Below are 72089 nucleotides of genomic sequence, written 5' to 3' on the forward strand. Positions count from 1 at the left end.
CGTCGTGCATATGGAAGCTGCACTACGCTGCACACGCTAGCACAACGCGAAAGACGAAGCACGTAACTGACACACTAATACAACGCGCAAGACAAAGCACGTAACTGAATCGACACCGAGTCAAATCAGCGCGTACAGCGCGTCGTAATTGCAGCCTCCGCGATCAACTTCAGAAACATTTTCAGAGCTAATTGCGGAGGCCACGCTCCGCTGTGCTGAGTACGGTGAACGCCACCTAGGTGGCGTTGGTAGTGCTTCTTGATGCCAGCGTCCCTTCGAATGCTGGCATCGAGGCGTCGTAGTGCTGAGACCACCGAAGCGTTCACTGTCGGTGCGCGTTAGTGTCATAATGCAGTACTTCTCTTTTCTGCTCGTAGGCGGCGGCACCGCCCCGAGCAAGAGCGCGGGTACACGGATGAGTGTTAGATATATAAGGCGCGTCTGTGTAGCTCTCTGCAAATGCGTTTATGGCGCAATGGGTTAAATGCTCGGCGATCTATCGTCGCGGACCGAGAGGTCGTGGGTTCGATTTCCAAATTTTGCATGTTTGTGGAACTTTTTCTTCTGGTTTCTTTCTTTGTATTATGTTCGTGTACATTGTAAGAACGTCATTCCGTATTTCCGTATGACGTATTTCCGTGACGGAAATACGTCAGTGAAGTCTTGGTGGACCCCCGGCATAAAACACTTTCGTGTTAAAACGTTGCGAGGCGAGAAGGTGGGTAAGATTTCCGACGCTGCTCGACGAGTGTCCCATTCTGATCTCGTCGAAAACCTCCGAGCCACCCCCAGAGGCACCGGCAACAGTCACCAACGCCGCGCGCATTCGGTGCGAACTCGGGCAAAACGCCGACGGCGTCGACAACAGTTCTGCGCGTTGCTGGTGCTGCTGTACGTTCAAGTGTATACAGCTGAAAAAACTACTATCCTTACTCCGTATAGCTCTATACTTATTTGCTATCGCAATTGATGCTTAGCCTTTCGGGGGAAACTGCGACAATTTTTTTTTTCTGATTCTCTCTCCCGAGCATAGCACGCGTCGCTCGTGCGCATTCTCTCCTTCCCTCTTCTAAACGTCCCATGTCAAGGCAACATTTGCACGGCACGGAGAGGAGGCGAAGCACACGCCGCTCCGCGAGGTGGTTGCTAGGCAACGCGAGGTGTCGTCATCGCCAGACGCAGTTTTTTGCTCGCACTAAGCGGTCTAACCAAGAGCTTAAGCAGCTCTGCTGTTAAAACATAACGTCTTCTTAACCTTCTAAGCACGCCCTGTTCACAGGCGTTCGGTTTCATCTTTTCGTAGCCCAGCAAGGCTTCGCTGAGGGCGCATGTTTTTGACAGCTGTGCATAGAAAACACTGCATAAAGGGGAACAATTGTCATCCACGTCGATTGTAGCACGAAACCTTTCTTTCTGTGAAGCCCGACTGGGTTCCCTTTGCTGCTTAGCGCTACACTCGGGCAGATGACAATTTTTCACTTTCATGAACCCTCTTCCACTTTGTCGGCTTCCGCACAACTGATTTGCCAGAAAGCACTACTATGCTGTCGCAGTGCTCCTGTTTTCTGCACGTGCCGATATACCACGAATTTTGAAGCAAAGGTTTCCTTGCCTCAAGGATTGATATGCGACACTGTGACAGAATAAGTATAATATCGGTAAATATGTTGTGTAATGTGTAAATCAATCAATAAATTTTATTTATAGATTGGAGCCTAAATAATTATCACATATAACATATACAGACAAGGGTCCCAAAGTGCAAGATTGCAACGGGACTCTCAGTGAACGTAACATATAAATGTTACAAGAATAAGCAGCAGGGCGAACAACAGAACCAATACATCAAGTAAGAAATCCTGAGCATAACCGTATGAAAAAAGCCTGAATACAAAAAGGAACTTCAGAAATAAGCAGATAATATATATTATCTAGTGCATAATAAATCTAGTGCAAGTGCAAGAAGCATGAACATCAATTATTTAACAAATTATCTTTAATGAATTCGTGAATGAAAGTAAAGAAACACCACACAGCGCTTTCTCCTCTTGAGCTTAAACAGGCATCAGAAAGCAAAACTGCTTGAGCTGTCTAGTAAATTACCTTCCGTATATATAGATCCCTGCGGTCGCACTTTCATTGCCCTTTTTCCCTGGAGAAGCATCATACATTGCCTCCATCCTCGCCACATGATGCGTCGACATTTCACACTGCGCATCCGCCTTACTTGGCGTTTGAACTTCGGCATGGCTTCTCCACGGTGTAGTGCATAAACGGGATTATCGCATGCCAAGGGTGCCGCGCATTAAGATAAACGTTACATTGCATGAGACGTCGCAGAAGGAAGAAAATAAACAAAATTGTACGCGTCACGTTTGGATGTATAACGTTTATTTAAACGAAATAAATGTAATGCGAAGCATCCCAATGCGGGGACAGGCGCCTGGTTAGAAGAAAGAACTACTGCGCACGCAGACGCTGTCTTTTAGGGGCAAGGCACCTTATTGGGCCGAGCCTTGTCCCTCGTCGTCGTCCGTTGTCCGTAGCTCTGGTTTGCATGTATACTGTATATACCAGGGCATGTACATCTGTATATATACATGTGTACTGTGCACATGTACAGTATATACAGGGTTTTTCACCGAATACTTTCAAATTTTATTTAAGGTTGCCTGTGGCAGATAGTCCAATTCTAGTTAATGCGCTGGTCTACTCGAAGAGCCGGACATTACATGCACAAAAATTGAAATGCATAATGGACTAATTAACAAAAATTCACTAATTAAGTTTTTATATAATTACCTGATAGCCCATATTGCAATTTACAAATTGTAGCCATGAAGTTCGCGAGGCTGATCCACTTAGAATTAATTCTCGGGATGACACCAGTTTCGAGATAGTAATTCCCGAACTTTGCGGAGAAATGCATTGGCGTTCCAGTTAATTTTGAGCTTCAATGCATGAAATGACGTTTTGTTAAGAACCTAACTGGAATGCCAATGCATTTCTGCGCAATGTTCTGGAATTAATATCTCGAAACTGGTGTCATCTCGAGAATTCGTTCCAAGTGGATCCGCCTTGCGAACTCCACGGCTACAATTTGTAAGTTGCAATATGGGCCAACAGGCAATTAGTTAAAAACTTAATTAGTGAATTTCTGTTAATTATTTGATTATGCATTTCAATTTTTTGTGCAAGTAATGTCCGCCTCTTCGAGTAGACCAGCTCATCAACTAGAATTGTGCTATCTGCCACAGGCAACCTTTAAGAATTTTTTAGTGTTCGCTGAAACACCCTGTATATACATACAGGGTGTTTCAGCGAACACTTTCGAAAATTTTTGTGGATTCACAGTTACCCGAATGATCCCCGGTGCTTCGCCCACTCATCATCATTCACTTCGTGGATATGCGGTGATTTTTTTGTGCGCAGCTCTTAGGGCGTCTGTTCCTGCGTTGAGCTTCGGCGTCAGCGTTGTCCCTCGGCGTAACCGAGCGAACGAACGCAGTGAAGAATGAAAGAGCGAACGCTGAGCGCAGCGTGCTATGAAAGACGGTGATATGAAACAGAGAGCGAGGAGGAAAGCGGAGGAGGAGGGTATGGCGAAAGCGTAAGGAGAAAAGCGTAGTAGTGCGCAAGATGGGCGACGACTGCTACGAGATGGCTACGTCTGCTTACTGATGGCGTGCGGCGAGCGCGTCCAACGCTACCATATATAGAAACAAAGCGCTGCATGAGCGGAGGTCTGTCTGCGCCAGCTGCTGTGACCCACCCACGCGCTACCTCTCGCAATCTCCCGATTTGCGAAGCTGTCGCGCCAACACTTCGCTGCTTGTGCAACGACACAGATTGTCCGCGCCAGCCAATGTATCGCGAAGCGATAACAAGCATAGAGCTTAATTTTACTCAAATTTCGAATTGGCGAGTAGCATAATCGTCGGTGAATAGTTTTAATGCGAAAGCATTATATTACCCCCCCCCCTTGCAATATAATGGTGCCACATAATTAGAAATACGAAGACGCGCTCCAGTCCACGCGCCATGCGCCGGCACCGACTTTGGCGGGCGCTAGCTAAGAAGCAGAAGAAGACCCTCCGATCCACGCGCGGGTGTTTGAGTTTTTCCGTTTGATCAGCTGGCGGTCAGAGACTCGGACTCAACACTTCAGGTCGCCTGTTCTCCTGGAACGTGACATTTCTAGCGGAGGTGCCGGGTAACTGCGACCTATGCAACAGACCCCTCCTAGCAGCAATAACATCAGCGCCATGCCAGAGCTTACACCAGTGCACCGTGCCAGCCGGAGAATTCGAAGACGGGCCCCTGAGATTGCGCCGTCATCCGGGAGCACAATGGCTACGGTGGAAGGTATGGTTGCGACAGTACCGACTCACTACACGGTGCAGTACCGCGTGCCACGTTCTTTCACAGGAACCTTTATGAAGACGTGGAAGACTGGCTGGACAAATTGGAGCGAGTAGCAGCTTTCAACGAGTGGGACAACCAAGCAAAACTAAGGATTGTGTATTTCAGCCTCGAGGACGGCGCTCGCACCTGGTTCCAGAACCGCGAAGGAGCCCTGACATCATGGTGTGAGTTACGTCGGCGACTTTTGGACAGCTACTCGAGCACCGATCGCCGAGAGCGAGCAGAACGGGCCCTCCAATCGCGTGCTCAGAAGCCCAATGAAAGTGTTCTGATGTACGTTGAAGACATGACACGTCTCTTCAGACGAGCCGACCCTAGCATGCCGAAAGACAAGAAGCTCCGTCATTTGATGCAAGGTGTCAAAGAGCAGCTTTTCGGTGGGCTTGTTCGTAACCCGCCAAGGACGGTTACCGAATTCCTCACAGAAGCCGTTGCTATGGAAAAGGCGCTGCAGCTGTGGTCGACCAGTATGACCGGCAAGTAAAGGCTGCTTCGACAACTGTCGGTCTGGGAGCTTTCGTGACTGACATTGAAGTGCTTCGCGAGCTAATACGGTCGGTAGTCCGCTACGAGCTGCAACAGCTGCATCGGGCGCAGCAGCCTACGGTGAACTGCAACGCCGACATCGTGCACGACGAAGTGCAGCATGCACTCGGGGTACCTCAACCTCGCCCCGAAAGAACACCCCAGTCGAGTAAATTTCGGCGCACGACATACGCTGACGTGGTGAGGCGCAGTTTCCCTTCATCAACACCCCCACCCGCGGCGAGCGACTTCCAGCGTGTGACATATGGAGACACATGGAGCCGCTCCATCTCTGCATCAACGCCGCTATGTGCCGTAACCCCCCCTCGTTGCTCTTCACTCGGCACAGGCGGTTCCTTACTTTCCCGACACCCACCCTGTCACACGTAAATCGGACATTTGGCGCACGCCCGACCGACGACCGTTTTGGTAACATTGTGGTGAGGTGGATCACGTTGTGGTGAGGTGGATCACGTATACCGAGAGTGCCACTACCACCAACTTGGCCTACAGGGTTACGCTTCCAATTAACCTCGACACCGGTTCGGACCGGGGCCGCCCAAAATTGAAGCGTTCATCGCCCAGCAGCGCGCGCCACAGTCACCAAAACGCCAGTCGCGATCTCCATCACCGCGGCGATCCTATCCAAGTCATGAAGGTACGTCGAGGATGACGCAAGGACGGTCGCCGAGCCCGCGCCTGGACAACTGACGTCAGCGACCTTTCGAGGCAAGGCCGCTGATACGCGACGTGCTGAAGATCTCCAATCGACACGACCTCGACCCGACGGAGATTTGACGACGACTGTACCTCAGCGTGCAGACAAGTTCGCGATGCACATACCTGTGCTCGTCGACTGGAGAAATGTCAGTGCGCTAGTAGACACTGGTGCTGATTACTCGATTATTAGTGGAAAATTTGGGAGTTTTTTCTAGAAAGTTTTATCCCTTGGACTGGGACGCAAGTGCGTACAGCTGGCGGACACGTTATCGCACTGCTTGGCGTGAGCACTGCTCGGATATGAATCCGAAATTGCACGTTTCTCGCTAGCTGCATTGTCCTGCGTGAATGTACCCGTGATTTATTTCTTGGATTTTCTCCAGGAATATGGTGCCATCATCGACCTCAGGAAGCGTTACATGATTTTTTCTGCGAGGAACACTGCGACACAAGATGATGCCTGTCGCCATATATAGAGCCGGTCTTCGCGTTTCCTATGACAGCGTGACTATACCGCCCCGTTCCAGCGTTATGGTTCAGGTAATATTTGAAGGGGCGCGCAACGGTGAAGTCCTAGAAGAAGGCAACATTTCCCTTTTGCTGAACCTAGGAATTTGCGCGGAACGAGGCATTGTTGACCTTCCAGATGGCCGGGCTGAAATGTTGCTCACAAATTTTACCAATGAGTATCGACTACTTTTTCGCGGCACTGCGATCGCATACGCTGAAGCCTTGGAGGACGTCATTGAGTGTTTCGCTTCTGAAGAAACCGACACCGATGCAGCCTCGATCGCTAGCATTGACATCAATAATGAGCTGCTACAGGAGAAAAAGAAGGCACTGCGGCAACTATTATGGGAATTCAAGGCGTGATTTGCGTCTTTGTCTAAAGTTAGTCAAACGCCAATCGCGCACTACAGAATAATCACCTACGACTATGCGCGTCCTATCCACCAGCAGCCGTATCGTGTCTCGCAGAAAGAACGCGAGGCAATCAAAGCACAAGTAAAGGAAATGATTGACTATGGCGTTATCCAGCCTTCAAGCAGTCCGTGGTCCTCACCGGTCGTACTCGTCAAAAAGAAGGATGGCACGCTTCGCTTTTCTGTCGATTACCGAAAGCTCAACAACGTTGCAAAAAAAAGATGTTTACCCGCTGCGGCGCATCGATAACTCTCTGGACCGGCTACAGAGAGCTAAGTACTTTCACTCCTTGATTGAAGAAGCGGCTATTGGCAGCTTCAGGTCGGCGAGCCGGACCGTGAAAAAAACTGCAGCCTTTGTCACTCCGGATGGTCTTTACAAGTTCCGGGTGCTTCCATTCGGTCTCTGCTCTGCTCCTGCAACTTTCCAACGGATGATGGACAGCGTGCTGGCTGACCTGAAGTGGCAAAGCTGCCTCGTCTACCTAGATGATGTGGTCGTTTCTTCAGCCAGTTTTTCTGAACATCTTGTCTGACTACGTCAGGTACTCCAGGCAATCCGATCAGCTAACCTTATACTAAAGCCTCAGAAATGCCACTTCGGTTACCAAGAGCTGAAGTGTCTCGGTCATGCCGTCAGCGCGGAAGGCGTCCGTCCTGATCCCGACAAAACCGCCGCTGTGGCCGCTTTTCCAACCCCTACCGATAAGAAAAGTGCCCGACGCTTCCTGGGTCTATGTGCGTACTATCGGCGATTTATAAGTAATTTTTGAAGGATTGCTGAACCACTTACACGTTTCACAAGAGGCGATATGAAGCTCATTTGGAGCGCTGAACAAGAAGCCGCTTTCACTGAGATCCGACACCGCCTGGCTTCGCCATTCGTTCTTGGACACTTTGACGAACAGGCCGAGACTGAAATTCATACAGACGCCAACAACGTTGGTCTGGTTGCGGTACTCGTACAAGGGCAGGAGGGCGTTGAAAGAGTAATCGCTTTCGCAAGTCGCACTCTATCGCGCCCAGAGTCCAACTACACCACTACGGAGAAAGAGTGCCTTGCAGTCGCATGGGCTCTTGCAAAGTTTCAGTCTTACATTTACGGCCTCTGATTCAAGGTCGTGACAGATGACCAGTCGTGCTGGCTCGCAAACTTAAGGGATCCTTCTGGACGACTAGCACGGTGGAGCCTACGCCTGCAGGAATACGATGTAACTATCGCATACAATTCCTGGCGCACACATGAAGACGCCGACACGTTGTCGCGTGCACCTGTCGAATCTGCTGATGAAGACTTTCAAGACAACAGCACTTTTCTTGGGGCTGTAAGCGTGACAGATTTGTGGCAACAGCAGCGCGCAGATGAGGAATTATGGCCTATTACCGAACATCTGGAATGCCGCAACGCCACTCTGCCCCGGAAAATAGCTTGCGGACTCTCGTCCTTTTGTTTACGACAGGTTGTACTGTATAAGAAGAACTCTGCGGCCAGCAACAAAACCTACCTTTGTGACAAAATCCTGTTCGCCTGCTACGACGAGCCTTAGTCTGGCCTCCTAGGCTACACCAGAAACCTTGCTAGAGTACGAAAATTGTACTATTGGCCGAAAGTCGCCAATTGTGTTAAACAGTATGCCCAAGCCTGTTATGAGTGAAAGCGCCGGAAGTCGCCAGCTGTAAAACCTATTGACCCACCTCGAAGACCATTTGACCAAGTCGGAATGGATATCTTGGGCCCGTTTCCTCGGTCCTTTTCGGGAAACAAGTGGATAATCATCGCCACAGATTATTTAACGCGTTATGCTGGAGCAAAGACTCGGTCTCGAGGCATTGCTTCCGAGGTTGCTAAATTTTTTGTACACAACATTGTACTGCGTCATGGCGCCCCAACTGCGTCATTATCGACCGAGGAACGGTATTTACGGCACGGCTCATTGAAGACGTTTTCCTATTAAGTTACACGACGCATCGAAATATGACTGCTATCTCCCGCAGACAAATGGCCTGACCGAAAGGCTCAACAAAACGATGACTGACTTGCTGTCTATGTACGTAGACGTACAGCACAGAACACGGGATTATGTACTTCCGTACGTAACGTTTGCGTACAACACCGCGACGCAAGATACCACACGCTTCACGCCGTTATACCTTGTTTACGGTCATGAAGTCCAGATCATGCTTGAAGCAATGTTTCCATGCGACAGCTTTGATGATCTTTACCAAGACACCGAGCTCTTCGTGCAGCGCGCCGAGGAAGCACGCCAACTGGCTCGCACGAACATCAAGAAACAGCAGTGCATCGACACACGCCACTACAACCTCCGCCATCGACAAGTTGAGTACCAACCAGGAGATCTGGTTCTGGTCTCGACTCCTGCCCGCTGCAAAGGCCTATCCGAGAAACTTCTCAACCGGTACTTCGGACCTTACAAAGTGCTGCGGTGAGTGAGTGACGTCAAGTACGAGGTTCGCCCTGACGGCAGCCAACCAACACGACGTCGAAAGAGATTGTGCACGTTGTGCGGCTGAAACCATACCGCACTCCTTAACCACCATAGTTATTGGACCATGCCATTATTTTTGTTCTATTTATTTTTGTCGTAGACAATCATTTCCTCAGTGACATTACCGTGCGTTCTATGACTGCGCGTCAGCAAGCGTTTGTGTATGCATGTGTCTTCGCGCGTGTACTTCCACGATCACCCTGTAGTGTGTCTGTTTCTTTTAGCATCGAGCAGATGCTCTTCCGAGGGGGGAGAATAATGGCACACCTTGCAACAGGTGCCACATAATTAGAAAGATGAAGACAGTCCAGGCGCCATGCGCTAGCACCTGCTTTGGCCAAAGCCAGCGAAGAAGCAGACGAAGACGCTCCGATACACGCGCGGGTGCTTCAGTTTTTCCGTTTGATCAGCTGGCGGTCAGAGACTCGGACTCAACGCTTCAGGTCGCCTGTTCTCCTAGAAAGTGACAATTGCCCCATTACGCGAAAATCCGTTGGCGTGACCGAGAGATGGTACCAAAAATGTCCGACGCTGTAAAGAGTGAAAATTTGTCCAAAAATGCTCCGATTCACGTAACATTTGTCAGGGGGGTCCTGTAAACAAAGTAAGTTTTATATTTTGAAAACGAAACTTGGTACACTGGAGTTTAGGGGGGAGTCGAACCCGGGCCTCCGGAGTGCGAGACGAGCGCGCTTCCCCGGCGCCATGGCGGCTCCCCGGTTCCAGCTGACTAAAGTTGTGTCTAGTGCGGAAGTCATTGCACACGTCACGTCACATCCATCTGGCTCACTAGAGGTATGGCCTAGTGCCTGCGTCGTTGGGCGCGTAACGGCGCAGCCAATGGGGAGGATGTGGCGCCACATCATGAGTGTACAAAATGAGCGCGTTCATGACGCTCCGAAGTATACAAACACTATAATGCTTTCGTATCCCCACATGTAAACAGTTTTAAGTGTGTTTTGTTTCGGGTGGGGCTGACTTCCGGGAGGGGCCGTCCATCCGCCCTTGCTTTGGCCTTCAGCTGGACGAGTTCGTCGCCGTATATGTGACGACGCCGAACGTGCTCAATATACAGAGTCACACGAACACCCAAACACGTAACGCTGTCCACGACACCAACGTCGCTGGTCCTTCAGAAGTATGAAAATACGCAGAAAAGCCAGGTGTTGTAGGCATGTGTTTAATCAGGGCAATCTCCTAAGCGAGTTCGTTGAAGTTAGTATCACAAAGTTGTCTGAAGAAAAAGGGAGCAGATTTAAATGAAAGAAAAATACAAGTACGGGCGCTGTTTTGTTTCTATTTGGTACACTGTGCTTGTAGTTCTTTCCTGTAATACACGCACCTATTTCTTCCTGTGTACTTCTATGCTTTGCTCTGCTAATATTTTATGAATTTTACCAAATCGCCCGAGATCGCTTTCCTGTATTTAATTAGACAACTTCACTAGACTCCCACATATGCATTGGTTCTGCATATTTTTCTTCCTTCCTCGTACACAGTCAGCGAGTGCACATTACTTCCCTACAAGAAAAAAATTTGTGTAGCAGTAAATTCTACCGAAATGCAAGGAAGTCTTGAAAGCAGGGCCAAGCGTTTTATTTTAAAGATTTTATTTGTTTTCGCAGGGTCACTTGTGAAACTGTCTTTTCAATTTGTGCAGTTTTTCAACCTCATTAAAGTCGACGTTTTATTTTTATTTTTTAATTGAAAGATTTCTAAATCTGTGTACTTTCCACGCTTCGTTCAGTTTTTCCGCAAATCACAGCATTGAGGTGCATGGCTTCGGACAGATTCATGCATATGCGAAGCTAATGAAGTGAAGAGACCTCAAGGGCTTTCGATGGTGTTGGATATAATTTCGTGGTGACATAAGGTGCCGCGGCAAGTTTTGTTAGCTCATTTTCGTAATTTGAGGACTTATGAAGTTTAACAATAGGATGTTATTTATTTATAGAGACAGATCATCCTAGAGGGTATCGCTGGCACATTTCGCGTGTTTTGGATAGACGAACTATTTCACGGTTTTTGTTCCAGAGGGCTATCCGCTTGTAGTACCGCATTCACGTGGACCCCCTAGATTTATGTGCACGAAACTAGCTCTCGTGGTGGTTCGCTGTGTTCCCGGTGACAGTTAGGATGGCGCGAGCGTTCGAAATGACTGACTCAGAGCAGCTATAACGGCTTATGTTCGCATTGACATTCCGTAAGTTGGAGTATGCTAGAGTTTCTGAGTGGAAATGAATCTCCTGAGTGACATAACTGTTTTAACTACGTATTCCTTTTCTTGTTTTTTTTTTCTTTTTTGAGGGGGCCTCTCTCATTTTGCATATGCGCCTAATTAGTGCTTTATAGCCGCGCATCAATGCGAAGACAGTAACAATAGCATTGGTACATTGGCACATGTACAAAGAGCGATTAATCGAACGCGTCCGTGTTTTCTCGACCCGAGTTACAAAGATAAGACTACGCAGTTTTATGCTTCGTCATAGCGTGCTTCCTTTTGAGCTTAAACGGACACCAACAAGAAAAATACTTGAGCTGTGCTAGTAAATTACCTCACTACATTACCAAAAACAAAAGCCACTATTTCTAAGCGCGGAGGCTTCATAAGCCAGAAGATGCACAACTATGAAAGAGGGATGGTGACACCACCATCAAATTTTATTAAAAAGCCGCTGTGAGGTTATGAATTTTGACGGCTTTTTCTCAGAGCTACATAATTTCTCATCAGTAAAAAGGAACTGCATTGTATTTTTCACGAGCCAAACATTGACCTTAGTACTTTTCTAGAATTCTTTAACTAGTCAGAACAGGCAAATTACAAAAATAATGCTTGGAAATTCGTGACGTCATACCGACGCAGAGGCGCCGGGGTTCCGGCACAAAATTAAGCGAAGGATCTTTGGCCTTCGCTTTCACTTTTAATAATAAAGCGACTGCAGCGAGATTAACACTAGTATACTTTTGAAATGATATTTTATTCGTCTAGACGGATTTGGTGTTTCTTTTTACTATTTATGGAGCTCGCCGTTTATTGGGCAATAAAAAGTGCTTGCAGGAGTCGCGTTAACAATGCAGAGTTCGTTACCTGACAGCTGCAAACGTCATGGGGACAGTATGCACGGTTATTGATCCCGCTGTGACGTCATTGAACTGGGCTGGACAAATGAAAAAGCATCAGGGGAATTCATGTCTCAAAAACATTATCGTAAAAGCAGGATGAGTAACGAATCCGAGGAGTTTGGCGATGTTGTGCTTAATAAAGAATTCCGCTAGTCATGCACCTTTCATAGATTGAAAAATCAATTTGCAGTTTAAAAAGTGTCCCTGTATGAAAGTTGCTCCTTTATTTTATCGTACTTACTTTCCTTTTTTGCTCATTTTACGTTTTAAATGTTCAAATACCTTCTGAATTGAGTTAGAAATATTGAGTTCTTTGTAGCCTGATCAACTTTCCTACTTCAAACGATTCATGGTTGCACCAGCTGTATATGAAAGCTCCGAAAAGTGTGCCATATAAATGTATGGCACACTTCCTTCAGTTGTCTTGATCGAAAGGATATCTAGGTATTCTACAAAAGCTCGGATGTGTGAACGATGCAAGCTCACTTGATGCTGATACGAACACGACCGGAATCATGAGACGACGACGAAGGCGGGCTTCATGATGAAAACAAGTTGAAATACATTTACATGATTTGTACAGGCTGGTGAACCTATCAGAGTCCCGAGCGCTTCTACCGACAGTGGAGCCCGGACGGCCTTATACAGGGTGTTTCAGCGAACACTTTGAAAATTTATTTAGCGTTGCCTGTGGCAGATAGCTCAATTCTAGTTAAGAAGCTGGTCTACTCGAAGAGGCAGACATTACTTGCACAAAAATTTGAAACGCATAATCGACTAATCAACAAAAATTCCCTAATTAAGTTTTTTAACTAATGATCTGATGGCCCATATTGCAATTTAAAATTTCAGCCGTGGAGTTGGCAAGGCAGATCCTCTTGGAATTAATTCTCAGGATGACACCAGTTTCGAAATATTATTTCCCGAACGTTGCGGAGAAATGCATTGGCATTCCACTTAATTTTGGGCTTCAATGCATAAAGCGACGTTTTCTTAAGAAACTAACTGGAACGTCAATGCATTTCTCCGCAAAGTTCGGGAATTAATATCTCGAAACTGGTGTCATCCCGAGAATTCGTTCCAAGTGTATCCGCCTTGCGAACTCCACGGCTACAATTTGTAAATTGCAATATGGGCCATCTGGTAATTAGTTAAAAACTGAATTAGTGAATTTTTTAAAATTAGGCTATTATGCATTTTAATTGTAGTGCAAGTAATGTGCGTCTCTTCGAGTAGGCCAGCTTATAAATTAGAATTGTGCTATTTGCCACAGGCAACCTTTAAAATTTTGAAAGTTTTTGCTGAAACTCCCTGTATGCATATTGATACGGAGGTGGGGGGCTCAGTATCTTAATGGCATGAGTGCACAGCCGGAATGTGTACGCTCTCGTCGATTAGGTTAACTACAGTATAAGAATAATGTCCGCTTCTTGCTTTCTTTTGGTAAGCTTGTCTTGCGTAGCAGGCAGTTCCTATTTATGGGAAACTGACGTCTACGATCTCTATCCTAGCTGGCGCACCATACCAACCAAACCAAGAGACTTTATGTTGCGCTCACTGTACGTGTCATTTTTGTTTCCCTGATCTGTCAGGCCAAGCTTTGAAATTGTTTAGTAAATAGCAATAACGTGCCTGATAAAATGCATCGGAGTGATTTCTGTGTGCTCTGTGGAGCCACGAAGCTTGTAGTGATTTCAAAATTAAGCGTAACCGTTTTTATCACTCGTTGAAGAATTTATTATCTTACTGTGCACCTAAATTGATTGTGATTGATTCTTGATTGTGAAGACTGATTGTATCAACATTTCCTTATTTGCAGGTCGCCAACAGCTGGTATGGGACATTGAAGACTGGTGCCTTGAACGATTTCTGCCTCCACGAGAGCCTTCGTCACTGAGGCAGCTTTGACTTGCAAGGAGTAGGACGGAAGGGGATTCGCACGCTTCACGAATTGTCCCGTCGCAATCAATATACAAATAAGACCGCTCTGACGTAATCCGTTGTCGGTTTGAGCCAGTAAAAATACCTCGCTTCCTTTCGGCCGTTATCTTTCCTACTGTCTTTTTCGAAGTTGTGCTTGCAGTATCGAGAACGCGGTAAGAAATTAAATTGTACGAGTTTACAAGCGAGGAATATGAAACACGCAAAAATATACCTTCGCTTTCTTGCACGTTCTGGTGCAAGAGTGAGAAAGCATAATGCTTTGTAAAGTTCTATATTAACACGCCAGACCGGTAGCAATAGTCACAAAATTACTTCTGGCTGCATTTTGCTGTTTTTAGAAGGAACATGGTCGTAGTTAGGGCTGGGAAGTCATTAATTTTGCTTGCATTCGCAGCTTTGCCGTGACAATAGATCACTGCGGCAGTGTATCCAGAGAAGCTACACCATAAACAGCCTAGCAAACGGTTGCAACTAAAAACTTCTTCGTGAAACGATATCGTGCTCGTACACATGCATCGTTTAAGTTGCCGTACAGTTCAACCGTAAATGGTTTTAACTGCAGTAAAACCATGGACATTTGCAAAACAATCACTTCGTTCATTAATTCGACGTTCTTCGGGAGATGCAAGCCTTTCCCGCGGCGAAGTGCGCTAAGCCGATTTGCGTTCTTTGGCTTTATATCTCGATTCGGTCGTCTATTGCCACCGCTATTAAGTCACATACTTGAAGAACGTTCCACGAGCCATTCTGTTGTCGCGTCATTACGCTGTAGTCGCAAGCAAAAAGTGAAAGAAACAGACAGCAATTGATTTTTTCGGTAACAGCTTGTCAGGACGCTAAGGCCCATGAAAAGGGCCTGCAATCACGAACGTTGATGCAGACGTTCACAAAGCCGTCATATAACTGGCTTAGACGTGGGCATTTCCCCACCAGCCAGGAGAGAAGCGCACTTACTTCCAGTAAATCTCTTCTGAGTTGCGAAATGTTCGGGTGTGCCACAAATAGGAACCGCGCCGTTGTGTGTCCGACCCTGTTCTTCCTCGCCGGAAGGATTGTGGAAACTTTCGAAGGCGTAAATCCTGTCAGTTCTTATAGAACATTTACGATATGCTGCATGCCAGCTAATGCTATAAAAATGATTCCATTGGAAGCAGTTGGTTGAACGGTACCCCTTTAAATTGCGACGAGCCGTGAAAGAAGCCAGCAAGCTTGATCTGAAAGAATCCTATTTGGAATGGTGCTGTGAAGAACTGAAGTGCAGCGAGAGACGTCGCCGTGCCGGTGGTTGCTAAGGCGGGGTGACTTCTTTATCACGATTGAAGAAGCGCTGGAACGTCCGTGGTAACTGCGAGAGCTTAGGCGAAACTAAGCACCGATACCCTAAACAGCGGAGCCCACTTCTTTAAGACAAGTCTCAAAAGGCAGGAGGCGTGACGCCGGAATGGGAGCATGGCGCTACGCCTAGGAACCTTCGTTGGCCATGCGTACAGCGCTCAACGGCACAACCAACGAGATCGGCGGTGGGCCATACACTGCCGGGTCGACTGCCGCTACTACGGAAATGGCGGGCATGGCATGGATGTCGAGCACGCGGCCCACTCCTCCTAGGCTGGGAAATGCACTGCGGCCGCCTAAGCCAACAGGTAAGGGGCAAAAAAACACTTTTATTTGTGCCGTGGGCAGCGGAAGAGTGCACCCGTGACGGAAAGCAGATGGAAACGAAAAAAATCATGAACACAAAATAAAAGCAGCAAAGCTGTATAAGTTCTTCGCGCAACATTCGTCGGAAGCACTAAGGGGTCTGTATACCGGGTGTGCTTAGCGATGCTTGCATCACCAGCGCCCTGGTCAAACGGCCACTTCGGCGATCCGAAGCAGGCTACGTTGCTGGACCATGCGGTCAGCTTTCACCGCTGCAGCCTTGGAACTTCCTAGCTGACCTATACCGTGAAGACGCTAAAGCGCGACGTGAGAAAAAAAAATTACGGTGTACTGGCTAAAAGAAAACAAAACGGTCATTTAAGTTGTCTATCGGAGTAAGGTTTGCGCAAGCTAGCTTTTATTTTATACTTAGATAATTACGTTTCCAAGTAAAATTTCGTGACTCCGACGCAGGTTGCGTTACTGGCAGTTTGTTTACTGACATTTCGTGCCGAATTCGCTGCCGTACGCCATTGCCGCAAGAAAATGGTTGCGCAAGCCGCCCTCAAAGGGGTCATACAACACTTTTTTCATGCCACCGTATTTTCTCTAGATGTATTTTAGTGAGTCATTGCAGAAAGAACCAAAAATTATTTATGGTAACGCAAACTCACGTTAGCAGTCTGAGAAATTTGAAAAATACGAGCAATATTAGTTAACCTCAGCTCAAATTTCCGTGGCTATAGATGCCGAATTTCTCTCTCCTGTGAGGTACTAATGTGGTGCGCCATAAAACCAAGGCATTAACGGAAGTCGGCGTGCCATCGTTGCTAAACCTGCTCAAATTGTTAATGGCGTCCTTTTTATGGTTACAACCATGGAGGAAGGTGAAAGCTAAGAGGAAGCGTCGCGTGATAATCTTGAAGCTAAGTCATAAGAAATATAAAGTGGTGCATAGGCCCTCGTCACGAGATTAGCAGACGGTTTCTTCTAGTCGTCTACCTTTAAACGCGAAGAGCTTTGATGCCATTTATCGCACAATCAAGTATTAGTAACGCGTGGCATCTGCGATCTGGCAGCGCACCTGGCTTGTCGCAAGCGCCCTAATATCTCGGAGGTTATTTCCAGCTAATGCAGCTGCTCTTGTTAAGCCTAATGGACCAAGACACCGAGCACGTATCTCGAAAATAGCGGCCACTTGTCACTAATACTTTGTCGCCGAAGCATCATGACTCAAATATGACTCAAATAGGAAGCCATAGCATGAAACTGTGCAAGAAGATGACTTGATAGATGTGAAGCGGGTCGCTCTCGCCTCATAAAAGCATGCGTAATTGTTAATTACGTTAGTTTTGTAGCAGTAATACATTCGTAATGTTGCGCGAACGTAAACACCACATCACACATTTAACGAATGATCATAGCTACACACTTCGACGTCTCGTGTACGAAATAGACGAAGTCACGTAATGATCATGATGCCATAGCTCCACAAACTTTCTGCCACGCGTTGCGGGGCCCTCTTAAGAGATTCGACGAAAATTGTTAAAGTGTCGGAAAATGGGAAGAGTTCTCACGACGAGAGGCTTCTCCCAAGACGCTCGCTAACAGGACGTACTGTTTGTTGAGTACTCTTCAACGACGCAACTGCTAATGTTCCCGGGTGATTCTTGAGCTTTCTCATTTCAGTTTCTCTCACATTAAATAAACCGCCTTTAAGAGAGTAAAAAAAATCTTTTTGTCGGAATGAAGAGGTGCTGCCGTGTACAAATGTTGTAATTTTGTTTCTCTGTATGGCTCTCCATGATGGCTTCACATCGACTTGTCATTTTGATGCGACTCAACGCGCTTCGAGCAGGAAGAAAATACCACCAAAGAAGCAGCGCGTTTGATGCCTTTTTCTTTAGAACACATACAGGTAAACTTCTGGCGGAACCAATGCCCTAGAGGCGCTTTCACTCATAATTTGACGATCTCATCACCACTCGTCGTCCGCAAATATTTTTCTGTTTGTTAAACCTCTTCCCGGAATATACATTTAAAGAAAAGAAAGAATAGTCACATTCGCAGAAGCTTTCACACACGATGATAGTTTGAAGGCTCGACAAATTTGTTATTTGGACACGACAGTGAGGCGTATTGTGTAACCCTTAGGGTTTTCAAGAATTCGCTTTGCGAACAGCGATTGGTCACCGCCTGGGCGACGACATCACCTCGGGGCGCGCGCGCACATTACGATGACGTCACGCACATGTCAATCATGCGAAAACCGAATCGGTCGTGTGCTACGAAGCGAAGTGCCGCGAGGTGGCTCGGTGTAATTCGAAGGCGGCGTGTGCCGTGTGCGGATTCTGTGCGTGCGATGTGCACGCGGGAGATCTGCGTTCGGAGCAAGAAGTGTTGTTTCCCTAATTTGCTATATTTCCCCTTCGTTTGTGACGTTCATATCCAGAAAAAAACATGCGCGCCGATTGGCCTCTGTCCTTCCTCTCGTTTGCATCACATTTGAGCGGTCAGCGGCCCACTCAAATGTGATGCCACCGCCAAAGTGAATTCTTCGGCAACCGAATTGTTACAGAATGCGGCTCATGGTCCATCGTTTAAATACAAATCAATTTGGTAGCTGAACTTTAAAAAATTTTTACATTTTACCGATAATAATAAATACGCGTCCCTGAGAAGTCAGATACGCCAGTAAATTTTCTAGGAAGTCGAAGAAGTGCCGTTTGTTACCGGTTGGAGGTCTTTATATTGCAACGACCACTAGCTTTTTAGTAGATACAGTAACGCATTCCACATCAGAATCTACTATGCAAAATTCACCTATTACAGAAATTTTGTGCTATTTACATACACCGCGAGACCACCACTCTTCCATTGAGGCCTAAATAATCAATTATAATTGTCAAAGTGGGGATGATCCTCGTGGGATGTTAGCCATGTTTCTGTAAACACCAAAAAATATCAAATTTATGCTTTGTGGAAGGAAGAACAAGATGGTCGCCCTTGTGTTTGATACTTCGAGCATTAAAATGAATAGCACTGAGCCGTTTCTCTACAGAGCCAAGCTTCGTTCTGAAGCCTTGAACATTATAGCCAGCACACGTTGGTTCGCAGTTCATGGCGATGCGACAGTCCATCTTAGGAACCGGACCTTACCTAGTCATTTTTTCCAGATGACTATGATGAGTGATACTCAGAGCGTCTGTCAGTTCGCTTTCACGTGCGAACACCTTACCCCCAATGGTCCATACATATTTCCAGGACACTAATTTCTTGCGTGCGATGTCGGCACCTAACAACTGCTAAATAAACTCAGATAGACGCTCATTAACATAGACAGCCCCTCCATCCGAGGAACCAAGCATACTGTTATTAGGTCTCTGTTTCCTTGCCTTAGAAAGGAACGTGTTCCTTTTTCCTCGTCGAACAAAACGAACTATAATGTTCGTCTCGTCCGAGTTCCGATCGTGGAAATGCGGTGACATGTCTCTCTGTCTAATTCACTCACTGGTTCGCCAACAACTTCGCCAATTTTTTTATGCCATCCACAGGCTCTGAATTCGACTTGACATCCTTTACTTTCAAATTGTGGAGCCTCGTGTAGTGCTGTAGCTCTTCGACTTGTCATGTCAACCGCTTGTTCTGGCTCCTCAAACCCTCATGACACTTAACAAGTTCGCTGGCTTCCTTTCTCAGTCCCTTAACATCAGAGGTCATCTTCTCCGTTTCATCGCAAGTGTCGCTGCAGAATTCGAGGCTGTCTTTCACAGAATGAAGTTCTACTCTCATTTCACGCTTAAAAATCGTCAAAAGCTTTGGCGAAGTCTTTACACGTATTGAAAAAAAAACGAAAAATTGAACAATAAAAGTGGAAACTGTAAGAAGTGTGGCAGCAGTGCGCAGTGCGAAAAAAGAACAAGACGCTGCTCCTAGCGGGTGCTTACCTTCAAAAGCAGATAGATTTAGTACTTGCGAAAGCCCCATCCAGATGGCGATCGCCTCCTCGACAGCGTAAAACGGTAGCGACGCGCAGAGGCGAAGCCGGAGAAAAAAGAAAGCTGCGGTTACTGGGAAGCCTGACAAGCATTAAGGGAGCTTTCGATGCTATTGCGTTCCACTCTTAAAGGCTAAGCTTAAGTGTCCTCCAAATTTTTAGACTACGCTGCCTTCGGGATCGGGCCGCATTATTCTAAAACAGTATCACCACGTCCTTCAGCCTGACCTTCATCTGACCTTGACTCCGTCTAGGCAAATAAATTTGAAATAATTCCCCATGCATGCTAACTTGAGAAGCGATCTGGTTTTTGTAGAGTTCTCTATGCTCAGGACAGATCAATTCATTTCATGAAGGCGCTCATGTATATACGAGACAATCGCTCCCACACACAGACATATGAAAATAAGAAGTCACACTCCACTCTCAAACACAATGCGAGACGCACCCTTAAAACTACATCAAAATGTGGGGAAACAAATATTAACACTGCACTCAGTAAAAGTAAATAATAAGATGGGCGATGTAATTTAGTTCGAGATAATAGAGAACGTTTTTAAAGAGGGAATTACAAAGTTGTTATTTACAAACTGCACATATTTCGCTTTATGCTTAACAGAGACGTGATGAGTTTTGCCAGTGAATCGTATACCTCACTGGTTTTGATAATATGCAAAAATAATATGTGTTATAAAATGTTATAATTTCCCGTTGAGATAAGTGCCTACGATCCCACTACTTGGAATGTACAGCGGTTTATGCAATTGTGCATGATTGTAGAGTGTACGCATGTGTCTTGATTGAAATTTAGATTGTACTTACGCCAGAGTTGCTGAATAGCGTTGTGGTATCCTCTGACCACCAATTGTTTAAAGCACTCATTCATGTGTCCACCGTAACAAACTGTTGACACCAGACAGGGTCGTCAGTCAGGCTATCAATTCCCTCAGCACCTGTCCGTCTCCTCTCTCCTGTGAGAGAATTCAATAAACTTCAATTAGTCACTCAAACAACATGTGTGCTGCTTTAAGGCCCAAAGAATTAGTCATAAAGATGTCGAACGTGCGAGTTCGTATGGAAGAGCTGGTTGGTCTGCGTTGTTATTGAAACTAAGAGAAGCATTATTTAGGAAAGGGCGGGGAGGTCACCAAAGTTGAGCGTTTTGTAGATGGTGCTGCATTACCAAAGTTTCCCAGCGCAACCCACGCGGACAAACAAATATAGACGCTCAAAGCGCAGAGGTCACAGCACTGCCAGAGAGGTCAGCGTGAGGTCAGCCATCGAGCCTGCTATCCTGCACCTGGAAGAATGAAAGGTGATGGAAAGAGTAGTGTTAGGTTGCGAAATTGAAGACGCAGGCCATGAATAATTATACTGTGCAGTGCGGATGAAAATCACTCCTGGATTTCAGGGAAATGGCAGACTGAACGATTGCGAATCTCCACGATGCAAATAAGATCTGTTCTGTCAATCAGCCCGCATATTGAAGATGTTTAAGGCTTTTGACTCAGCCGGTGTCGTGGTGTGGAAGCCTAGAATGAGCCCGGGCGCCAGTGCCGCATTGCATCACTCATTCTGTGAACGGAGAAGCGACAAGAAGTATAAGAAATAAAGTACATGGGATAATATGAAAAGAAAGGCGTGTAGGGAGAAAAAAAAAGGACGACCTGCCAAAAACAGAGAACTAACGCCACAGCTCGGAACCACTAATCACACCGACCGGGCCACTGCGGCGTGTCCCATCTGTCAACCTCACATCGGCCGCGAGTGACAGGCATCGCCGGAAACACAATGCGGAGAATGCGGATCCTGCCAGCGTCGAAGCCCGCCTTTCTGACGTCTATCTGACGCAAGGAAGAACGCTGCGGTCGACGCTGGGAGACGCCGATAGGCTCTGCACGTACGTCGACAAGCGAAAGCCTTGTTAGAAATTTTCTCGTTATTAATCTGCTCATGCTTTTTTCCTTGCCTGCTATTCTTTTGTTGCTGCATGTTGTGAGCTGGACGAGGCTTGTTTCCGTGGGCTATTGCAGTTGGAGAAAAATAAAGTCGGCAGTAGACGTCTGGACCGGTATGGCACAAAAGAAGTTGGTACCCGACGGTGGTGGCCAGTCATTCGTGATACCCGAGCGTATTATTACGAAGGTGGCTGCCCATTCTGAAGCAGTTCTTAATAGCGAAACGAATTTTTTTTCTAAGTTCGGCTGAAGATTTGTCGCTATTTTCTTTTACGAACAAAAGCAAAATCGTTCCTGATAATGATGATGTATGAGGGAAAATATGGTATAGGAGTATACCAAGGGAAACAAGAAACTTGAAGAAGGTAAGCAAACGAAAAGGCGGAAAATAAGAAATAATTTGTCAGTGCTCGAACCACCGGTGTTGGACTATATACGGTCCTCGTAGGTTTTGATGTGTTGCATTGGTATCTTATTGGAGTCTGCTGTATAGGCGGGGTGCTAAAGATAATCTCAAAAGTAACGGTTTTCAAGCAAATCTAGAATAAACGAGACATTTACTGCCGCTAGAAGACTGCTAAAATGCCTGTTAATTTTTACGAAAAAACGTGAGATGACAATGGCGGCTGTCACGAGAGGATGGCGGGCGGGAAGTAGGAAAGGTACGCTTTGATTTGGAAGTCCATTGTCAAGCGGCTGTGTCATCGGCGGTTCGAGGCCGTTGTACTGTATAGGAACCTTCGCCAAGTGGACAGGACAGCCATGCCTGCTCTTTTCGGCCAGTTACAAAGTAGGGTCGCTCAACGGCAGTTACACGTGGGCAGTATAGAATGAGACTGCCTTGGACCTGGGTGCGGTGTTTTTTAAGCGGTGCCTGTGCGGGACAGCGGTAACCGAAAAAATGTCGTTTACCGGTGGATGCCCGACACAATGCGCATGCTTGATCATGGCAACATACCGATTGATTTTTTATAGATATAGTTCGAAAGGTCCTGTCACAAATAAATGCTATGGAGCAATGTCGAGCCACTGCGCCCGTTATCGAGTGGCGTCGAAACTCATTTGCCGCTGTCGTGTTCAGAACAGGTGGTTTTGTCAGCGCGATCATATCCCCCGCTGTCACTGTTAAAGGGTGTCTATGTCCCCAGCTGCAGGTCTACGGCCCGATTGTGTAAACGTCTGATGTCCGATGCGAGGTGCTCATAAGGACCGCAGCGCAAGCGCAGTAAAATATTCCTACTTATATGGCAATTACCTAAACAGCTCTTGTCGCAGGCTTCAGATCATGGAAGGCCTACATAAAAGGTTGTTTCGCAATTCGAAGAGTGTATTTGTTGCCTTTTGGAGGGCGGACTATTGTTGCCTTTTGGAGATGCTGAATTTCTGCGCCATGAATTGGGAAATCCACCTACCCCATTAAAATATTCGCAAACATTATAAGTATTTACGTATATCACGGCCCGTGTCGCAGTCGCAAAATTGAAGCTCAGCACAGTAGCGAAGCCATCTCTCCTTTTCATGAATGCTGACTACCGCCACTTCCGGGATATCTCTTCTTCGAATGCGCGCCCAAATACATCGACGTTCCAGTAAGCGTTTTCCCAAAAGCATCCATCTAGCAATTCGGGAAGATCTTAATTGGAACGCCGTTGCTTGCTTTAGCTGATGCTGCAGGGTCTGTTATCTCGAAAGAGGTGCTAGGATTGTAATTTCTGCGAAGCATACACGCGATTCCACAACACGCAACGCGCCTTTATTTAGCCCTTACAACGCTTGCACAAAGTGAATAATTAAAATGCTAAACGATGAATAATTGTGACCGAGCATAGATTATTGGTAATTAACTAAGAAACGTTGTACAGGATCTTCACAAGGACGGAATGCCGGGCGAGCATTGTATTCCATAGCAACGAAGGCAAGAAAAAGGAAAAAAAAAGAAAAAAAAGAAACGCGTGCCGGCACGCAAGAGAACTAGCAAGATGCACAGCACAACTGCATCTTTGCATCTCTTTTACCTTTCCAAGATCTCTGTACCGTCACACTGGACACACTGGAGCTTGGTGAAATACGGTGGTAGGTATTGCTGTCTTGAAATTGTAAGCTTATTTACCACAAGGATGCTTCAATGCGTAAAACAGCGTTTTCCTCAAAACGTTAACTGGAAAGCCAATTCATTTCGTCGCACACTTTGAAAATTATCTCGAAACTGGTTCAGTCCTGAGAATTCGTCTCAAGTGGATATGCCTTGCGAACTCAGCGGCTATAATTTGTAGATTGAAAGACGTGTCCTAAGATAATCAATGAAAAAGTTAATTAGCGTAATTATGCTAATTATTCAATTAGGCGTTTTGATTTCTCGTGGAAGTAATGGCCGCCTCATCGAGTAGTTCAGACCAAGGATTATAATTGTGCTATCTGCCACAGGCAATCTTTAAAAATTTGGTGCAGCCAAAATGAAACACCCTGTATATTATCCAAATAAAACCCACGTCCTAATGCCATGTCAAAACAAATATTTATTTTTGATGCATCGTGCTTAAACCGGTAACACCCGCCTTCCAAGGCGACAGCATGCTCTGGTACAGTATCTCCGCTGAGCAGGGGATAAAAGTTATCGTGTTTTTGCTTCAACTTGATGTTTGATCATGCACAGTCGACGACGTGAAGTATTCGAAAACTATTCGTAAAACATTCGGGTTTTCGAATAGCGACTGTTCGATTCGAGGACCGAATCAAATAGGGGATTATGTATTCGATTCGTTATTCGAAGGTTTCGAATATTCACACACCTCAATTTAATGTCGGGAAGGAAGAACTGACGTGAAGAGTACGAGTGCCCAAATTTTCCGCGAGCGGTAAAACTGAAAAATAAAAAAGGAAGTGGGTAGGTGGAACAGTGAGTGGTCGTGTAAGTTAGCGCCTACTCGGTAGATCGCGCGAGCAGTAAAATGTCGCGCACTTACCTTACTGTCGCGGTATTTGGACAGCTGTCAGCAGCTCCGACGGTGCGAAGTGCGCTAAATGTGAACGACGCGGCATTTCGACGGCAGGAAATTCCGCACCGCTGTGCACTCTTAGAAAAAGCGTCGCGTCAGTAACTAACCATAAGCTGGCAACTGCTTCTCACAAAGTTAACTTGTATTCTACCAGGGGAAGTTAGTAACCGCTTCGGTAGTTGCATTTACGACCGAAAGGCGTTAGTGTACCCGAACAGCACACGGTGCTTAGTTTACGAACCGTACATAGTGATGGCACCAGTACGCTGTAATTTTCTGCGCAATTAAGTTAGTGAGGCCTGTTTTATTTATAAGCGGCACTTCCAAAAATGTATAGTGTTATTCAAAGCACTATCACATAATGGCACTTAAGACATATGCTTGAGAGGAACACCAAGTTGTCATTAATACACCGAATCTACACACGCTGGAAAATTGCTCTCGAAGTTTGAGCGGATGTGGAACAACCCTTTTTTCATCCTTCATTTCTATGAATATGTCAAAAATGGGTGCACTCGTTAGCAGAACACCCTTAGCGCCGCCTTTCAGTAAGTTCTGGGTGCTAAAGGGGTGTTTTGTGCGAAACATACTCTTCGCATAATTTGAGAGGGCTCAGGCACTTAACATTTCGAGCGATAAAAAGTCATGTGTTTGTTTTCCCGCGATTTTACGCCAATGAATTGTTCGAGCACGTCGTACGGTCGTAGTGAGAGAGAGAGAGAGAGACGGAAGAAAGGGGAAAGGAAGGGAGGTTAACCAGATGGGAAGATCCGGTTTGCTACCCTGCGCTGGGGAGAGAGGGGCAGGGGGAGGTAAAGTGACAGGAAAGTAGAGATAGAGAAAGAAAGGAGCACAGATACGCAATCACAATCGGTCACAGGTGGCACAGCACAGTAACACTTGCAGCACTATAAACATCGTAGTAGGCTGTGGATGTCAACCTGCTATTTCATGTTCGTGGTGTCGCCGCTGGTGAAGTGAAATGACGTAGCTTTTTCTCGTGTTTACTACCCTGCGTATCGCTGGCTACCAATGGCTTTTTTTAAAGCTGTTTCAGCTCGTTGTTGTTTTATTGATCAGTGCCAGTTGACAGCGAACCTTAGCACGTCAGCCAGTCATAGTTCTGGGCGCATGTTCTGTAAGGCGTAGCATGGGCGCCGGTGCGATATTATTCACCGACTCTTCTCTCTTTCTTCAGGCCTGTGACGTCTTCTATTGCGACAGCAAGTATGTGGACACTCCGCCGGCGGCTGCATATGACGCGGCTGAGCGCGACCGCGGCGCGCCCTATTTTGAAAGTGATTTGCGATGGGGACAGAGTCGAGGTGCTCTGAGGGCTGAAAGCTTCCTGTGCGCTGTGTCCCTGGTCGCTTAGATTGTGTTGAAGCGGGAGGCAGCACGAGGGTGAATCGGCTCGCTGCTGCCAACGCGCTTCCTCACGCCACTGTTTTTACAACGAGTGTCCGCGGTCATCGAGTGAGATGCGTGTATGTTCGCCTGTGCGCGCGCGACAAAACGCTTCTTAACTTAGTTCGTAAGCGAATGGTTACAAGTTTACACTGCCGGTAAAACTACTATCCTTACTTCGTACTGTTGTCTAATAATTTTCTATCGCAATCGATGCTTTCGTCCTTCGTGGCGGAAACTGCGTATGATTTACTCAGACATACTAGGGTAGTGATAGAATCAAATTTATAACGGTAAAAGTAAACCGTACTGTGGATTTCGGCAAAACACACATTGGGGAAAAGGGTGCTATTCCAAGAAATTATCCTTTAAAATGAGTGTATTAAATCGCCCTAAAGGCGATTGTCTATATGTGTAAAGGGGTGAGATACGATAATGGAAAAGACCCTTGAGGGTGCAATTTTCTTATTTCGAACAAAGAACAAAGTAGGGGGTCCCAGCTATCACGCAGCACGATTTAAAGAAAGAGGAACGGCGTTACGCGAAGTTAATCTAGTGCGTATTGTTTCCAGTACAGTGGAGTAGCCGCCAGTAATCTTTTGTTACTGATATTTAATTCATTAATTGTAAATAATTATCGAACTGGAGAAGTACTATCCTAATTATCAAAGTGTCAATGTGAAAGTTGTAGAGCAACATGAAAAACTCCTGATACAGCTTTCTGTTGCTCAATACGTGCTACATAAATGTGTTTTTCAGAGTGTGAAAGAAGCCCGCGAATACACGCAGAATTGCCGCACGACTGGGCGCTCGAGGCACTTTGCGTGTATTCGCAGGGCTTCTTTCACGCTTGGAAAAATACTTTTATGTAGCACGTATTGAGCAACAGAACGCTGTATCGGGGAGTTTTTCATGTTGCTCTACAACTTTCTCATTGACACTTTGATAATTAGGACAGTACTTCTCGAGTTAGATAATTATTTATAAATAATTATTTTAATCTCAGCAACGAAAAAAAAATACCTGGCGGCTACTCCACTGTACTGGAAACAATACGCACTAGGTTTGCTTCGCGTAACCCGTTCCTCTTCTTTTAAATCATGTGCGTGGTAATTGGGACACCCTGTATACACCCCTTTGTTATTTCTTCGAAATAAGGAAAAATAAACAGAAACACAGACCCGAAGTCAAAGTTATGCTTGCTGAGGTCACTCAAACTTGAATTTTTTTTTCTGAATTGCCACGGGATGTTGCGTGCTCAAGAGGGCTGTGAAGCAACAATTGTCCTGGTTTATTTTGCATTCTTACCGGAAATAGGCTAACGAGAAAAATAAATATGAAAAGAAACATGGGACGACAGTCTCAGGAATCGCTTCCATAGTTGCACGCTCGCCTGTGAAGCACCATTTGTCGAGAAGGACCGCCAGGCACAAGAGCACCAAGCAGCGGCAGCAGGCGCTGGGCGGGTCGTGTCTAACAACGCTCGGCTACGTCTTCAGTGCTCTTTCGGGGGCTTTACCCTTAATTACGACATTCCAGAGAGTATTCTCTAAACCGAATATGGTAATACGTCTAAAGTGGGCAAAATTGATATAAGATACACCACTCTAAAATATGGCATTAATTTGTTAGTAGTACTTTTGCAAAACCCTGCAAACATTCAAGCAAGAACACGTAGGCTGTGAAATCAAACATCAACTTTATCCGCTTTAGATGTCCTGATGGTTAGGGTACAGAAGTGCGATATCTCGTTTTGGTGCAGAGTTGTGAACATCGCGTTTTTTTTTAAGTTACCCTTTTTTATATCTATAAAATAAACAAAAACACAGACCCGAAGTCAAAGTTATGCTTGCTGAGGTCACTCAAACTTGAATTTTTTTTCTGAATTGCCACAAATCTGATTCAAATCCGTGCGGTGGTTGTCTCAAAAAAGCATTGTTGTGTTTTACATGTGTTTATAGGAACAAAGAAATCGGAGTTGGCCCAGAGCTAAAGCGTTCGGCTTACCGTATTGTGTCTAATACAAAGCGCTCCAGAATACCCGGGAAATGCTTAGAATGGTACCCTACAATTTACGCAGCAGTGCTGAGCCAAGCGAGGCATTCCTACTACAGTGAGCTCAATCTGGTTGCAGCTGATTATGAGGACGACAGTGAACATGAGACAAGGTAAAACGTAATTTGCGCGCGGACGGGAACAAACTGCTGCATTCAGGCAAGTTACCGCCTTCCTGAAAAAGAAGAAACAAAATGAAGTAAAATGATGAGCACATGCGCGGAGTTCCCACAGGCTGTTTCGTGGGTGCCCCACGAGCAACAATTACGCGAGAACAAGAGTAGAAGCCGTATTGGTCAAAGAACGCGGGGGATGTCGAGTAGGTAATTTGACTGAACATATTCTGTGCCGTCCCAGCACACAGGCCTGCGCTCAAAAAGTAATGGGCCTACTCTTCCAAGTGTTAAAGTGCATTGGAACGGCAGCAAGCCGATGGTACTATTACTTTTCATATACTTTTGTGTAGTCTTTTGGCCAGTAGTGATTACTTCCTGCTTTCGATCGTTTGAAATGCAATTAATTTACCTTGACACAAAAATAGCGGCCGTTGGAATATACAATGCTGAAAAAATGTGATATTTTGAATCTGGTTCATGTGAGCTCATGCGCCCTGAATGTTGGTGCTGCGTTATGCCATGACCGCTGGCTTCAGGCAATATTCTCTTGAACACGCTCTTCCAGCGTACTGTATTCACACCGCTTAGGCAACCAACCGTGTACAAAATTTCAGTATTTCAAGGACGTATCACACGAAAGCCGTAATCTCAACCAGTAGTCAAAACATGTGCGCGCTATTGAGAGAAATCATGAGGATAGGCGGGGACGTTCGCGGAAGAAAAAGTTTGGCATGCTATTACATGTTTATTACATTACAATCGATGAGACAACGACGAGAAAGAAACACGCATCCACTCGCACAAAAACCCGCAAAGCGGCAGCAGTGAGCGTCGGAAAATTAACGAAGTGGAAAATGGAGCATTATGGCACTGGCAATAACCAAATTGTCATTCATCTCTCTGGTGCAGCCAAAAGGAGTGAGTTGGAGGACACTTCGTTTATTGTGGTCACCATAAAGCTCCCCTTTCCACGTTGCTCTATGGTGCTCTTTGCTGCCCAATTCCTTCCAACTTCTTTTCAGAGTGGAGGCGTGTGCATGTTTTCTTCTTTTTGCTCGTTCTTTGATCTATTGTAATATATTAAACATACATTAAGTAGCACGCCGAACGTTTTGAGCGGCTCTCCTGCCGGCCTACCATTAAATTTTCTCTCAGTAGTGCGCACGTATTTTGACATACTTGTCGATGTCACTGTTTTCTTGTGATGCATTCTTTGAATACGCAAATTATGTACAAGGTCGCTTGTCTATGCGACGTGAATAAAGTACGATGACATGTGCTTGCTCAAGAGTCAATCGCCCTAGGCTAGTTGTCTGGCATAGCGCAGCACCAACAGCCTGAGCAGTTTAGCTCGCAGGACGCAAACGTAAAATATGATATCTTTTTTTCACTAGTGCAGTTACCGTAAGATAATAATTTTGAAATACATTGTGGTGAGCCGCGAGTGTGTTGAGTCTGAGCTGGTTGGCGATACGTACAGAAGAAGCTGACGTGCATTTACGCAAGTAGGAAAAACAAACGCTGTCATTCCAATCCACCACCAAAGTGGTCTCAACAGCGGCTAGCACACTTATATAGGCAAGCCGCGTACACTGCCAAGACCCGCATTGCCATTCGTCTACATTTACCGTGAGGCTATGTCCAAAATTACAAAACGGTTTCAGTAAGGGGAGGGAACAATGGGGGGATTGTTGTGGAGAGGCGCTGAATGGCACTATGGCAGCGTTGTACAGCTGTGCTATTTATAACGCAGTCAACTCTTCCCAGCGCAGATGAGTTCGGTAGCGTGGCCAGAGCGCTATTGCAGGTTGAAAGCGGAAGCTCAACCTCTAGATCACTGCGCGTATAAATTCCAGGGTGTATGCTTTCGTGTGACATGCACATTTGCGTTGAGTGCATGGCGCTACACGCCACGACATGGATCCCCCAGGGTATCAGCGCAGGATAGCCGCGTCCGCTACCGTCCGGGACAACGGTTCTGGCGCACGTGAACGGATCGATGGGATTCCCGGAAGCTTCCCGGAATAGCAGGAAGTGCCGGGAAGAGGAGGAGGCCGGGGAAGTGATCCTTTTTTTACGGCCAGCTTCAGAGTTGCGACCGGTGATGCGTTGCTCAGGTCAGCTTCAGCCGGCGCGCTCTCCGATTTCTGGCTACCTGACTCCGCGATAGTTCAAATTCCCTGAAGTCCCTGCACAGATAGGATCGCTTCGCAGAAGTTTGGCGCGTCACCGTGTAATTCGGGCTCTTCAGCTTGCGACGGATTCGCGCACGCTAGGGATTCATATGGAAGTTACACGCTGCGCTAGGTGCGGCGGCTCTGCCACTCGTCGGTGCTTGAGTCAACGAATACTCAATTTCCTCGAAAGCCGTTATGAGGAAACCACTCCAGAGAACAGTGTCGACTGTGCGAGTTGAACACTTCTCTGGAGAGAAAGGGGACCGGTCTCTAAATATAGCTAGGTTTCTCACGTGAAGTTTGGTTTCCAAAGGCTTACCTGTCGGGCTCAATGTTTTGAGAACTGATCTGAGGAGACGCACGGCAATGTTTAGGTACGTTTTTAAAATAGTTTATGCGTCTTAGTGTATACGTGGTATATATGTAGTTAATACGACTGAGTAATTTTTGTTGTGTTAAATAGTGTGCTGCAGAAAAAATCGGCACTTAATCGTTAAATAAGAATGGGTTGCCTTTTCTGAAATGTATAAACACGTATTTCATTCATGTCAACTAGTGAACTTCGAGTTCGAACCGTAATCAGAGTGACACTTGGGCTAATTGGTTGAAATGCATGTTGAAACGGTAGCGCGAACCACACACGCTAGACAGACAACAATAAGCAGAACCATGTAACAATGTTTCACGGCCCTTCTTCTCTGGCTTGCTCCTGTGGCTAGCGCTGCCGTTAGAACATGCATTTAAGTTTGAACTTGGTGACCAACTATATGTCGAGAAGTAAGGTATATTATTGCGATAGCAATTACATGGGCACTCGGAGCGCACTTCGGCTGTCGTCGTCGCCGTGATTTTCCGTATAAAGTCCAAGGGCGATAACATCGTTGCCGCGCGCCGTATGCTGCATGTGCGAGTGAAAGCGTGCGAGAGTGAGCCGACGCTGCTGGTTCAATCTCGCTTGAGCAATGGGCGAAAGCGGGCAGGAAGCGCGCCGTCTTCCATCGCGGGTAAGCGCCGGGGGTAGGGGAGGGGGGATGGCGTTCTCTTTTGGCGGCGGCTGCTTATTGCGCGGCGGCGCGGGCACTATCTTGAAAGCGATCGACGACGGGTACAGCGTGCGCCGAATGCTGATATTTTCGTGTGCCATGTGTTCTCGCCGCTTAGCTCTTGTTGAAGCGAGACGCAGCACGAAAGTCAATTGGCTCGCTGCTTTGGCCGCGCTTCCTCACTCCAGCGTTTTCACAGCGAAGTGTGCGTGGTCATCGAGTGAGATGTGTTCGGGTTTGCTGGTACGGGCGTGACACCATGTTTGATAATTTAGTTAGCAAGCGAATGTTTAAAAGTTATACGGCCGATGAAACTACTGTCATTGCTTCGTATAGCTGTTTACTAATTTGCGATCGCAACCGATGTCTCGCCTTTCGGCGGAAACTGCGACTTCTTTATTGTAGTATTCAATGAGTCAACTAATAGTGTGTACTCGGATGTGGAAACACGCAGCGGTGGCTTAGTGGCTATGTTGTTGCGGTGCTGATAAGCGCGAGGTCATGGGATTACATCCCGGCCACGGCGGCCTCATTTCCATTGGAGCCAAATTCAAAAACACCCGTGTCTCGGGCATGGGGGCACGTTAAAGATCCCCTGGCGGTCAAAAGTAATCTGGAGTCCCCCATTACAGCGTCCCTCAATCAAATCGTGGTTTTGGCAACTAAAGCTCCAGAATTCAGAGGAATTTAGAAAACAGTGAACTTTTAGAACGTATATGATGTAACTACGGAAATTTTTTGTTAGGTTATTTCAGGAAGCGCCTACCGTGCAACATGATTATGCACAAAGTAGTTTTGTATGAATGTATCAAGATGGATAGCTTGATACACGTAGCAGTCGTTTTTTTTAATTCTAATCGCGATTCAAATTAAATACTGTCAATGAATTTTCTGTTTCTCTTTGACTTCTGCATAGTGGCTGACAGCGCAGGAATCGCAAAACATAATTTAATAAGTATTTAATTTTATTATTTATGCGAATATATTTTGACAGCGATGAAGTGGTGAACTAGCGATGAAGCTAGAAGTGCCTTGGAAGACATGACCCGGGGAAAAGCGGCTGGAGAAGATGGAATAAAAGTCGATTTAATAAAACATGGAGGAGATACTATGCTTGAAAAGCTTGCGGCACTTTACACGCAATGCCTCATGACTTCAAGTGTACCAGAGAACTGGAAGAATGAGAACATTATACTAATCTATAAGAAGGGAGACGTTAAATAATTCAAGAATTATTGTCCCATTAGCTTGCTTTCAATATCGCATAAAATATTGTTACGGAAGGATAGGAGGAAGGAAAAGAAGAAGATCGAGAGACACTGGCAGCTGCGTGTTGTTGCTGGTCAGCTATCTTGACCGCACTAACCCTACTTGTGTATATATTGTAAATACATCCAGTCTATACTCCCAACATCCCCGTAACATATTGGTGAGAAGTGCGGGGTACCAAGGCTGGAAACGGAGCTCCGCAGTGGACGTGTCATCACCGTCCCCACTATGACTGACGGTGATCACGCAGGATCAACGTCGTTGCCGCCTTCCAACGTCACCGTCGCCAGCTACGTCGTCGTCCCCATCGGTTGTGGTTGTACAAGCCAAGGATCCCGGAACTTTCTGTGGGACCGATGGCGCCGACGTTGAAGAGTGGCTGGCTATGTACGAACGCGTGAGTGGAGTCAACAGATGGGACCCTACGCTTATGCTAGCTAACGTGTTGTTGTACCTAAGAGGCGCGGCAAAGGTGTGGTACGAAAACCACGAAGAAGATAGCTGACCAGCAACAACACGCAGCAGCCAGTGTCTCTCGATCTTCTTCTTCTTTTCCTTCCTCTATCCTTCCGTAACAATATTCACCAAGATAATCTCAAATAGAATCAGGGCAACACTTGACTTCAGTCAACCCAGAGAACAAGCTGGTTTCAGGAAGGATTATTCTACGATGCATCAAATCCGTGTCATGAATCAGGTAATCGAGAAATCTGCGGAGTAAAATCAGGCTCTCAATATGGGTTTCATAGATTATGAAAAGACATTTGATTCACTAGCGACACCAGCAGTCATAGAGGCATTGCGTAATAAAGTAGTACAGGAGGCATACGGTGAATATTTTGGCAAATATCTACAAAGGTTCCATAGCTACATTGGTTCTACACAAGAACAGTAGAAAGTTACCTATCAAGAAAGAGGTCAGGCAAGAAGACACAATCTCTCCAATGCTATTCACTGCATGCTTAGAAGAAGTATTCAAGCTCTTAGACTGGGAAGGCTTAGGAGTAAGGATCAACGGCGAATATCTCAGCAACCTTCGGTTTGGAGATGACGTCCTATTCAGCAACAACGTTGACAAATTAGAACAAATGATTGAGGACCTTAACCAAGAAAGTGTAAGGGTGGGCTTGAAGATTAATATGCAGAAAACAAAGTTAATGTTCAATGGCCAGGCGAGGGAAGAAGAATTCAGGATCGCTAGTCAGCCTCTTGAGTCTGTAAATGGGTAGGTTCATCTAGATCAATTACTCACAGGGCACCCTGATCATGTTAAGGAAACTTAAGAAGAATAAAATTGGATTGGAGTACATACGGCGTGTATTGCCAAATCCTGACTGGGAGCTTACCACTGTCGTTGAAAAGAAAAGTATACAATCATTGCATTCTACCGGTGCTAACACATGGGGCAGAAACTTGGATCTTAACAAAGAAGCTAGAGAACAAGTTAAGGACCGCACAAAGAGCGATGGAACTAAAGATGTTAGGCCTAACGTTAAAAGACAGGAAGAAAGCGGTGTGTATCAGAGAGCAAACGCGGACAACTGATATCCTAGCTGATATTAAGAGAAATAAATGGAGCTGGGCAGGCCATGTAATGCGTAGGGTACATAACCGGTGGAGCATTAGAGTTACAGAATGAATACCAAGAGAAGGGACGCACCGTCGAGGACGGCAGAAAACTAGGTGGGGTGATGAAGTTAGGAAATTTGCAGGCGCAAGTTGGAATCAGCTAGCGCAAGACTCGGCAACTCGGCAATTGGAGATCGCAGGGAGAGGCCTTTGTCCTGCAGTGCACATAAATTTAGGCTTATGTTGATGATTATTTGGGCTGCGGGAAATATTTGTAATTTTTTCTATGATATAAGTCTTCATGGCGCTTAGGCAAAATAATGTTCGTAAGAACCGCACACGTCAACGTAATATTTAGAGGTGTTTTGGAAGCCTTAATCGTTATCATGTTTTCTTTTTTTTCGACGACTTTTTTCATTAATAAAAATCACTGCTCTATACATTATGTATTTCGCTTTGAACTGGCCAAAATATATTGTAGATGCTCTGATCGAAAACTGTTACATTATACATAGGATGAGGTGAAGGAGCGCGAGAAACCACCTGGTCAAGCTGTATAAACAGACGGTTTTTATCATGGCAGTGTGATTCGCTCGTGGAGCGCGTTATTCTTCCCAGTAGTGCCAAAGTGGGGATCTTGGGCGATACTTAATGAGGCTTTCATTTCATCTGGATCTTTTCATGAAACAAAAAGAACGAGTGGCCTGCCGGTGGCCGGCCGCATTAGGAACATTGGCACTGACCTTCTTCAAAACGCAGCAGTGACATTAAAGTTATATTGCAGGAAGCACCTTCATCTGCAATCAGTGTAATATATTCATTTATTCAATTGCAGTGATCATTGCTGGAATATTACTGCCACCACGGCAGTAAAAAGAGCCTGACCAGCGGGCTGGTAATGGGCGCTTGCACCGTTTTTGCACGCATTGATGATGGAAGAAAAGCAAACAAGCGCGGCCGAACTAGGGCGCATCGAGAATACACAAAGCCGATGGTTTGTGCTTGGGCGGTACGCACCATAAAATGGCTCAAGCTTTCTAAAGCAGATGGTGCATGTCTATGTGGTTTGCCTGCGCTTCTCGATAATTTAACGTGGTCTTCAGTTGAGAGACTTGTGCTGCGGCTCTTTTGCAATAACTGGCCCTTGGGCTATTGAAATCCATACATAATCAATTAGGTGATCAATTAGCTACTTTGTGTATCTTCTCAAACTTGACTGTTTTATACGTCCACGTATGCACCTTGCTGAATGATTCCTAAAATACTAAGAAAAATACATTCCTACTTGACAGGGCTCCGCAAAGATACTTTGCAATTGTATTATGATACAACATACTCTGGCAACAAATATTTGAGATACAGATAGAAGATACTGCCGCATTTATTTTACCCGATACGTAACTTTTCATTTGCATCGTAAGATACTTCCATACATTCGCGAATTTCTTAGTATAAATATATATAATGTAGCAGCAAACGCGTAGGCACAAAAAGTTTTGCTTGGTAATTTCTTTACTCCGACCAACCTCGCTTCATTTGAATGATATGTCTGTTAGTATCTGAAAATTTTGGCTTTCTTGCTTGAAGTACAATATTTTCATTCCAAAACAATTTATTATGGTTGCTTTAGCTGCCTAACGTGAAAGCTCTTCATACGCTCTGCAGTAAGTGCCTTTTGCGTGTCGCTTTTGCAATCGATGGGAGTCGCTGCTCAGCTTGCCGACCAGCTAGCGGGTCGCCATCTAATTACACGAACGTCTGTGCACGAAGGCGAGCTTTCTGGTAGAGGCGAGGTCTTTTGCGTACGCCGGTCTCGGAGGTAGTGCACAGCCGCGCCAAAAAATGAAATCATTTTCAGATTACTGTTATTGTTCCGCACCTTTAGTATTTCAGTGTGAGAAGATTTAACATCAAAGGCATGCGCTGTCAGTGTTTTGTTTCATAGCATTTATTTGAGGGCTGCCGTTCACAAAATTTCGAGGAATACCTTTGTAAAGAATTCAAGACAAGGTATGAGTAACTTTATTGATATAATTTTCGCTCACGAGCAACGACGCCGACACCAGATCTTATGCGATGTGGGGCCCTTAAAAAGGAGTAGCAGCTGCGCCCGAAAGGCGAAGCAGCGATTGCGATAGCAAATTATACAGCTATACGATGTAACGATAGTAGTTTCATCGGCCGTGTAAAGTTGTAAATATTCGCTTACTAACTAAATATACAAGCACGCTGTCACGCGCGCACAGGTAAACTTGAACAGATCTCGCTCGGTGACCACGGAAACTCGTCACGGTGGAGTGAGAAAGCGCTGGAGTGATAAAGCGTGCCAGGGGCAGCGAGCAAATTGAGCTTCGCGCTAGCTCTCGCCTCAACGCGAACTAAACGTCGAAAGCACAGCGCATACGAAGCTACCGGCACTCGGCGCGTGCACTTTGTCTCCATCGCTGATCGCTTTGAAGAGGAGCACCCCGCGGGCGCGCACTTCGGCCACATCGCAGAGCACTTTCGAGATACGCCGCCCGTGCGGCAGCTCCGTGAGCAGCAGCCGCAAGAGCAGAATGCACCCCCCCCCCCCCCTCCACCATCCCCGTAGCTTCCTCCCCGTGCCTCGCGCGCGAACGAAGACCGCGCGCTTCCGGCCGCCTTCCTCTCTGGCGTGCGCGAGATTAAGCTGCGGTTGCCGGCTCACCCTCGCACGCTTTCATTCACACACACAGCGTACGGCACGCGACGAAGATTTTGTCTCCGTTGCAGTTTCTACGGAACCTCACGGCAACGACGACGACGGGGACGGCAAAAATGCGCTTGGAGTAGCCATATAATTGCTGTCGCAATAAAAATAACAGGACTTTACTGTAGTTTCGGCCGCGGGACCAGCCTTCAATGACAAAGGCCCGTCCCGTACCGAAATGTCAGTAAAGACTTGTTATTTTTTCCTACGTTCTTCTATTCTTTGAACTATTGATATGCCAGCTTTTTGTGATTCTACCCTTCACTGATATATATTGTCACGGCGCACTGGAGACAAGAGCGAAGAGCGGTATTTAATTGAGACAATTAAGAACAAGCGCTCAGTTCAAGCTTCTTCTTCTCTAGCACCTCGCTTGCACGCTCGACGTCGTCGTCTTCGTCGTCAGCGTGGTTGGGCACAGATAGCGTGGCGGCAATATATATATATATATATATATATAGACGTGGGCTCGCCCCCCCCCCCCCCCTGCGGCCAGTTGTTTTTCATCCATCTTCATTTTCATTAATCTGTCATTGCTTTCACTCAATTAGCAGGTACCAGTTATTTCCCCTATGTTGTCCTTGGTGTCTGTGTTTCTTGGCTTCTTATGATATAGATTATTACAGAGATTGAAGTGCTACGCAAATTCGCCAGGAGTAGCCATATAATTGCTATCACAATAATAAATATGTTATTTAATTATGGTGATGCACGATTGTGAGCGCGTAATTAAGGCGCATTTTATTACTTCTATAGGCAGCGCGGACACGGAAAAAAATTGGAAACGGGTCAAGGAAGAGACACGGACGCCATTCAATCTATACCCGTGAGGACAACAATAAAAATAGTGTCGTCGTTTCCGTTCCATATGGATTTGCGCTGCTTAGTCGTGGTTCTGATCAGCTACCACGTTCTTCAGCTTGTAATTTGAGTTGTAGGGATATACAGTAGCGTCTATATTGCCAATTCTTTATTAAAATCGCGTAAGTGCTGAACAGAGAGCGCGCCAGTGCCTTGCTTGGAATAGCGTAGAAGACCACACGCTGTGACAAGCAGGAGCTTATCCTTGCAAATTATTATGCTCGCTCCATATTAATAAAGAACTGGGCGGCTGCGTGTATTCAACTTGTTTGGCGGATAAAGCGTTATGACCGATGAAAATTTTAGAACATGAAAAATAAATAATGTTCTTCTTCTTTCTGGGTTTTAACGTGCCAAAACCAGTTCTCATTATGAGGCATGCCGAAGTGGAGGGCTCCGGATTAATTATGACCACCTGGGGTTCTTTAACGTGCACTACAACGCAAGCACACGGGCATTTTTGGATTTCGCCTCCATCGAAATGCTGCCGCCGCGGCCGGGATTGAAATAAATAATGAATCCAAGGGCAGCTTTGGGGCGGGGGAGGAGGTGAATGAATTCTTTATTGAAGTGCAGAAATAACTGTGAATTAGGGTTAAATCTGCGTTTGTCTTCATCTTCTATATATAATAACAATAAAATTAAACCGAATGTGAAGAAATATATTTGTTTCTTATGTAGTGCGGAAGAGGGTCAAGAACTATCGAGAGAGGACGACGAGGTCCGGCAGCCCGGAGAGCGCGAGACAGTGACCAACACTCTTGGGCCAAGGCTGTTGTTACGTAGCCCCTGCTTGTAAATAAATTCCTTACAGTTTGGTGGAAAGGTACTGGGTACTCTCCTAGTCTCACAACCTGGAACTACGAAACCGTACCCTGCCTCCAGCGCCAGTGATGGCTGAAGAAACCACCACCCAAGGCCCCTCTCACACTCAACCCACCGTCTGCCCCGCGTGCTGCATCAGCGTCACCCGCCGATATTCAGCGGGACTGACGACCAAGACGTCGAGGACTGGTTGGGAACTTATCAGAGCGTGAGCGCTGTCAACAAATGGGACGATGCGACTAGGCTGACTAATGTCATATTTTACTTGACCGGCGTCGCCAGTCTATGGTTCCGCAATCATGAAGCGAAGATTCATAACTGGGCCTCGTTCAAGACCACTTTTTCAGAAATATTCGGCCGCCTCGCAGTACGTAATCCCTGCGCAGAACAGCGACTTCGTGAACGTGCTCAACAACCCGGTGAGAACTTCACCAGTTATATTGAAGACGTCGTCGACTTGTGTAAGCGTATCAACCCGTCGATGCACGAGTCCGATACGATCAAACAAATCCTGAAAGGAATCGCCGATGGCGCATTTCAAATGTTATTGGCCAAAGACCCACAGACCGTCGCAGATGTTGTCAGCTTGTGCCAGAGCTTCGACGAATTGCGCAAGCAACGCGCCCAAACTCGACGCCCTCTGGAGCAGAACGACTCGATCGCGGCCTTGACTCTGAGTGACCAGACTGCACTGTTGATTCAGATCAAGCAGTTCGTGCGTGAGGAGGTCGCCATACAACTCTCTATTTTATCAAGCACGCCCTAGCCAGCACAGGCACAACACCTGGCCCCACTCATACGCCAGGTTATCCAGGAAGAGGTCACTGACGCTTTGCCTTTCGCTCGTCCGCCACCTCCGGAGTCTGCGCCCTTGACGTACGCGCAAGTCGTCGCTGCCAGGTCGCATCATCAGACAACCTATTCTTCCACGCCGGCAGCCGTTCGACCACCACCTGTTCTGTTCAACCGAGTAGTCCGCACATTTTCAAATCCATGACGCACTGCGGAAAATCGCCCTATATGCTATTCTTGCGGTTATGCAGGACACGTGGCACGCGTCTGCCGCCGTCGCCCTCCTGTTCAAATGGACGCCATGCGACCGTCTTGAAACTTTGGGTAACAGTGCAAACAGACGACCACAAGAAGGGAGACACGGACACACAGGCGCTGATAGGTGAAACACAGAAAGAAGGGCCCACTGTATAAGAAATGAACTTCATCAATAGTTCTTTTTGGGCGAGTTGGTACATCTTGAAACTTTGGGTAACAGCGCAAACAGACGACCACAAGAAGGGAGACACGGACACACAGGCGCTGGTAGGTGAAACACAGAAAGAAGGGCCCACTGTATGAGAAATGAACTTCATCAATACTTCTTTTTGGGCGAGTTGGTACATCTTGAAACTTTGGGTAACAGCGCAAACAGACGACCACAAGAAGGGAGACACGGACACACAGGCGCTGGGAGGTAGGTGAAACACAGAAAGAAGGGCCCACTGTATAAGAAATGAACTTCATCAATACTTCTTTTTGGGCGAGTTGGTACATCTTGAAACTTTGGGTAACAGCGCAAACAGACGATCACAAGAAGGGAGACACGGACACACAGGCGCTGGTAGGTGAAACACAGAAAGAAGGGCCCACTGTATAAGAAATGAACTTCATCAATACTTCTTTTTGGGCGAGTTGGTACATCTTGAAACTTTGGGTAACAGCGCAAACAGACGACCACAAGAAGGAGACACGGACACACAGGCGCTGTGTGTCCGTGTCTGCGACCGTCTGCATACGATCCTAGACGCTTTGATGGCATAGCCCGGCTCCAACAATTTTCTTCTTCCGAGTGCCTGCCCGAGTGACTGCCCGAGCGCCTGCCCGAGCGCCTGCCGTCCGCTACCCACCGATCTCCATCCCTCGACGTCGCTCTCTGTCACTTATGCGCCGTCGGCCCTGCCCTTCTGACGCGGAAAACTAGATGCCGCAGTTCCCGAGCCACAAACTGCGTAGTCGTCGATCAATTCAAGTCCTCGCATTCCTCCGGCCAACCTCATCGACGTTTTTGTGGATGGCTTTCATACCCTTGCGCTGGTGGACACTGGTGCTGCAGTTTCAGTGATAGACATGAAACTTTGCGGCTTGCTTAGGAAGGTTACGGCGATATCAGAGGGATTGTCCCTCCGTACCGCCAGCGCAGGCCAGATTCAGCCATCAGCCGCCTACACAGCCCGCGTCGTCATTCAAGATGTTGTGTATCCCATTGAGTTTCTTGTGCTACCGGCCTGTTCGCGATGATGTCAATCCTCGGTTGGGATTTTCTCTATCGCCATCATGCCGTTATTGACTGTGCTCGTGCCGAGGTGGCGTTCTCTGCGTTGTGTTCCGCGTTGTCTGGCCCTACGTTGGAGAAGTTTGTCGCCGATGATACTAACATCCCACCCAGTAGTGCAGCCCTTGTCCTCGTGTCCTGTGCCGCCGTTGGTGAATCCACAGCTCTATTTACCCCCTCCGAGACCATTCAACGCCGTAGGAATCTCACATCGCCATTTGCCGTTCTCGACATGCCCAACGGCGCTACATCGTTGTTTGCTATGAATCCGTTGCCAGTTCCCTGAACCTTACTCCGCGGAGAGTGTATAGGCACAATTCAGGCATTCGACGTATCCTCCATCGTATGCCTTGACGACGCGGACAACTTTCAACTTAGTGCCCCGACACCTTCTGCTGGCACGCCTGATCGCCGACCGTGAAGCATGTTTGGCTCCGCCATCGCCGACGAACTTCCAGTAGGCGCACCGCGAGAAACTTCTTGCACTTCTACACCAGTTTCGTGGCTCGTTTGATTTACAGGAGAAGTCACTAGGCCGCACGCACACTGTTCTCCATCCGATCGACACCGGCTCACAAGCGCCTCTCCGACAGCGTCCTTACCGCGTATCCCCCGCTGAGCGTCGTGTGATCTCCGAACAAGTCGACGACATGCTTCAGCGCGGCATAATTCAGCCGTCCTGCAGTCCCTGGTCGTCGCCTTTTGTTCTCGTCAAGAAAAAGGACGGCTCAATACGCTTCTGCGTCGATTACCGCCGATTAAACAAAGTTACGCGCAAAGATGTGTATCCCCTGCCACGAATCGATGATGCCCTGGACTGCTTGTAAGGAGCCGAATTCTTTTCATCACTAGACTTAAGATCCGGCTATTGGCAGGTCCCTATGGCGCCATCCGATCGCCCGAAAACGGCCTTCGTAACTCCCGATGGGCTGTACGAATTCAATGTCATGCCCTTCGGTCTATGTAATGCCCCAGCCACATTCGAACGGATGATGGACAGTGTCTTGCGTGGGTTAAAATGGAAGACATGCCTGTGCTATCTGTATGACGTCGTTGTTTTCTCCCCTGATTTTGATAGCCCCCTGCATCGTCTTTGCGAAGTATGGAGCTGCTTGACGCGCGCAGGACTTCAGCTTAACATCAAAAAGTGCCGATTCGGAGAGCGCAAACTCACCATCCTGCGCCACGTAGTCTCGAAGGACAGCGTCCTTCCCGATCCGCAGAAACTTCGTGCTGTTGCTGAATTCCCGAAACATACCACCGTGAAAGCGCTTCGCAGATTCCTTGGTCTCTGTTCATACTTTCGCCGCTTTGTGAAGAACTTCGCTGCTATTCACTAACGAAGCTGCTCACCGGCGATAGCTCTCTGTCTGGTTGGTCGACGGCATGTCATGAGGCTTCCGCAAAAAACGTCATCTCTTGACTTCACCGCCCATTTTACGTCACTTCGACCCTACCGCTCCAACCGAGGTACACACGGATACTAGTGGGATCGGACTTGGCGCTGTACTTGCCCAACGAAAGCCGGGCTTCTCTGAGTACGTTGTTGCATATGCTAGTCGTGCCCTCACGAAGGCAGAGTGCAAGTACTCGGTTATCGAAAAGGAAAGTTTGGCCATTGTTTGGGCGTTGCAGAAATTTCGCCCTTACTTGTACGGCTATTCGTTTGATGTCGTCACCGATCACCATTCGCTGTGCTGGTTGGTCTTCATTGAAGAATCCGTCGGGTAGACTTGGACGCTGGGCGCTACGTTTACAAGAATTTGATATTCGCGTTCTTTACCGCTCCGGAAGCAAGCATGCCGACGCCGACGCACTTTCCCGCTCGCCAGTGTCTTCTGACGTTGCGCCTGTTTCCCTTTCCGCAACTTCCTTTGCCAGCATCAATATTACTGACATGCATTCCGAACAGCGCAACGATCCCTGGATCGCCTTGCTGATCGACGTTCTAGCTGCGCCTTCGACGACACCTGCCCCACGGCTCTCTCGTGCCCTTCGTCGCCAGGTAGCTCATTATACGCTCCGGGACGCCATGTTGTACCGCCGCAACTATCAGCCAGATGGTCGAAAATGGCTTCTTGTCATACCTCGCCATTTACGCTCCGATCTGTGCACGCACTTACACGCTGACCCACAAAACGCGCACGCTGGCGTTTTGAAAACCTATGATAGACTTCGCCAGCGATTCTACTGGCGGGGAATGTACATATACATCCGCAAGCACATTCGCTCCTGCATTGAGTGTCAACGCCGGAAGACAACTTGTCACACGCCAGCCCATTAGAACCTTTGCCCTGCCCCGCTCGCCCGTTTGATAGAATCGGCATAGACCTGTGCGGGCCCCTTCCTTCTACCCCTGCGAGCAATCGGTGGATTATTGTGGCCGTCAACCATCTCACTCGTTATGCTGAAACCGCTGCTCTTCCAACAGCTTCAGCTCGTGATGTTGCCTTGTTCATCTTGCGCTGCTTCGTTCTTCGCCACGGCGCGCCACGCGAGCTGCTGAGCGACCGAGGGCGTGTGTTTCTTTCGCAAGTCGTCCAAGAGCTTCTGAGTGCGTGCAATACTATTCATCGCACCACTACAAGTTATCATCCACAGACTAATGGCTTGACGGAGCGCTTTAGCCGAACACTTGGTGATATGCTCTCCATGTACATAGCCTCCGACCATTCTAATTGGGACTTGGTGCTTCCTTTTGTGACATATGCCTACAATACAGCCACACAAGCCACCACTAGATTTTCCCCTTTCTTTCCCTATATGGACGTGAGCCCTCTTCCACATTGGATACCATACTTCCGTACCACCCGGATGCTTCCGAATTCCGCCCAGCCTCAGAACTCGCTCAATGTGCCGAAGAGAGCCGCCAACTAGCACGCTCATTTACATCCGTAGCACAAGGTCTTCAAAATGAACGCTGTGACCCGGCTAAACCTGCGCCTACCTTCCCTGTTAGCTCGATCGTGTGGCTTTCAATTCCGTGGCAAACCCCTGTCTCTCCCGCAAATTTGCAGCCAAAAATCATGGTCCCACCGGATCGTACAATGCCAGTCGCCGGTGAACTACGTCGTCGAGCCTGGGACACCTCCCACCGACAGACGCTGCCGCAGTCGTGAAACAGTCCACGTGAGCCACTTAAAGCCCTACTACGACCCTCTTGTGCTTGCCGCGCCTTGCGTCGCCAGGATGGCTCCTCTTCGCCACCGGAGCCAATGTAGTGGGGAAGAGGGTCAAGACCTATCGAGAGAGGACGACGAGGTCCGGCAGCCCGGAGAGCGCGAGACAGCGACCAACGCTCTTGGGCCAAGGCTGTTGTTACGTAGCCCCTGCTTGTAAATAAACCCCCTTACACTTAGTGTAATACAATAGTGAATGCAACGTTTTAGAAAGTACCAACTTATTCAGAGCTTCATCTGTGCACCATAGCAGTTAGTTACTGCTCCAAAGCATTCTTTTCTTGCTCCAAACAGCAAATCTTTCTGCTCCAAAATGATATATTTCTTCCAAACTGCGATTTTCCCTGTTTCAAAAGCTGCTCCAAAAGACCAAGTGCCGCTTCCATCACTGATATTAACGTCTTGAACAGCCCCCATATCACACACAACTGCTGCCCAGAAATCTTTGTCACTTCCCATGTGTACGCAATAAAGCCAGTAAAATACGAGTTATCGTAACTTTAAAGGTCGTCCATTATTATATGCGTGGACACACTGTCAACCCCTGCCGAAGTGCCATTTGATACCTCCAGGCTTATTGCTTACTTACATTACATATTTCATAACCGCTCAGCACCGCAAGTATTGATGAAACGTACATTGCTTCCCTGGCAACGTTATGTAGTACTTCTCTCCTCCCACTTGGCATGATGAAATGACCTGTTTCGTAATGTTGCCCAAAAGTGCACTAGAGTGACACGAGCAATTATACCACGTAAGCTATTTGGTTTACAGGATGAGCTGAAAATGTGCATTTGGTTTGAGCCAGTTCATCAGGGGCATGCTATTTACTTGGCATAGATCTGCTCGGCGAACTTTTGAACATATTGTTACGGGCAGAAACGACGCTTGACAATATATATATATATATATATATATATATATATAACGGGCAGAAGACAGGCATACGAGATCAAATCCGTGCCCGCGACTATCGGGGATCGTCGTCCTCGTCAGTCCTGTCATCATCGTTCGCTACTGCAGCGCCTCGCAGCATGACCCCCGGCGGCGAAGGCGCTGTCCCGGTGCTTGATGGGTTCGAGTGATATCGCTTCAGTCGAGCGACGTGAACGATATAAGAGGAGGATCATGGTGTGGAGGTATCGCGAGGTTGTATCTTGTAGGTCACGTCTGTCACTTGACGCAAGACACGCCATGTGCCCTGAATAGGGCGAATAGGGCCTGAATGCGTAGTTTGTTTTCCTGGTAAGTGGCCATGACGCAGGCGTACAATCTCACGTGCCTCTGCAGGTCTAGATATGGCATCACGGGCATATTCTGACGTTGTATCGAGAACGGCTGGAGGATGGTGTCAAACGATAGTATATGGTGTTGTCCACATAAGAGAAAAAATGAAGAGAAACCAGCCGAATCATGGCGGGACGTATTGTAGACGAAAGTGACGAACGGCAGGGCGGCATCCCAGTCACGGTGGTCAGTAGAGACATACATAGCGAGCATTTCTGCGATAGTTCTATTGAGCCGCTCTGTAAGGCCGTTGGTCTGAGGATGATACGCCGTTGTAAACTTGTGGTTGTAGCACAGGTGTGCAAAATCTCCAGGATAACCTGTGAGAGAAACTAGCGGCCCAGGTCGGTAAGCAGTTGTATCACAGCTTCGAGAAGGAAGTCGGTGACGTCGGTTACACAACTGGTAGAGAGAGCCCAGCGTGATCGCCTACCGGGTGATGTAGTCCGTAGCAACTGCTATCCACTTGTTACCACAAAGCGATAGGAGAAAAGGGCCAAGTAGATCAAGACCAACCCCGAAGAATGGCTCAGATGGTATTTCAATGGGCTGAAGACGCCCAGCTGGTAGGGCTGCTGGTTTTTTGCGGTGTTGACAAGATTTACAGGAGGTGACGTAACGGCACACGGAGCGGTAAATAACGAGCCAAAAGGTCTATGCCGAACACAGTCAAATGCCTTGATACTCCCAGATGACCAACGGTAGGAACATCATGCAACTGTGCGAGTACAACCTCACGCATATGCTTGGGAACGATCAGCAGCAGTTCACGGCCATCAGGGTGCATGTTATAACAGACAATATGCCATCTTGTAACACAAACATATGCACAGAGGGGGAACTTGTGAGGACGGTCAGGCTGAGAATGATGTCTCTCAGGTCACGTCGTTGCTCATCGGCGATGTCACGAAACGCGTTAAGCGCGAGGACGCAAGTTGACTCGCCGGTCTCAGGAAAGTCTGGTGGGTCTACTGGATGATGTGACAAGCAATCAGCCTCCTCATTGAGTCGGCCTGTCTTATACATCACTGTGTAAGAGTACTCTTGGAGCCGTAGAGCCTACCGGCAGAGACGTCCAGCTGGATTTTTTAAGGACCAACGCTAACATAGGGCGTGGTGATCGGTGACTAACCATGAAAGGCCTCCCGTACAGGTAGGGGCGAAATTTACTCACTGCCCAAACGAGAGCGACGCATTCACGTTTGGTGATCGAGCAATTGCGTTCAGCTGGTCACAGCAGACGGCTAGCGTACGCAATGACTTGGTCGCAACCGTGCTGTCATTGTGCCAAAAGAGCGCCGATACCGTGGCCACTGGCGTCGGTGCGAACTTCCGTTGGAGCGGACACGTCAAAGTGGCCGAGAATCGGTGGCGGCGTGAGCTCCATCGTCACCTCAGCGAATGCACTAGCTTGTTCAGGACCCCAGAGAAAAGTCGCGTCTTTATTAAGAAGTACCGTTAGAGGGCGTGCGTGTCAGCAAAACGTTGCACGAATCTGTGGAAGTAGGTGAAGGCCTACAACGCTTCGAACGTCGTTTGCGCAGGTCGGCACAGGAAAATCCTTCACTGCGCGAAATTTCTCCGGATCGGGATGAACACCAGAAGAGTCGACGAGGTGTCCGAGCACAATAAGTTGCCGGCGGCCGAAGTTACATTTTGTTTAATTGAGCTGAAGTATCGCCTTGCGGAACACTGAAAGAACGGTCGAGAGACGCTCGAGGTGTATGTCAAAAGTCGGCGAAAAGACAATGACATCATCGGGGTAGCACAAGCACATTGACCACTTTAAGCCGTGAAGGAGGGCGTCCATCATTTGTTCGAATGTAGAGGGAGCATTGCGTAGCCTGAATGGCATCACCTGAAACTGATAGAGCCCATCAGCTGTAATAAACGCCGACTTTTCACGGTCCATGTCGTCAACTGCAATCTGCCAATACCCGGAACAAAGGTCTATCGAAGAAAAATACTTGGTACCACTAAGCCAGTCAAAGGGCGTCATCTATCCGATGTAAGGGGTACATGTCCTTTTTTGTTACTTGGTGAAGATTCCCGTAGTCGATACAGAATAGCCAGCTATTGTCCTGCTTTCTAACAAGCACGACAGGAGATGCCCAAGGGCTCGAAGAAGGTTCGATGATATCATGGGCACGCGTTTTGTCCACTTCCTTCTGTATAACTTGGCGCTCAGCGGAGGAGACACGATATGGATGTCGGCGTATGGGTTTGGCATCGCCTGTGTGAATCCGATGCTTGACAACTGTTGTTTGGTCAGTGCACGGTCATTGAGATCAAAAATGTCCTAGTACGACATGAGCAGGCAACGAAGCCCGTCCACATGTTCGGCCGGAAGGTCGCTGGCGATCATCTTCGTTATGTTATCTAACATCGTGATGTCTGAATCAATAACGGCAGGAGGCGGTGCAGGATCATTTAACACGGAAACATGATAGTCACAGGCTGGATCTAGGGTTGCAGGAGAGATACCTTGGGGGTATCTCTCCTGATTCACAATAGGGAGACATGCTGCATTGCCATTTATACTGATGACCGAGTGCGGGAACATGACATTCTGTGAACAGAGCACGGTAGCGTTGGGCGACACGATGCAATCGCCGTCCTCCACAGGGGATCAAGAGAGACGTCGATGTACGTGACGGCTAGATGTGGTAGGCAAATGTAATCGTGCGAACACAGCTGACGCGGCGCAGGATCAGTAGGCTGAACGGAATGAGGTAAGGCAAGCTGAACAACACCTGCAGAGAAGTCAACAAGAGCCGAATGTGCCGAGAGAAAATCAAATCCTAAGATGATTCCATGTGGGCACTGATCCAAGACATAAAACAAAACTGAAGTGCTGGCGTCCGGCAACAGTGACAAGGGCGGTACACAACCTAGAAACAGCTGGAGTCGCACCATCGGCTGCGCGGACTACAGCGATCGGAGCATGGATAAGAACTTTCTTGAGACTAGTACGGAGGTTTGAGTTCATGACCGATATGTGGCGGCCGGTGTCAATAAGTGCGATGGCAGGTGTACCGTCCACGTCTACGTTGATGAGGTTGTGATGTCCACGTAGTGTGAGCAGAGGAATTTTGGGTTGGGTCATCGTGGCAGGCTCCCCTCACTAAGCTGCGCCCGTCATTTTTCCGATGAGTGGCGGGTGTATGAGGGAGAAGGAGAGCGACGACGCATAAGTGAGCAGGCAGGTGTCGAGATGGATGAAGGGGAGCAGTGTGATTGTGCTGGCCATGATGGCGGAGCGCTGTCGTCTTCATTGTGTATACCGGCACTCGGGAACTACCACCTAGACGTCGGATGTTTCGATAGCTCGGCCAAGGCTGCGAGTCCCAAGCACTGCGACAATGGCGGGAAATGTGTCCAACGCGTCGACAACGGAAGCAGATGGGCCTGTCATCGCAAGTGCGCCATTCTGCGGAATTCTGATAACGAGGGCGAATGCATGGGCGTCTGGATAGCTCAGGTGCTGTGGGTGGGCGTTTGTCGGGTCCGTTGACTGGGCAAAGCGTCGGTAATCCTGCGTTTACTGAAAACGGCCTGGATAAGGGAAATGGTGGCATGGGACTCGTGGGGGGTATCGACCTGAAGGGGAACTGGGAAGGCAGCTACAATCTCGCCGCGAATGATGCGCACAATATTGTCGGATGCAGCAGGAACGGGTGGAATGGGTGGGAGACGAAAGTCCTCGCAGGGAGACGCCGCAGCCGTGTTCGGAAGACGGGTAAAGTTCGCAGTTTTGCGGCGACATTTTGCGTCTTCAAAGCGTCGGCATTCACTGATGACGTGTTGCACTCCGGAGGAGTTCCTAAAGACCAGGAGGGCCAACGCGTCATCCACGATACCTTTGAGGATATGCGCAACCTTTTCCGCTTCTGGCATCTTGTCATCGACTTCGCGACAAAGCGCGAGCACGTCCTGAATCTACGTCACATAGGACTCAGTGCAAGTCTGAGCGCCGGCATGCAATTTCTTTCTGCGCAGCACGACAGCGTCCGATGGGCTTGCTGAACAGATCGATGAGCTTTTGCTTACATACCTCCCAATTCGGAATTTCCTGTTCGTGGTTCAGAAACCACACTTGTGCCGTGCCCGCCAAGTAAAATATGATGTTTGCTAGCATCAGAGTCGGGTCCCAGTTGTTGCTAGTGCTCACCCGTTCGAAAAGTTGGAGCCAATCTTCGATGTAGTTCTTGTCAGAGCTGGAAAATGTACCTGGGTCACGTGGTTGTGTGAAGACGACGTGGTGGAGGGCGGCGGTTGGTTGAGGCATTGTTGGGGACCTGCCCGAAGCATTCTCACCCCGCCTTGGGCTGGTATTGTAGATCCAGCCAAGGAGCGTCCGCTGCGTAAGTCCGTCTTGATACTTGAAAAACACGCACATTCCACCGTAATGTTACGGGAACAAAAGACGCTTGACAATATAATTACAAAATATATACAACGGGCAGAAGACAGGCATACAAGATGAAGCCCGTGCGCGCGACTATCGGCGATCGTCGTCCTCGTCAGTCCTTGTCATTATCGTTCGCTACTGCAGCGCCTCGTAGCAATATCTTCACCAAAATTCTTTATCTGACCGCGTATACCGCGATATTGCAATATCATATATAGAATGAGTCACCAGATATTACAGCTTCTTGTTTACAATCTAAGTTTACAGACTAAAATTTGATGTCGAGGACCTAACATGGATTCAAAGTTTCTTCATTATTGCTGATAATTTATATCAGCTAAGAGCTTAAATTTTACACCAAGTCGCTCTCGTTCTGCCATACCTGAATGTTCAGCATAGTGGGTCCTCTCTTGTTTCTTATTTATAATAATGACAGACACCTTAATCAATGCCCGACCATTAAAATTATCCTATTTGGTATTGACTGTAGTCTTCTGTGAAATTAACAGCAAAAAGTCTATCTGCTATAAGTTGACATGCAAACAATTTATAATTCGCGTAAATGGCAGAGCATCCATCCGAATAGCTCGTAATGTATTGTTTCAAGTGTCTGTCATCCAACTACGCCTTCTTCTACCTGATCCCGCAAAATTTTACTCTTTAGTCACGTGCAGCTACTACTACCTTAGAGTTCGCATTACTTTGAACAAAACATTTAACGGCATTCGTTCGAGTCTAGAATTCTCCCGCGGCGACGTTCTCATGTTCCTTTCCTGAAGGCTTCTACTATACAAATAATCAATACCGAATTAGCCCGATGATGCTGCATCCATTTGGGAACCTTGCACTGTTTCGCTGACTAGTGCTTTTGAGCGCTTCTAGAATAATTAAGTTATCGCGATTATATCGTAACTAAAGCCGTACCGACAAAAACTGCACAAATAAATTATTCATTGCAACATACTTCCAGGGTAACCTGCCACGCTAGCTCGTGTTCGTTAATTTCGCTCGATACATTGCAACTCCAAACGAGATAACGACGTTGTTCATTCCCTTTCTCACATTTTTTTCTACAGTGATCAAGCACAAATGATAAGAAAGACGTTATGCAAAGCACCTGCATGTTCACAGTGTTTGATGACCTGGACCTCTGAAGCCGGACCTCGTTTTACCGGAACAGTTAGTTTCCTCGTCAATCAAAGTCAACTTCGCAACGCTTCAGCTAACATTTTACGCGCAGGAACGTAATAACCTCCGGACTATCATTTTTGCAAACATTAGTATGTACTAACTCCCTCTAATAATGCATTTTGCTATCAGGGTAACTCAAGTTAAATCAGCACACATCCTGGCGCCACAGTGGTGGCGATGTTATCACTGACAGAGTGGCACGACGAGCAGATCGACGTATAGAGTTAGGCAGACAAAATAAAGTTAAGCATGCCTCGCCAGTTCTGTATGCGTGTTGCGATCGATTAGGTGCCCCGACGTGACTCGTAAACGACACGAGAAGCTAGGTGTCAGCAGCGACCCTGCTTGCCGACAGCGTGCTCCGTCTCTAATCCAGCCATGCGGAAAGTTCCGTCTCAGAATCACCGCTTCCGCAACTGAAGGCTTTCATGGAGAAGAGCTAGTGCATAGACCCCGAGGTCGTCATGGCGAGAATTCAAACCGAACCCATGGTATGTGGCTGCCGCGCTCAGGAATCCAACTTGCTACTCCGTGGGGAGAAGCGGAACGCCATACCAGTTAGCCCTCGCAACACCATGGCATGACTCCCGCTAATCTGAAGAGCATCAGCGAGAGACATTGACGCCTACGACGTTCTCCGTGCGTCGAACGCGTTTTTAGAAGCAATATTTCGTTGCTTCGAGATGTCTAGATGGCAGGATTACGCCACTAATGACTGATGATTAACTATGACTAATGGCTACACAGAAAATCTTCAAACTCTCGACAGACCCAATCGCTTCAGTTTCAAACCTGTAAAGGGTGCTTCCCCGAGCCAATAATTTATTGTTCTCCAATTCTTTCAGTTAAGTTGCGAAGCTGCGATTGACTGAGCTTATCGCGAGTTTCGTGCTCTGAAAGATTTTGCGGTTATATATATTTATACTGGTTGCCAGGAGCCCCATAAGTACTCCTACTTTTGACTTACGAAAACGGCAGCGCACGCTGCTGTGATGCATGCCCCGCAAACACGGCCTTTCATCTGCGTACGCTAGCACTTATTCAACTGTACGTCTATTTTAGACAATTCGTCACTCTAGCACAATTTCGAGGTATATACGTAAAGCGCTTCAGATGAGTTTTATAAGACAGGCAGCGCAGCGTTTATAGCCGCCGATGGAGCGCCACAAAACGAGACCTACCTACAGTACGCCGCTTAACACACACAATCGGCACTTAATTCTGCTCATTATCCACGTTAAACATGGTGTATTTCCTTTTTGACGGACATTGACAATGACGGTAAAATTAACAACCGTGAGCGATCGCTTGCCGTTAAACATTGCCTATAGCAGAATCGAGAACCCGAGCGCGTTTACAGACCAAACGACAAATCGACACTACGCCCGAGTCGTCTACATTAGATGCAGCCGGTTCGCGCTACGAAATACGCTCACTTAGTCATGAGCTAGTGACGGAAAACATCTTCGCTACTAGTAGTAGTAGTAGTAGTAGTAGTAGTAGTAGTAGTAGTAGTAGTAGTAGTAGTAGAAAACTTTATTTGATGTTTTGAAACGAAGTCCCAGAGGGTGGAGCCCTCAGTCCAGGGCCCCATTTGCTGCTGCTATACGGCTGGCCCGGTCGATCAGGCATCGTATTAGTTTGGAGCTGGCGCCAAGCGGCTGCATCTGCACGGTTTAGCTTCACGTGTGGTGGAGGGAATGTTCTACGGGATAGTCTGTGGTGTTGTAGCATATGCGTGTATGTAAGCGGTATCGTTTCCACCTTGGCTGGGTTGGACTGGTCTTCCACCGGTGCCTGGAGGGTTAGGCCTCGGGCTGTCGCATAAACGCGCTCATTGCCAGGGAGAGACGCATGCCCAGGTATCCAGACTAGGTGAACTAGTGGAATGTTTTGCTTTTTGTGTAGAATTTTATGAGCAATCGGTGAAATCCGTGCTTGTGCGTAGTTTCGACATGCTTGCTGGGAATCTGTAAGAATATGTATGAGCTTATCTGGGGGTTCAGCGCTGATGGCGAGGGCTATGGCACATTTTTCGGCTTCCGTGCAGTTGTCAGTGCGTATTGTGGCTTATAATGGTGCTTCGCCCCTCCAGTCGGCCACCGCTACCACTTTGACTGTAATGTCAGGGTAGCACGCGGCGTCTGTATAGAAGGTGTCGAGGTCGTTGCCGTATGCTCGGTGCAGTGCCATTGCACGTGCAGCGCGCCTGCCTTTGTGGTGTTCGGGGTGCATGTTCGCTAAAACTTGCTATTCAGTGTAGTTGACGTGTGATGCCACAAAGTCGAGACGAATACACAGACACCAAGGTGCAGGCAGCAACAAGCGTTGACTTGCCTGGCGCAGTCGTTGAGATTTATAATCGACGCGGAGAGATGGCGCACCGCCGTTGCTGCCACTGCGCATGCTTCGAGAAATCCGAGCGCCTTTGCCATTTTTCTTTCCTTTTTTTATTGTCGCTCTCTCTCTGTGTGTGTTGCATGCGCGCGAAACCGGTTGATTTTACTTTCCATTTTTCAGTTCTTTCCATGGAGGAAGGAAATGCCTTGGCGCGCTGTATTACAAACGCTGTGGGCTACCGTATGGAGCTGGAGCGCACACTTGGATGAGCGCAGTGTTTGTAAAAACCAGGCGCCAGCATTATAGCCAACAACGATGAGTAATGCAGTGCATTTATAGCATATCTTCCAACGCACCGCAAAATGGGATACCTGCGCACATGTTAGTGCACATTTGTCTGTTCCAGTGATATGTCAAAGCAATCAATACACTAATGACGTACGAATATGCTCGGCCGCACAGGCATATAGCGCCTGGAAAAGACTGGGTGGGCTCAGAGTATCTGGCGCACGTTGTAAGTGAACGAGAAGCTTTATTGAATTTATAGCGCAGGATATCAGTCTGCGAAAAACCACCCGATGTTAGTGATGCAGCCTAGATATGGAGAGAACCTAAAGAGTATCTGAGAATCAGCCGACACATAAGGCGCACACCACATACGCGACATCGGTTCATCGCACACTCGCAAATTCTGCGTTGTCAGCTATACACATTACAAGTTTCTGTGCTGTTAGCTTGATGCCTGTTCGAAATCCGCTTCTCGCTAAAGCTGGCATTCATAACCTCTATTTACATGATTGGATCGGCATTTTGCTTTCTTTATTTTACTGCCATAAAAGTAATGCTATGAAAAACAACTGTAAAGACTGTCTTGGGATTGCCGAGAGCGACTACGGAAGTCATAACGTGGTGAACAAATGCGGAAGTATTCACCATGCCTATACTAAACTATACAAAAAGGCTTCAAAGCAATGTCAGCAGTATATACAATCCCAGTGGCTTATATCAAACGCAGCTCCGTCTTATCCGCCTGTACCTCCGCTTGGTTAAAGCGTACACGGGTTGGGCCGAGTTTAACGACTTTTGTCTATAGACGGCAAGTAAACCTGAAGGTTTACAATATCACTTTACAACTTTTACAATATCGGCTGTCGTTTAGTTCATCTCACAGCTTACCGCAATCAGTATACGGTCTGTTCGCTCGAGTTAACATGACCTTTGGTGATGTCCCACCCTATAGCCTTCATCGGGGGGCACATAAGAAACAATTTAAAAATAATTCCAATCACATAGAAGTATATATTCCGCCTTCGTGTGGTTGGCAAGGAAAAATTATCTTCGGGAATGCATTCCAGAGTAACTAGGATGCCGTGCCCAGAGGTTACATGATAGAAACCACTGCAATCCTGGATAAAGACTCGGCGAGCAGACTCTTTAACACCTAATTATCTGGTGTAATAATAATTAAGGACTGCGTAATTCAATGATAGAGATGCCATGGTTACCTTTATTTCTTTTCTCTATAGACATTCTATAAACTGGAAATCAGCTAAAGAAATAGCAAACAGAAAAACTTTTGCATATAAACGGCGTATAGGCCACTAATATAGACAAAAAAAAAACAGAATTTAACGACTTTTGTCAAGACGAAATTTATAGACGGGAAATAGATAAAAGAAGTAGACACCCAAGCAACTTTTGTCTATAGAAAATCTCTAAACCGGACGTATACAAAAATAATTAACACCTTATCGGCTGTCGTCTATAGAAAGTCCTTAGACACAGAATGAACAAGAATAAATAGACACGATATCGACTTTGGTCTATACGTAGTCTATAGAGCGGAAGTTCACAAAAAGAAACAAACAACTTATTGACTTTTTCCTGTAGACTGACTATAGAATGGGAGTAGACAAAAATAAATAAAAATATTAACTTTTGTCTATAGACAGTCTATAGACAATGAATGGACAACAATAAATAGAGACTGCATCGACTTTTTTCTATAGATAGTCTATAGAGAGGAAGTAGACAAAAAGAAACAAACATCTTATCGACTTTTTTGTATAGACTGTCTATAGAATGTGAGCAGACAAAAAGAAATAAAAATGTTATCCACTTTTGTGTTTTGTGTTAAGGTTTAAGCATGGCAGAGAGGAAAGGCGACGCGAGGAACTTGTTTGGGCCTTTCCATCGCGTCGCTGCAATGCCCTCTGCAGCTCCCTGGGCGTCGAAACACTACCGTGTTAACGGCTGTAATTATCTGCGACCCCCTCAAAAGCATCGCAAAAACGGCAGCGCTTAGCTTTGTAGAACAGTCCAGAGAGGAGGTACATAGTCTGGCAGAAAAGAGGCAGGCAATGCGTATAGCGCCGACGCAGTACCGAAACGAATGAATAACAGCCTTTCCACTCTTCACTCGCAGCTCTCATACATGAGTCGGGGGGGGGGGGGGGGGGTGGGGCGGGAGAGGGAAAAGTCGACCTAAGAAGGCAAGTAAATGCTACTACTAGACACGACAATTGTTGCGGACAAACTTGGTTAATTAAAGTTGAAGGTACGGTACGGTACCTTTGTGCTATTTTGTGAAAAATACACACCGGGCTAATTTGTCAAGCGGACCACTGAGGCAGTGGATCCATAAGCAAAGCCGCATAAAGCACCGTTGTGCCTAGGCAACGCTACGGAAGCGGCCGCACATCAAATCAACACTTTTGTACCCGCCGTGGTAGCTTTGCGGCGTGGTAGCTTTGCGGTCGAGATCGCTGGTTCGACCTCGACCACGGCAGCCGCATTTCGACGGGGGCGAAATACAAGAAGTCGCAGTTTCGCCCCAAAGGCGAAGCATCGACTGCGTTATCGAGTTAGACAGCTATACGAAGTAAGGATAGCAGGTTAATCGGCGGTATCAACTTGTATATATTCCCTTACTAACTAAATTAACAAGCATGGTATGACGCGCGCACGGGCAAACATGAACACATCTCAATCGATTAACGCGGGCACTCGCTGTGAAAACACTGCTGTGAGGAAGCGTGAGAGCAGCAGCGAGCGAATTGACCTTCGTGCTGCTTCTCCATTCAGCGCGAACTAAGCGGCGAGAACACAGCGCACACGAAGCTATATTAACACTCGGCGCACTCTGTCCCCATCGCAGATCGCCTTCAAGATAGGACATACGCAGCCTACGCAGGAGGAGAACGCTCGATCCCCTTCCTCCGGGGCCCCGCCCGCGATGGAAGCCGACGCGCTTAATCCCCGCCTTCCCCCCTGCCCACGCGAGATCGAGCCACCGTCATCGGCTCATCCTCGCACGCTTCCACTCACAGCGTAAGGCGTGCGGCCACGGTGTTATCGCACTTGGACTTTATATGAAACATCACGGCGACGCTGACGCCAACGACGGCGGAAACGCGTCTGTAGTGTCCGTATAATTCCTATCCCAATAAGAACGCTCGTATATCGAGATTTAAGTGCACGTTCAAGAACCCCAGGGATTCAAAATTAATCAGGTGTCCGCCACTACGGCGTGGTTTTTCGGCACGTAAAGCCCCACAATTCAATTATAGTTGAACACTTCTGCCACAATGCGATGTGCCATGTCTGGCAATGATAATGCTAACCTTCTTGGAGGTTATGGACAATGGAGCACAACAACGCCTCAAGCAACCACATATCGCTCTGTGTACTACGCAGACAAACAGCAGTAGTGCACGCACGCTAACGCTTATCATCAACTTAGCAGTCTCGTATTGCACTAAACGCTGAATAAATTAAACGTGCCCCTTCAACATCATATCTAATTATCGTCAATCTAAGCAAACAGCACAGAAAGCATCGCTCACATCGATTCCAACAGTGCGTGGGATCCGCATAGTTTTTCTTTTCTTGAAGTATGGAATGCCGCTTACGGCAACCAAATTTTGCGCGTTATAAGCATTCGAATAGAGGCATTGCGTAATCAAGGAGTACAGGAGGCATACGTGAATATCTTAGCAAACATCTACAAGGATTCCACAGCTACCTTGGTTCTCCACAAGAAAAGTAGAAAGTTACCTATCAAGACAGGGGTCAGGCAAAAAGACACAATCTCTCCAATGCTATTCACTGCATGCTTAGAAGAAGTATTCAAACTCTTAGACTGGGAAGGCTTCGGAGTGAGGATCAACGGCGAATATCTCAGCAACCTTCGCTTTGCAGATGACATTGTCCTATTCAGCAACAATGGAGACGAATTACAGCAAATGATTGAGGACGTTAATCGAAAAAGTGTAAGAATTGGGTTGAAGATGAATATGCAGAAGACAAAGATCATGTTCAATAGCCTGGCAAGAGAACAAGAATTCAGGATCGCCGGTCAGCCTCTACAGTCTGTAAAGGAGTACGTTTATCTAGGCAAATTACTCACAGGGGACCCTGATCACGAGAAAGAAATTTATAGAAGAATAAAATTGGGTTGGAGTGCATACGGCAGGCATTGCCAAATCCTTACTGGGAGCTTACCACTGTCGTTGAAAAGAAAAGTGTATCATTGTTGTTGTTGTTGTTGTTGTTGTTGTTGTTGTTGTTGTTGTTGTTGTTGTTGTTGTTGTTGTTGTTGTTGTTGTTGTTGTTGTTGTTGTTGTTGTTGAAGTTTATGTCTTTCTTTGTTACATTGCATTCTACCGGTGCTAACATATGGAGCAGAAACTTGGAGGTTAACAAAGTAGCTCCAGAACAAGCTAAGGACCGCACAAAGAGCCATGGAACGAAAAATCTTAGGACTAACATTAAGAGACAGGAAGAGAGCGGTGTGGATCAGAGAACAAACGGGGATATCCGATATTATACTTGACATTAAACGGAAGAAATGGAGCTGGGCAGGCCATGTAATGCGTAGGATGGATAACCGGTGTCCCATTAGGGTTACAGAATGGATACCAAGAGAAGGGAAGCGCAGTCGAGTTGGCAGAAAACCAGATGGGATGATGAAGTTAGGAAATTTGCAGGCGCAAGTTGGAATACGCTAGCGTAAGACAGGGGTAATTGGAGATCGCAGGGAGAGGCCTTCGTCTTGCAGTGGACATAAAATATAGGCTGATGATGATGATGATGCATTCGCATTGTGACCCTCTTGCCTTATGTGCAATAAGTGCAACGTAGGACGCAGGACGCCGAAACCAGGTCTAACACTGGTTCGCATATTACGGGTGGGACAATCGGGACAGAAGTTTTCGGTTTTCCAGCCTCCTCGTGAACGATAGCAGCGATCCATTAGAAAAGCTAAACGCGGGCGTCACTTGTGTTCAGTGCTTTGCTTATTGTTCTTTATTTTTTGTAGTTCTTCTTCGACCCACCTGTTGCTTTACCGATTTTCCTTGTGCAAGGCCTCTTGCGGAATGCACTCGCAAAATGAACGCGAGGGAACTGTGCTTGAAGCGCGATATGCCTAGAGGAAACTTCGTAATTTACGAAACTGATAGAAAACGGTCGGAGAAAGCTGAGGCTGTTTTCCTCTAGCTGAAACTGTTTGGAAGCTTTGGCTGAGCCTCCATGCCTTTAGAAATAAGGAAGAAAAGCTGTGAACGTTTTCGCCCAAACTAGAAAATAATGAGCTCACGCTACTGCACAGAACCCCCATTTGGGAATGCCATTCTTTTCGTATCTCTAACGATGGCAGTTGAAGTGATGCATTGTGTCGCCGTGTATTCCTCTTGAAACTTTTCATCGCTGCGGCATCCTACTTCTTTGTTGCTCGATGTAGGCTTTCCATTTGGGGCGACGGAAATTGAATACATTACTTTTTTTTGCGAACAGGTACATAGTTTTAACACTTGCTAGAATTACCAAGGCGTTGTTGGTGAGTTGCAACACATACAAAAATGAAATATTTTTCCTCGGCGTCGTCTTTGGCAAATACATTGCACTTCAGAAGCTGATGCCCAGGAGTTAGATCTGGCAGATAGCTTAGCAGTTTGTTTTTGTCATGTTCAGGAAACCACATAACGTGCCTCTTATCCAGATATATTTCGGAAACTCGCTTAAGACAAATGGATGAATGCGCGCACCATGGATTTCAGAGATGTAAATGCTTTATTCAGAGGAACGATGAACTCAAAAGAACAATGCCACTGAAGCACGCTAAAGAGCCGGTGACGTGGCGAATTTCTAGGCCATTTTCAGATTGCAGTCTGCGAAGTTGTAGCCCGCAGGCCTACCTTCTACCCGTTTTGCTATGACATAGGCTGCGCAAAATGTAAAAAAAAAAGCACGGAGCTCTAGATAAGCATCTGCTTATATGCGTCCGTGCGTACTGGTGATACCGTGATGGAGATTGTGTTGTTTCTGTAATCACGATGTGAACCAGCGAACTTCTCTTTTGCCGTCGGTTTCGGTAAGCTTGCCGGTCTTGTAGCGACGATGTGGTTGCGGTAAAGTCTGTGCTAATTATAACGAGGTGTGGATTGGCTCTTTCTTCCTCTACGGCTATAAAACTGGCGGAATGTACACTGTAAATTGGAGCACGGCGTTGAAATTTAACATGTTTTCATGCTGTGGCAATTGCCAATTTTCAGATAATTTTTTTTAAGTTCGAGCGAACGCAAGGTCCGTTACATGTCAGAAAGGTCGACACACGCGGCAGAGTATTGCACGCGCGGAACATAGACGCTAGTATTTCTCACGGATAGTTTAAAATATTTGGTTAAAGAAAGAGAATCATCGCCGTTCCCTCGTTCCCGCACGTAGCGTGGAACAGTAGAGCATCACGTAACGAGACGACAATCGAGTCAAGACGACACAGCAGAGCGCTGCTAGCACAATAAAGTTTAATACAACAACCTACAAAATAGCGTAGCAGTAAACCACATGGCGGCAGAAAGCGTAGCAACGACACCGGAGAGCACCAAAATGACATTGTGGCAGTGACCCTACGCCCGACAATGAATGGGACGCCGTGTCATGCAGCGCTATGTAACGAAAAAAAAAGAAAGGCTTACAGGGAAGAAAGTGTTAAGGCATAAAAGCGTGCGTATACATAACAGTGGGACCGCACACACCATCTCTCGCTCTCACACACAAGGTGGCGTTCACATTCTATCGCAGAAGCTCTGGCTGCCGTCAAAAAGAACGAAGAAGGCCCTAGCGCAAGACTCCGGAAGCAAACGACTCTTGAACAAAATTTAGTTATTGCCCGCGCGAAAACGCAACGAAATCAACTGCCCGTGGAAGACTTCACGAACTTCACGCGACTCGCATTTTCGTGATGCCCTGAACTGGCATTTTTCAGTTACAGGGAACCAGCGCTGCAGTTACTAGCTGACACACCGCGCCCCCTGCATCGCTCGCGTTGTTTAGTCAGAAAAATAGAAGAAAATTGCCTGCGACGGTATGGTGAGGGACTGTGCGAGAGCAGTGAAAAAACAAAAATAATAAAGCTTGAAGACCGTCGTTACTCCTGCGTGGGTTTGTCCCAACTAGAAACGACGTTATATTTAGCCCTATCATTCTATTATTTTTCGTGAAAACTACGAGCAGGGACCACGTTGGATTCAGGCAGCGCGATTACACGCTGTTTGAACTATTCAGCTTTTCCGGCAAAATACCTGTGTGCGTTTGATTTTACAGAAAGCGAAAATGGGAAGGCTTCTAGTACAAAAATATATACATGACAGAAGTAGTGTAATGTTTATTGCACATTGATATATAATGTCTATTGGTGTTTTGTGGCTAAAGCGCCCTTAGGCGTTGATGCACCCACGCTGACGCCTGGTGGCACGTCTCCTCCATCACGACTACCAACGTCGATGACCATGAGCAACCGTCGTGCATATGGAAGCTGCACTACGCTGCACACGCTAGCACAACGCGAAAGACGAAGCACGTAACTGACACACTAATACAACGCGCAAGACAAAGCACGTAACTGAATCGTCACCGAGTCAAATCAGCGCGTACAGCGCGTCGTAATTGCAGCCTCCGCGATCAACTTCAGAAACATTTTCAGAGCTAATTGCGGAGGCCACGCTCCGCTGTGCTGAGTACGGTGAACGCCACCTAGGTGGCGTTGGTAGTGCTTCTTGATGCCAGCGTCCCTTCGAATGCTGGCATCGAGGCGTCGTAGTGCTGAGACCACCGAAGCGTTCACTGTCGGTGCGCGTTAGTGTCATAATGCAGTACTTCTCTTTTCTGCTCGTAGGCGGCGGCACCGCCCCGAGCAAGAGCGCGGGTACACGGAGGAGTGTTAGATATATAAGGCGCGTCTGTGTAGCTCTCTGCAAATGCGTTTGTGGCGCAATGGGTTAAACGCTCGGCGATCTATCGTCGCGGACCGAGAGGTCGTGGGTTCGATTTCCAAATTTTGCATGTTTGTGGAACTTTTTCTTCTGGTTTCTTTCTTTTTATTATGTTCGTGTACATTGTAAGAACGTCATATCCGTGACGGAAATACGTCAGTGAAGTCTTGGTGGACCCCGGCATAAAACACTTTCGTGTTAAAATATATACATGCTTATAGTACACGAATATATACCGCCATCATTTTTTCAGGGGTGCTAAGAGTAATATTAGTGCCAGCCAGCGTATAAATTCCTACGGGTTTTCCAGCGGTGCGTGGTGCCTTGACAGTGACTGGTGACAAAATGAAAAAGGAAGAAAATGAGAATGCGAATGATACGATCGTACAGCGAACATAAACGGTGAACACTGAGGGTTCACGGCAGAAACAGCACATCGATGCTGCACCGGCGCAACGGCGACGCAAACATTGGTTATGCAGCTTCTGTTCCAGACAAAGTCATGCGCGCTAGAATAAAGTGAAGCGTAATGTTCATTTTAATAAAAACACACCCACGCTCAAACGTATAGCACTAACGAGAGTTCCAGTACGAGTAAGGTTCTGCTGAACCGGTGCACAGCGAACCAGTTCAACCGTGCTCGCATCGCAGCTGGCGGCGTCGCAAATATCGGCATGTTTTCTTCTTCGCGTGAAAGTACTTTGACGATAGGGTAAAGCGGCAACAACGGTAACAAAACGTTGCTGCGTGGGCAGCGTCGGCGGTTGGTTCTGAAGCACCGTCAGCTAAAGATTCGAAGTGAACCGAAACAAGCCTAGCGACGACATCGGTGGCGAGCGATGAGCGGCGGTGAGGCTGCCGGCAACGCCTGAGCATAGCCGCGACCACTCCTCTCTCGATGAATGACCACGTAGCTTTGCCGCAGGGAGGTCTCGCAGGGATGATCCTCTTTGTGACGGGGAGACCTCGCCGTTCGCCAGAAAGACCGCCGTCGGCCGGCGGTCCGCGAACTGCAAACGGCGTGCGGCGACTTGCCGTGTCGCTAACGTGGACGCGCCTTATATTCCTGTCCCGTTGTCACCATAAGTATGTCCGACGCAATCAACGTTACTCTGCTCAAGTCTCTATTTGCTTCTGGAATATTCAGAAATGGAACAAGTGGTCGCTTTCCTGAATTCAGACGGCGTTTATATACCTTCACTCGTAAATTGCATTTCGCTGCACGAAACCCTGAACTGCTGTTGTCAGGTATTGTTTGCTAACCCTAAAAAGCAAGAAAAGAAAAATTCTGTATGTAATCGTCGCCCTTATGGAGTTATTTTGCATCAAAGAGCTCTTACAGTGTGTCGATCCTCTTCGAAACGTAGAGCAGTACGATAGGCGGTATATGCTTGCAGATTGCTGGGGCATGGCTCTCACGCGTTTTTTAGCGCAACACAGAGCTAGGCCGTTTTTACGCAGTAAATCCGTCCTCGCCGATCGTAGCTTCTTCATTGTTTTCAATGTTCACACTGAGAGAAACTAACGACAACATATAAAGATTGGTCGAACTTCATAAGGTTCCATTTTAGTAAAAGGTGAAAACAATATCTGCCTCCTGCGGTCCCGTGTTTGTTGGGGAGACTAAAGGTTGCGGCGCGTTTTCACTTACGGCGATGAGGACTCTTTTTCACGAGCTCCCCCTGGACAGCGCTGGTTTCTCATCGTAGTAGCAGATTGATTGTTTATGTACTTATTATTTTTACTGCCTTTCAATTCTTCGCCGCTGTATTCAAAAAATTATATGCATTCTACTTTACAGCGCAGCTGTTATGGGTAGGATTTGATGGATTTTTCAACTCCGTATGGAAAAATGTGGGCCAATCCTGGTGATAGTGCAGAAAACCTCCAAGCGCAATGGCACATACCGCTGTAGACTGCGGGTAGTGGGCTCCGTGACCTGTAACGCGCCCTTGAACTATCATTTTCACACCTGGGACCCACAGAGGTCCCAGGCACAAATATATCAAGAGAGGTTTTAAAAAAATGTTTGTTACAACGTTTGTTACAAATGTTTGTTACACCAAATCTCTATAAGACTCTAGAGATTTGGTGTCAGTTTTTGACCAGGCATGAAGGTGTGTGTTCGTTTAGTTTTTCTTGAATATTTTTGTAAGTTTTTGCGCGGGCATGGAAGTGTATGTTTGTGTAGTGTGTGACTGCACTAGTGGAGTTTCTTCACTTGGCGGCGATGTGCACTGCATAGACGTCGCGAGAGGCTGCGATGCTCCCGCTGACTGCGACGATCGGATCTTAGCCCGAAAGGGCGACCCGCCTCGTCCATGTCTACGTTCGCACCGCCCTCTCTTTGTCGGCGTTCCAAGCACTTGCGTATTTTGTTTCCTTTCCTTCCGCTCTCACGTGGTGGCGGTGCCGTTGAAATGTCACGAGTGTCTAGTTTGCTCCGGCTCCTCGGGGTGGCGGTTGCATTCTAGTCTCTGTTCCTGCCATCGCTCTTCGTAGTCGCGTTGCTCCTCGGGAGTCCGCACTACACGTGAATACAATGTAATACTATAATTACAACAGAGGTGACACGAGAATGTGTGTGCGTACGTATCGTCACGATGACCATCGATCAGGACGATAAATGTGATCGTACCTTTGTCCAAAATTCTGTGTCGCCTCTGTGTCGCTTGCTAAAGAGCTTCGCTGGTCCTGCACGTTCCCAGATTTGAATGGCTCATTATTTTTTTCTAATATGTCATGTTTCATAATACTGTAGCGAACGCCATGCCGCGCCGCTATAAATGACCCGTGTTTAAATGCCTAGTTTATAGCGCCGCTCTTGAACACCACGTTAAACACCTCAAAGGCAAGTCTGTTGGCGAACGCGCCTGCCCATGTCTCGTGAGAAAATAAAAAAATTCATAGTGAAATATTTAGCGCGCATAATTGACAGGGGACACTTCACTGGGTCCTTGTCAATTGTGCGCGCTAAATATTTCACTATGAATTCGTACCAACTCGCCCAACTATCAGTTCTGCTGCAGAATAAAAAAAATTCAGTCTTTGTTTGGAACTCATCGCTCACCGCCTCATTGCTCTTCGCCTGCGCTAGCAACCAGCAATACCTCTCATGGTCACTCTAAGAGGTGTTTGTAATATGGAAAAATCTGTGCAGTATATGCCATTCAAGAAATCTGTTTTTAGATTTACACCACTGCGACGCCTTGCGCTGTTTTACGTTGTGTTTTACCGAATTGTAGGTAACACATAAATAAATATCGAATAAAGTTCGCTTCAGGTTGTAATGGTTCTAGTCTGCTTTATTTTACCTCCTAGTGACAAAACGAGAGACCAAAACAGATTTAATTACGATAATGATTCGCTGCTGTGTCACATACCCTCAAAAAGGGAGATTGGCCAATCATTCGGGCAGGAAGAGGCCACGCAAGGCAAAAAGAGCTATTCATAGGAATGAAGCGCACTGAAAGAGACGCAGTCTGAGGACATCGGAGGGGCAGGGGGATAGAGGAGTAGAATAAATAAGTTATAAACCATGACATGGCCTTTGTTTGATCTGTCTGATATGTGCGGGCTTATATATTTTGGCGCAGCCGTTAGGGTGTAATAAGATGTACCTTTTCAATGGACAGAAGAATGCGATTATGTGTATCGAATGGTACAATTAATTTATTCTGACCCTGTGATTTGCCTTCCTGACTTTTCGCTTCGATTTGAACTAATTACAGATGCATCGCATTATGGAACGGGAGTGGTTCTGTATCATCGAGACTCCACCCGGGCAGCCAATTAGCAGCGCCGCGTGGTGGGTTACTACAGTGCACTTTCATCAAGACGGAAGTAAACTACACAACAACTGAGAAAGAAGCTCTCGCTGTCCTAAAGGCCATTCGGTAGTTCCGCTCCTACTTAGAAGAAACACAATTCAAGCTTTATACTGATCACGAAGCACTGACAGACCTTTTGAAGTTGGCGTAACTTAAGGGAAAAATCGCAAGCTGGGTGAACGAGCTCCAGCAGTTTGACTTTGAAGTCAGTCAACGCACGGAAGCTTCCATGAAAGACGCTGATGCTATGTCGAGGTTGGTGGTCACGCCTGTTTCAGTTCACCAAGGAGCAATATACGCCGCTAAACTTTGGGAAGGAACTGAAGCACTCCAGCCCTAAGTGACGGAGAAAGTTACAGTGCCTGCCACACCTGTGTCGAAAATCTTGGATCTCTACCATAATAGCCTTCATTCAGGTGGACATGATGGGTTTTTAAGAACCTATATGAAGCTCACGAGGCGCTTTACGTGGCGTCACATGAAACGAATCGCCAAGATGTATGTGCAATCAGGTCACGAATTTCAACTGAATAAGGTGAAATTCAAACAACCAACTCAACAAATGACATTGCCAAAACAGTCAGGTACACCATTCGAAGTTGTTCACCTAGACTTCGCCGAACTCCGTGAGAAGTCGGAAGGTGGGAAGAAAACGCAAGCGTTCCTTGTGTGCGCGGATGGGTGCACAAGGATGGTAGCCACGAAGCCAGGAAGAGAGGACGTCAACAGCATAATCTCATTGCTCAACCGCAACATGTTTGACAACGGGAAAGTTCTGTTCTCGTATAATAGTCGAGCCTTCAGAAGCCATAAACTGCAGGAATGACCAGAACGACGAGGAGTAACACTGACATTCACTGCCCCGTACCATCCAGCAGCTTATGGATTGGCAGAACGTACTATTCGGGACTTGAAGCAATACATCAACATGTACCCAAGTTTCTCGGGAGGATGGAAGTGATGCCTTGAAGCAGCAGTGTCTGATCATAACCGATCGCACACAACTGGTCTAGGATGTACACACTCTTTGTTGCTACTGGAAAACCAACTTATCTTCCCGCTGATGTATCCTTGGGAGTCGACAAGATGGTACAGCTTACAGAAAGGACAGAAGACAGCCAAGCGAAATACCGTGAAAGAATGAAAGGAAACTTCGATACGAAACAAAACACAGCATTACCAGCGCAGGAGGTAGAAGACTTGGTTCCCGTGATAAAGGGACTATGAAACACTGGCTCTGTCTACAAAGGACCGTATAGTGTCGTGAAAACCGCAAGTCAGCAAGGTAACTTTTAAAAAATTACACCATCTTCCCGTAGGGGAACCCTGAGTAGTATGCGAAGCAGCCATGGGGTCGACTCAAGGTAGTTTTATCAGCTGCATAAACTTGGACATGCAGCAGCACCAGCAACACGCAGAACTGTTGTCGACGCCGTCGGCGTTTTGCCCGCGTTCGCACCGAACGCGCGCGGCGTTGGTGACTGTTGCCGGTGCCTCTGGGGCGCCTACCGTCGCGCCTCTAACCTAAGCTACTTCGCATTATCGCGCGCGGAGCCGAAGGTGCCATTCGTTGCGCAATCCGGAGAGGAGATGAGACAAGGAGAGGAGAGGAGGAGGAGGAGGAAGCGCATGCGCAGTAAGGGTGTGGACGCACGGCGGTTGGATGGATGGATGGAGGGAGGGAGGGAGTGACATAGCCCCGAGCATAAGATGCTTCGCATCTAAAATTGTCTGGTATATCAGCGCGAACGAAAATGAAGAACCGGCTTCCGTAGCCGATGTGTTTAAATACCTTCCTAGGAGGGATGAATAAGACAGCTGCGGGGAGTGAAGCGTACTGAAAGGGAAGTCCGAGAACATCGGAGGGAGGGGGGGGGGGGGATAGAACAGGAGAATAAAGAAGTTAGAAATGATGACATGACGTTTCTTGGATCTGTTTAATATGCGCAGGCTTATTACACGGAACAAAAAAGAAAATTTACAAAAGCAAACACCCAGCAACATGGTACAATAACGGAGCACTCTGTTGTTATTGGCGGCTTCTTTACGGTGTCTGTACTGCGCCACCAGTTTCAATTCTGAAGAGCACCAAATAGCCCTACGCCATGTCTATTGCGAATATGAAAATGACAATACGGACAATTGGAAAACCAAAGGCTTTATCGGGAAAAACCAAACAAAGTGACAGCCAGTATGACAGGTGGCCAAGTGCTTTTTAACTCCGCTCTCACTTAGGCGAATTGCTTTTATAGCAATAAATCTTGATGCCTCATGTCTCTGTTAGCTGGTATTTTGTGGGGCAAGTTTGCTTGGAGGACTTAACATCATTTATGGCGAAGTGCGACTTTTCTCTAACATGCACCCAATGCACAGTACACGGGCGTTCTCGCATTTCGCCCCCACCGAAATGCGGCTGCCGCGGCTGGGATTTGATCCCGCGCTCTCGGGCATAGCACCGCAATGTCAAAGCCACTACGCCGCGAAGGGTCAATTTTTTAATGCCGACAGCCTTGGAAAGCAGAATGCTAGATTCTTCTGGAAGTCGTTTGCCATTTCTAGAAAGGCGTAACTTTTGGAGTTTATTTGTGCCGAAAAAGAGCCCGAAAAGCAACCTACACATGTTAGGCTGTGCCACAATAAAAAACCCGTAGATTTAATTGTCAAAAAAATAAATAAATAAAGACAACGAGAGAAGAAAAACCCGCTAATATCGTTTCTTTGAGCCATTTTATAACATAGTGCTTTGTGCAATTGTGCAGGTTGCTTAAAATAAGTTGTGGATAATATATATCCGCGACAGCCTAGCTTATTACAATTGCGATATGATGGTTTTTCATTTTTAATTTAACGTCTCCAAAATGTCCCGAGTGGAAAGCAGGCGGACGTCTTTTGTGGAGGGGGAGGGGAGAAAGTGGTGGAAGAGTGCACAGCAAGACAGTTTGAAGCCACTAATAAAAATCCCTACGCACGCCCATCCTTCTCTGTGGGCTGAGGCGAAGCTTTAGCCAGCGTGCATGTGTTTAGCCTCCAGCGGTGATGGATAGCGTGCCAGCAACTTGCTCACGAAGTCGTGGGCTTCCCCGCTTTTTGTGGTGTTCGAAAATTTTCCTGACAACTTTTCAGCTAGGAGCAAGAAGAGCGCGTCGCTGGCCCACTCTTATTCCACAACAAGATATCCTTACGACTCTTGCATAGGAATACGCGCTCCTTGCAACATGATAGGAAAAGTAAATCAGAACTCCCTTAAATATCCAAACCCACCTATGCCTACTGCCTCAAAAAAGACAGAAAAAGACGACAAGAAAACAAAGAGATCTTCTACGGTTGCGCACTGGACTTCGCAAGAATGGACAATCGAGCCAAATTTAAAATGTTGAAACACTAAGAGAAAACTGACGCGCACTCTCAGATCATATCTAGTATGTAAGCGACGCATAGAACGCTCACGAAATATCACTTTGCTAAGCTTTTTCCACCGTATAATGAAACCACATTTTCGATCGTCTGGCAGCAGGGGACGCACCTTATTCAGCGCAGGAGAGCCTGCCGTCGGCACACCTTCTACTTTCAGCCACCACGCTTGCGGTTAATCGGAAACACGATGGAAACACGATAGAAATGGGTGGCCCACCATTTCCAGCGTGTTGGCTTGTTGTTCAAAGAATTCATTCGAATAAATTTTCCAGCAGATTTCCTATCACGCGTGCGGTATTATGAACGGCACATTGCTTAAGGAACGGCTAAAAATAGGACCAAGTGAATAGTTTCGCAACTACTTCGCTTTCTATAGTATTTTGTTTGGCGCCCGTTTTTTGTCGCCAAGAAGACTTTCCCAATCTCCTGCACACGTGACTCAGACAATACAAATGCATAAATAAAATTCAGCCAATTTTAACCGTCATGAAGTGCTGCAATTGTTAATATTGCGATACTCTTTAGGACGTTAAATCTAGACAAATAAAAGTAAACCCGGAGCTGTTCTTGTTTTTTAGATCAGAAATGCTATCAGAAGTGATCAGTAGCGTTAATCTTGACTTGTGCTGTGTGTTATATTATTGCGGCTGCACCCGGGGGGTGTCATGAGATAGTCAGGGGGAGGAGGAGGAGGAACAACTTTTTGAATAACGCTACGCAATGAACGTCAGGAGAGAAATCCATCTCCCCCGTCGCCCGTAGCCGTCGGCCGGAATACCTTGAGACACAGGAGCAGCAAGGGCTTCACCGATGATGTCCTGCTGGACATTGGGGTCTGGGCTGCGGAACAATGCGTCCCAGGATTCTAGAGCGCGCGAGCTATCATGCTTAGACGGATATGTCCACACCATGTAAATCAGATTTGCTGCCTCATCACAGAATTTGCACTTTGACCTGAATACTCCTGGATGCCGCGTAGCATTGCGCGCAAACAACATGGACAGAAGAGGGAACACGTATACAACACACGAAGCGCAAACTATCAACAGTTTATTGCGAGAAGAAAAGCCACGTGTTCTGGAGCTATGAACCACGAACAAACAAACCCTTCTCCCGTTCAAATCAGCCCATTCAAAACTCATTAAAAGGGGCAATCGCCGATGTCTGCCTTAAGAACGCCCTGGAAATATCTTGCCCACACATGACGAGCCGAAGTTTGGGCCAGCAAGCTTCACGTCTTTTAGAAGCAGGTTACCCGAGGCACCTGTTAGTGTCCGTAGTGGAGACGCAACTTAAAAATATCAGGGCATCTGGCTCCACGGTGCTCCCCACCCTCAAGAGATGGAGAAAGAAAAAAAGAAAGTTCACTGTAATCCCATACAGTCATAAAGTGTCGCACAACATTAAGAAGATCGGCGAAAAAGCTAACGGTCGAGTCATGTTTTCCGCGCCGAATAAGCTTGGAAAAGTTTGCGAAATTACTGCCCCGAACAGGAAAGAAAAGAAAGCATGTGGCAAGAATCACCAAAACAAATTGGTGAACTGCAGTGTAGGCGTAGTATATAAGATACCTTTATCATGTAAGCGTTTTTACGTCGGACAAACGGGCCGTTGCATCAATGACCGGCTCCGCGAGCATGCAAACAACGTAAATAACAAGACGGGAGGGTGGCTGGCACTTCATTGTGATGAATGCGGCTGGCTGTAGACCAAGGTTCAAAGAGTGCATTATCATTGAAAAGTCGAACAATGCGATGACACGCCTCATTATTGAGGCCCACTGCATCACAACTTTAAAAGATAAGTGTATTAGCATGGCATCTATCACCTTATCAACTAAGGAAATAGCATATTTGAATAACACGTCACGCGCGTGTTGACATTTTTTTTTGTCGGTGTGGTTCCGCCCTTGGTGTCATGCGCTGTACTACCTGTGGCAAGGTATAAATAAGGCCACGGTCTTCTCGCAATAAACTGCTGATAGTTTGCACTTCGTGTGTGTTATACGTGTTCCCTCTTCTGTCCATGTTGTTTGCGCGCAGTGCTACACGGTCTTCATGGAAAACCAACAAGCCCAAGTGGAAACCCTCCTGGATGCCACTTCCTGTAGAGTACTGGGTTTACAAAAACCCCCGTCTGTCATTTCCTCCACATAACCTCCTTTTTCTTACTGAGCTTTCTGTCCGCTCACGGGTAAATTTGTCGTTTTAGTCTGCAGTGTACTGTGATTTCCTGGTCCGGAAGACCTCCTTTTGTATAGCCTCGCGGGCAGTAAGTCTACGTTGCCTAATAAGAAAAATATTGTTCTTATTTACAACAAAGTGACCTTGGTAGTTCTAAGACATAAGAGAAGTTTGGGGGAGCTCTCTTTTACCCTTGGCTTTTCCCGATTACGAGTATATGACAAAATTTCTCTGGCCTCTTATGCAAAAGACATTTTTTAATTTCTCCATTAAAGCTACACAATATTAAGAGGAAAGCAGAAACTAATGGTTCAGAGCCATCGTTGGAGCGGCTAGCGTGTAATGGCCACTATTTAAAGTGGTGCGGTGGTTCACTCCTTATCAGAATGTGTGCGAACCATGTCAATAACGACTATATGGCGAGGAGCAACCTCTACTTCCTCTTCTTCGGTGCCGGCCTAATTCTGACCACTGCTTCGGTGTGAGTCTTCTTCTGTCTCGCGGCAATACATTCTATCAGCAGAAGGGCGTGCTCCAGTCAAAAGCTTCAGCACAGTAGAACCAACCACGACCGCTACATAAAAAGGTGCACTAAGGATTTAGCAGCCACGTTACCTACTACTGCGTTTGACTAGTCGCAGCTATATGCAAAATTTCTGGAATCGCGCGCCTGGTGCGCTCTTAAACTTTTTCTTTTCTTCTTTTATGTGCTCTTTTCTGCACCTACAAAATAATTTCTCGTAAAGTTTCTGAACACTAATTCGTGCTCTATATACATTTAACGCAGAATTGTTTATTTTGCTGTCATAGTGTCCTCCTGATCCTAGAGAGTGAACACGGGCT

Source organism: Dermacentor silvarum, chromosome 2, assembly GCF_013339745.2.
Source record: "Dermacentor silvarum isolate Dsil-2018 chromosome 2, BIME_Dsil_1.4, whole genome shotgun sequence".
Lineage (NCBI taxonomy): Eukaryota > Metazoa > Arthropoda > Arachnida > Ixodida > Ixodidae > Dermacentor > Dermacentor silvarum.